This window comes from Henckelia pumila, chromosome 2 (genome assembly GCF_033568475.1).
Source record: "Henckelia pumila isolate YLH828 chromosome 2, ASM3356847v2, whole genome shotgun sequence".
Taxonomy (NCBI): Eukaryota; Viridiplantae; Streptophyta; class Magnoliopsida; order Lamiales; family Gesneriaceae; genus Henckelia; species Henckelia pumila.
Genome location: NC_133121.1, coordinates 126,567,814 through 126,628,761, shown reverse-complemented (window position 1 = coordinate 126,628,761; position 60,948 = coordinate 126,567,814). Strand labels below are relative to the sequence as shown.

At 33.6% G+C, this 60,948-nt stretch overlaps 1 protein-coding gene, 1 long non-coding RNA gene and 1 pseudogene across 2 annotated transcripts; 2 read left to right on the top strand and 1 right to left on the bottom strand.

Annotated features, from left to right (window-relative positions):
- Positions 1-808: 808 nt before the first annotated feature.
- On the bottom strand, positions 809-2,145 carry LOC140881420 (jasmonoyl--L-amino acid synthetase JAR4-like). The gene is made up of 2 exons (XM_073286714.1): positions 1,971-2,145; positions 809-1,414 (listed from the first exon to the last, which is right to left on the bottom strand). Exons 1-2 carry the CDS (start codon positions 2,131-2,133, stop codon positions 879-881), a joined length of 699 nt encoding a protein of 232 aa, XP_073142815.1. The 5' UTR covers positions 2,134-2,145; the 3' UTR covers positions 809-878.
- Positions 2,146-3,775: 1,630 nt separating this feature from the next.
- Positions 3,776-9,816, top strand: LOC140878368 (protein MICROTUBULE BINDING PROTEIN 2C-like; annotated as a pseudogene).
- Positions 9,817-26,056: 16,240 nt separating this feature from the next.
- Positions 26,057-27,822, top strand: LOC140884793 (uncharacterized). The gene is made up of 3 exons (XR_012150722.1): positions 26,057-26,194; positions 26,609-26,922; positions 27,479-27,822. It is a non-coding gene; the product is annotated as an uncharacterized lncRNA (long non-coding RNA).
- The last annotated feature ends 33,126 nt before the right edge of the window (positions 27,823-60,948 follow it).

Below are 60,948 nucleotides of genomic sequence, written 5' to 3'. Positions count from 1 at the left end.
CATAAAACAATGTATACCGTTAATAAATAATTCTTCGAAAAAAATAGCAGTAGCAACTCAATTGCTAATTATTAATATAAAATAAATGATTTTTTTTCTAATTCAATAGACAACTAGAACCACTAACATAAAGTAAATGAAATTGTTTCTCAAAATTCTATCTCACAAATAGTCGGAGATCAAAGATCACTTTCATTTGCATTTGGTTGAGAACTTGTGTGATGACATATATTATCTGCCAAGATAACTACCTATATAAAAAATAAATATAAATTAACATGCATCATGAATTTTTAATCGTAATATTTTTGAATTGATTGATATGGTATTCAATTTGTGATTACCAGTGTAAGCAATACTGCTCATGTTTGGAGATGAAGCATGATCTCGTTTTCACCTGAAAAATATATGCAAAAAAATCAAACGCTACAATTTAACATGCTTATGTAAACTTGTGATACAACATGAAATATCTGAACTACTCATATAAGATGCAAGAAAAAAAAAAACCCTCCAAAAATCGAAAGAAAAAGCAACATGGAATGGAGGAGTGACGGAAAACGGCTGCTGTACTGAAATGAATAGAAGATTTATCTTCGAAGTTTTTTTTAAGCACGCCATTTTAGTTTAGCATAGATCTTCAAATATTCGTTATGATACTTAAAACATAATTAACAACAATAACTGTGTATAGTAACTTGATTTTAATTACGGAAATTGATTAAAGTAAAATAAATGACACAGTGACAGCTTATAACATGGTGTAATTAAACTTAATTTATTGTCGTATGAGTACAAGGTTGTCACTACTAATACATGCAGATATCTTACATGTAGCTCAAAGTAAATGAAAGCAGCAACTTTGTGAATGATTCAAACTAATTATATGCAGTGCTGAAGTAGCTCTTGACGACATTATTAGTGAGTATTTGAAGCACAATCTTGTTAGTCGGCCCCACGCATCGCGGCGTTTTGAACTGACTAACAGCGGATCCTAATCCCACGTAATGATCCAAGATCTTGTGAAAAGTGCCCTTCTTCACCATCCTGAGTTCCAGGGCTCCGATGGTGTTCACCTTCCGAGAACTCATGTATCCCGCGTCCACAAATGATTTGTCCAAACAGTTGCAGAGGATTTCATGATGGTTCGGGTCGCCACTCGTTTCCCAGAAGATCACATAATGGCCAGGATCAGTTGATGTATCGACCTGGCTCGTGAAATCTATGACTTTTTGATTCTCCGTGGATAACAGCTTGGCCGCCGCCTCCACGGATAACTGTAGATCCTTCTCCGTGTTCTTGTCGATGTTGATTGTGAGAAGGAGATTTTTCCTGCAAACGAACTGCAGCTTCGGAGTGGAGTTGTGGAATCCTCTAACTTTTACTGCGTCTCCTAGTCTGTAACGGTATAGTCCTGCAAGAATATTATTGCAACTTATAATAAGCATCATCTTCCAACACAAACTTCGCGCTGCTGACTTATAAGTTGTGATATTCGTTTAGGTGGTTGTACGATTTAAAAATATTCGAACAGTGTATAACATCATTCGTCTAGTCTTAACTTTGAGTGTGGTTCGGAATCGTTGAACCCTCCGGAAGGACACAAATGTAAAGAACATGCAACCGATGCTTGTTCATGCGATGTCTCTTTCATACAAATACAAAAATACAAAATGTTGGAGCAAGCATATTTTTCCTTGCACATGAGCTTGTTTTGTCACGTGAAAAACAATCTTATATATGATTAATAATAATAAAAAAAATACACTATATGGGAACCCCAAGACCTGGAAAAGATTAAAATATGCCTTCATATTAATATCCTACAGCCACATGACAAGTGGGTATCGGGAGTTTTTAAACTAGTTATCAAATTTCAAAGTACCATTTTAACAGCCTTATTGAGTAAAACATAACACTAGTCATCAAGATAACATGAAAAAAAACAGAGAAGATAAACAAAAGAGCACCTGCAAAATTAGTGACAACGACCTCGTGCTCCTGGCCAACCTTCACTTCGGTTAATACAACCGGATTCGGCTCGACGCTGTTAAAATCGTCGTCCAAAGGGATAAATTCGAAATAACCTATATTAGGAAGCACAACTTTGGGTTGACATTCACTCAAATCCATTCTTCGAAGGATCCATAAACTATTTATAGTTTCACATAGTAATAGGATCGGTGTGGTCAGAGACATTCACATCACTGGCTTAAAGCAATCCCTTATATCCTAATTAAATTGCATAAACACGAGACGATACAAAAAATTCATGACCGGCTTATTTCAAACCACAAATCACAATACATCTCCATTCTTTGCAGTTCTTGGAGCTCTTCTCATGCAGTTACTGATAATTGAAAATAACTAACATTTTCCATTTGCAAACAATGCTTGGACTACGTAGTAGTGCCGCAACTTTATTAGATAAGGCTCCATGGAACCTGTCATGATCCCATAGATATATTTTGTATTTGGAAACAGCCCTGGGATCAATCCATTCCAGTTGTTTAATCCCAAGATCTTGCGAGAAATTGTATCCGCCAATTCAGGATCAGGCTTAAGAATCTTGGACACCGCCAATCGAACTGATGGGACCGTGATTCGGGTACTGAGAACTCCTCCTCTGATATCACTGACAAGCTCTTCCCAAACTTGTTCTAAAGTTTGGAAGGCGCGGATGATGCTGACAGGACACCATCAAAGTAATTACCTGTTTCTAAACGCGAAAGAAGTCTTGAATATCTGTAGGGTGTTTTTCCATCAATTCATCATTAAAAGGCACGAACTTTGGCTTCCCTTGTGTCGTGCCAGAACTGCAAGAATCTCATAATTCACCCAAACTTTATAATAATAATAAAAAATAAAAATAAAAAAAATCAATGAATAGAGACAATGAATCAGAAGTTCTTCACCTCGATTGTTCCTCCACGATAGCACTTGACCTCCATGCAGACTGACCTGAATTGTTCACACGATTACAGAAATAACAACAACTTCAAGAAAATAGATTATGCAAACGGAAGTTAAATCAATCGAATCAACTAAAGGTTACACAATCAAAGATCTCCATATGCAAAAAAGCATCACATCAACAAGCTAGAAGCACGAAAACTTACTCGTGCAAATGCTCCTTGAGGATTCCAAAGCACAACTTGGTCAATCCCATTCCAGTCCTTCGTCAATTCAAATGCCGCTCTATGGTCCCAAACTGGTGCAGGATGCCTCATTCTTCAAATTGCAGAAGCTAATTTGTAGTCAAGTAACCTAATTAATGCCAATTACGCAAACTTCTGCTTGACCTCTGGAAGGGTAATAACACCAAAGGGCACAAGCTATCTCCAACACCTTTCTTGTAAGAAATTTCCCACCTGATAAAGCAAACCTATACATTGCCTTCCACTACGGCTTTCAACAAACTACCTCAGCTTCTCTAAAACCCCTGCACCTTAAACTTCCCAAGTATGCTACAAATTAACAGATACGCCTTCAGCAGTAACCACCCAGGAATTCCCACTACAAACAAAAACACATTATATAAAATATTAGGTCCAAACAATGTGGATTGCTCTAAACTAAAAGGTGGGATTTTGCCTCTCTTTTTCAACCTAATCGAGAATCTAGCATATATATATATATAGTAAAGGGTAGACGTCGTTGGGCCGGTTAAGTTTGAAAATGGGCCCAATTACCCAATTATCTGAAACCGCACAGGTTTATAAACGAATTCCGGCGGTTAATTTTCATTCATTCCTCATTTCTTCTGAATACAGCCATGCCTTCCCATCAATTTCTTGAAGTAATGCAAAAGTTTGGTTCCGCCGTTTTCGCACTTTCTGCCTTGGGCGCGGCGATTAAAGTTTACCTAGACGATGCAAACCCTCCGCCGCCTGGCGGAGCGGATGTCGCAGATCACGCTGAGATTGTCCATCCAGTGCCACCTCCGCCCTCCTTCCCCGCCGCTGCTGAGCTTCATCCACCGCCCCCGGTCCCCGCTTCTGAGCTTCCTCCACCGCCCCCCTGTCCCCGCTGCTGTGTCTGCTCCACCCGCCGCGTCGCGGCTGATCAGCTGGTCTTCCAACTTCCACCACGTGTTGCCGAAGAGAATGATCCTGCCACCCCACCAACGGCCAAGAATTAATGGCCCGAGATTAGTCATGTGTCTACTTGTTTTGTTTACGTACTGACATTCCTTCATTCTTGAAATTTGTTCATTCATTCTTGGAAATTCGCATTCTTGAAATGTGTTCATTCATTCTTGGAAATTCGCATTGTTTCTGTTGAATATTCGTTACTGAAATTCTGTGTTTGAGCTTGGAATTTGCATTGACTGATTAGTCATGTGTCTACTTGTTTTGTTTACGTACTGACATTCTTGAAATGTGTTCATTCATTCTTGGAAATTCGCATTGTTTCTGTTGAATATTCGTTACTGAAATTCTGTGTTTGAGCTTGGAATTTGCATTGACTGATTCTTTGAAATGAAATTCAACACGTATCATTAATCAAAGTAATTATTTTTAATCCATAACATATTTCTTATTATAAAAATTAACCAAGTACACTGCACAACACAAGAGCGACTCCGCCGAAAGAGGGGGGAGGCGGTGGCGCGTCGTTTGGGCCGGTTCAATTTGAAAATAATTATTCGATTCGACTTGTAGAGTCCAATTGATTCGAAATGGGCTGGGTGTGACCGTCACTAAATGAGCCCATAACAAAAAAATATATAAGTGATTCAAATAAAAAAAATGTAAATTGTCTCACATGCATTTTTTGTATATGAACATAAAAGTAATTATTATTTGTGTAAAAAATAAAGTGGACAAAAAAGTTAAATTCATACTTTGAATAAATTCTATCGATTTTTCAAATCCCTCTTTACGAAATTGATGAGAGAACAAAACAGAAAACTTGAGTTGGAGAAATTGCCCACATGAATATAAATTTTTTTAAAGGTACTTTATTAATTTTACATGGTAAAAAATTATTAAATGCTCAAATTGATTATATTAAATGGGTCGATGCTATATAATAATAATAATAATAAAAGGGGTCCGTGGTGCTACGAAGAACCCAAGGGTTAACCTAAATATTAAATATATATTTTAATATTTACATTTCATAAGGCAAATCCAGAAATCTCAAACGTTACATTTTTGCCTATAATTTGAATGGGCTGTAAACTCCATATGCCATAATTCCCCACCCGGTCCAAGTACTTCAGCAATCCAAAGCTCGTTCTCGGCCCGTCGGGTGAAGCGTTTTAAAAGCCCACCATTGGATCTCCGGGTATGGAAGATGTCACTCATCTCTTCCAACTTCAAAAGTATTGGAGGAGGGAAACAAATTTATTGACAATAACATGGCATTTCAAATTTGTTTTATGAAAATATTCATGAAATAAAAAAAATAAAATGTTAAAGGATAGGTACGAAAAAAAAAATAAGAAAACCATGAAAGTAAGTTACTGCTTATTTTTTTAGGGAAACAAAACAAATAAACTAGATATCAGTTTATTTCGAATATAAAAAAATAAAAATAAAAATTGACCAATACTATTATTTTTCAAACCATATGTATAAGTAAAACAAATACCAACAAAATAGTCAGAGAGAGGAATAATTGGAGGAGGTGTTTATAAATCATTCGAAACAGAAAATATGGTACATGCTAGATGCACGCGTTATCTAAGAAAAATTTATAGTAGTTTTAAAATTTAAAATAAAAGTTATTGATTTGTGAATGATTGGGGTGAAAATTAAATGCGAAGTAAAAACATGATAAATAAATATAATTTGATGGTTTGAAAATTTTTTAAGAATTTAAAATTTTACCATTATACCAAAATTAGTGGGCGAATGAGATTTAATTTTAATAAATAATATAACTTGACTATATTACCCTCTAATCAATTTATTAAATTCCATAATAGTCTCATAAAATCCAAAAATAAGTTTTCTAAATTATAACAACTCAAAATATTGTTGTTATGTTTGTCAATATTTTTAAATATAGTATGCAAACAAATTTTTAGAACATTATTGATTTAATGAACCATTCATTACCCTTAAAAATATCATTCATTATTATGTTGTATTTTCAATTTTTGAGATATTTCATTCTTATTTTTTCATAATTTATTTTAAATTTATTACAACATAAAAAATCAAACTTTTATTTAATCACAATATCTTATAATTAAATGGGAATGATTACCAATAAAAAATTTTATTCAACAAAATATATATAATTTCAAATTTGAAGTTAACATATTTTATCATATAAGGAAAGTAATTAATTAGGGATAATCTTGTTTATAAAAAATTATATTAATGAAGTGGAGGGTTAATAACAATCTCCAATGAAAATCAAACTCACAAATCACAATAATATCTTCAAAAACAATTTTCAAATTAATTTAGAGAAATTGGAAGAAATCCATAATCGATTTCAGATCTACTTTTGAATCCAAGAATCGATTCCCATTTCACTTCACTGAGTTTTTGTTGAAGAGCAGCAGCAGCATTTGGTAGACTTGCAAGACACCGCCGGGTTCGGTTCGGAGTCATGGCTATCCGGCGAGGACGAATCCTCGCTCAGTCGCACCTTCTCCTCTCTGTCCGCCGCAGCCGCCACCGCCACCGCCACCGGGAATGTGGACCGTGTTCTTTTTAACGACCCTGTGGAGATTGTTCTTCTCGTTCAGTCTCTAATTGTAAGACAACCGCCGCGTTTCAGTTCGTTCCATTTTTATTTTGTTTTTGAGAAATTTGGAGAGATGTGTTTACTGTATTTCTTCTGTTTGACATTGACGCTAGGACCGGAAAGCGACTTCTTCGTTTACGAGAAAGGGTTCAATGATCTATACCAAAACGCCGTCTAGAGAATCCCTTTACAAGAAGGTAACTTTTTTGTTCATTTTTTTATGGTTTCTGGAAGGCAATCTGTTTTAGATTTGTATGTCAAATGACTCCAATGCGTAGAGGGTTTGGGATCCTTTATAATGGACATTCTAAATGTGCACGAGATATTCAAAATATTACAACTTTGCTGTCAAGTACATCGATCCGAAAACCCCCACGATCTACTTCATTTTGGTCCTAACTCATGCATCACAAACTCAAATAATTAACAGGTTCAGAAGCTAGACCTTGCCAGAATCCTTCGAAAGTATAAAGAATACAAACAAAATTCCAAAATTCCAGCGGTGTTTTCCTTTAAAAAAAAAAAAAACAAAACAAAATTCCAAAATTTTATTGCAGCGAAATACAAAAGGGGGTATTGGAATAGAGGGAGGAGAGGGGCCAAATCAGACATATATATGAGCATCATGAAAGAAAAATCAACATTCAATCACAAATAATAAAAATATGGGGTGGTGTATCTCTATTTCAGCCATTGCAGCATTCAATAATAAATTTTATGGATTGCAATTCATGCTGTTGATTATATTTGCCGCAGACAACAGGAAGGAGTGCTCTTCAAACTAAAAAGCAAAGGGAGGAGCCAAACAAAAATACAGCCAATAACCAAGATGGCTGCGATGACAATTTCTCAACTTTTTCCTCGAGGTCATTACTATCTGAGAAGGATAGAGAAGAACTGGTGGCATTACGGGACCAAGTGGAGGATCTGAAAAGGCAATTATCAGAAAAGGATGAACTTCTGAAATCAGCGGAGCTTGTGGAGAATGAGATGACTTCAATGCACTCGAAGTTCGCTGAGCTAAAAAATGAGGCTACAGAAAAGGACTCGTTGATTAAGTCCTCACAATTACAGCTCTCTGATGCGAAGGTATGAATGTCCTCAAAATCTGAAATTTTCTACTGGAACTAGGTTTATTATTTTGTCAAGTTTTTGTACCGGAGCACCTTGTTATCTTTGCTGAATCTACCTACTCTTATCAAAAAGCGGTTATCCAAAAACATATTTTTCTCTAGATGTTACCTTGATCAGCTAGATTATGTGCTGATTTCTCACTTCTTTGCTTGGAACACTTCCATTTGCATTTCCATCCACTCCCCATTCAACTTAACTCCCAGGCATGAGTAATTGTTGGGCCAAATTGGGCATAGACATAACCGGAGCATGTAAAATGGAGATTTTATTTTATTTGTTTCTTAGACAGTATTTATAAGACATCCGAAAAATGATTCATGATTCCATTAGTCTCTGGCCTTTTTTCACTATTTCCCAGCAACAACTGTGAACTGTCACAATATATCATGTCTACACTTGCCCAGTTCACCCTGATCTGAGCAGTAAACATTGCCATGACCTCCTACAAATGGGTGATTCTAACAAATGTGTCGATAACAATTTTAAAACAAACAGCTTAATGTCTTTTTGATTGTAATTATATTTGTTATTCATCCCTATCAGCCCCCCTTTGGTGATGAATCATAATCGTCTCCCAAGATTTAAGACCTTACACAAAACTTAACATTTAAGGTGAGCCAGTCCTTTTAGTCTGGATTTGTTGCTTGGTTGGTTCATGTTAATAGAGGATAGATGTCCATGTTCGAATATTGCATTGGACTTTACTGAGGTTAAGAGCAACATATCAAGTGGAACAATGCCATTACACAATACTTGAATGGACGTGGCCAACTGTGGAGGTGGTGATATACAAGATGTTCTTGCGTTATACTTGCTAAACTTAACCATCTGGGAGTAGGTATAGTGATTCAACACTTTGTTCTCTCGTGTTTCTGCATTTTTCATTATAAAAGTGGTCATGTTGCATCTGAAACTTATTATTAAATAAGAAACTACTATATGTCTGCCTCGTGCCTGAAAATTTGATTACTGATGTAATGCTTTTTTTTTTTTTTTGTCCGACTATAGTTACACTGAAATGTGATATATTTATTTAATCATCTATCTCTGTTCTTGCGGGATATATATTGTTACAGATTAAGCTAGCAGACAAACAAGCTGCTGTGGAAAAACTACAGTGGGAGGCAATGACTTCCAACAAAAAAGCAGAGAAGCTTCAAGGAGACCTAACAAATGTAGAAGGAGAATTTCATGTCATTAATCGAAGGCTTGGCAGGGACTGATTTGACTCTTTCTGATGGAGACTATGAGTGTTGTCTCATTCCCCCTTGAAGAGGATCATGAGTCAGTAAGTTATTTATACACATAAGCGCTATTCTCCTTTTTAACCACCCTTCTCTTCCATTTACACTTCGTGTTTTAGAAAATATGTTCCATGTTCCAAGTAAAAAAAGTTGCCTGCACAAGTGCATTATATATGCACAAGTTTTATGCTTTTACTGTCCACTTCTTTTATTATTGTTCAGATCTTTTTCCATTTCGTACTTTATTTTATTTTAAATACTGTAAGGTTTTGTGGGGTAGGGGGATAGCAGATTGATGATTCGTAACAGTGTATATTGCTATATATAAGCTTGATGTATGACTTAAGTGAGTTGATATTTGCATTTAAAGATTTGACATGAAAGTATAGTTAAATGTGGAAATGTAGATCATACGAACTTTTCATGCCTTGGTTTATGTATGGACGACTATTTACTTTTCGTTTCGTCAAAATGGGCAGGAATCCTTGACTGAGATAGAGATGCAGGAGTTGGAAGCGGCAAGGGAAGCTTACATCGTTGCAGTGGCGGAAGCAAAAAAAAGAAAAGCAAGACGATGACGACTATTTACTTTTCAAATTTGAAATATTTATTATTTGACCCTACCAATCAATCCATCCACGTATAGTGTTATGAAAATATTCATGAAATAAAAAAAAATAAAATGTTAAAGGATAGGTACGAAAAAAAAATAAGAAAACCATGAAAATAAGTTATTGCTTATTTGTTTAGGGAAACAAAACAAATAAGCTAGATATCAGTTTATTTCGAACATAAAAAAATAAAATAAAAATTGACCAATACTATTATTTTTCAAACCATATGTATAAGTAAAATAAATACCAACAAAATAGTCAGGGAGAGGAATAATTGGAGGAGGTGTTTATAAATCATTCGAAACAGCAGATATGGTACATGTGAGATGCAAGCGTTATTTAAAAAAAATATATAGTAGTTTTTAAATTTAAAATGAAAGTTATTAATTTGTGAATGATTGGGGAGAAAATTAAATGCGAAAGGAAAAACATGATAAATAAATATAATTTGATGGTTTGAAAATGTTTTAGGAATTTAAAATTTTACCATTATACCAAAATTAGTGGGTAAATGAGATTTAATTTTAATCAATAATATAAATGAATACGTGATAATAAATTTTGCGCTCAAAGAAGACGACGACATTAGATTCACCTATCATGTGGTTTTAATAACGAAGGGGTAATAGGGTTTGCTGTGGGAACCTCGGGTTGCTAATATCATTTTAGGAAAATTAATGATTAATAAAATAATTAATCAAACAATTAGAAATAATAAAACCAAGAGCTAATTTTTTTTTATAATTCAAGAGCCTCGCTCGATCGGACAAACTTCCCAGATCGAGCGAGCTATAAAATCAAGCTCTCGAGTCTGTAAACATTTTGGTCTCGCTCGATCGGTTGAATTCATCCAATCGAGCGAGCCCAAAGTTCCATTTCTCTGTTTTTGAAAATCACAGGCCGCGCTCGATCGGTGGAATTCACCCGATCGAGCGGGCTCCTTTCCAGAAAATGACAGCAACAATTTTTTGCTGTCAAACCTTGCACCATCAATCCAAAACATCTTAAAACCAACTCAAATCATGGTTTATCAATTCTAGAACATGCATATATACATATATCGAGAATTGATTCATATCAAATCTCTGGCATCAAGATTCGTATTCGATCTCGACATGGATAAGCATCTATCATCGTCACATTTGATGTGAAAATAAGGCCGCCTCAGACCTTGGCAATAGAATCAATTTCATATAGAACATATCATATCGACATCAAAATCAAATATCCACTACCTGAGATGGATCGACAATACCACAAGTTCTAAATCAAGAACAAGTAAATAAACAAGTATGTGATTTGTTCGGTATAACTCAAGAAGCATCATTCTCGAGTTTTGAATCCCTGACTCTTAATGTCATCTTATACATGTCGTTATCGAGTTTCCAAGGTTCTTCAATCTTATCAGACGAATCAAATAAGCTCCATCAAAATTCAGCTCGATACCAACTCCATCTTCAAGGCACAAACTAATTGTAACTCTTGATCTATTCTATTCCGATTTCGTCGCTGAATTCCCGAGCTCGACAAGCTTCAATATCATTTGAAATGAAATGATCACAGGTTATAAATATCAACAACCAACTCATCTCATATTCAGCTATATCAACACATCAATTATCATTCAAATTCCAACTGCACTTCAAGTCTAGAGAATTATAACTTTGATTGAATCCTTCCTCGGTTCAAAACTTGTGATATCGAAGTCTTAACTCGCAACTATCAATCTGAAAATGAGGTATACATAGACTAGACATATCAGCTAGGAGCTCAATTCATTCTCGATGCAAGTAACATGCCAAAATTTTAACAAATTCCGATCCGGCAGCGTAACAATTGACAATCGGTAACCGAAATGATAACGAATCAATTTTAACAAGAATATTCATGCTACAACAGTTCATAACAGCTTAAACACATCATTAATCAACCAAATTCAGTAGGTATAACCAGTGTTTTTATAACCGGACCGGTGATCGAACCGGTTTACCTGAAAAAACGGTTCAACCGGTCGGACCGTTTTAACCGGGCGGTCGAACCGGAAAACCGTTTATATAATTTAATATAATAAATAATATATTTTAAATTTTAAAAACTCAAAAATTATATAAATAGACAAAAAAATATATATTTAACATATTTTGAAAACTAAATAAACATTTAAATATATTCAAAATAACAATTATAATTATAAATTATTTAAATAATAAATTATTTAATTTTTAAAAAACAATAATTATTAAAATAATTTTTTAAATGAAGTAAAAATTCTAAATAATAATGTATATATATATATATATATAAATAATAAATTTAAAGTTTTAAAAATAAAAAAAATCTTAAATTTTAAAAAAAAAATCGGAAAACCGGTTCAACCGATTTTCCGGTTCTTGACCGGTCCAACCGGTTCTTGATCGATTTTGACCGGTTGGACCGGTTTTTCGGTTTTTGGAGTTGGTCCGGACCGGAGAACCGACCGGTTCCCGGTCAAACCGGTCGAACCGGCCGGTCTGGTCCGATTCCAAAAACATTGGGTATAACGGCAACCATAAGCTGGAAATCATAATACTTGAATACACCATCAAATCATCGATCCGTTTTCGATATTAAACTCAAGAATATATTTGGAAACATGACGTCTGATTTCTGCTACATCATAAATTCGAAACCTTGATAAATCAGAAGAACACTTACATTAAATCGAAGCCCTCGAAGAGAGGATCGCGGCGCTACTTTCAGAATTAAAATTGGATAACCGGATCAAAAGATATCGCGATTTGAAAACGGAAAAGACAATAGGAATAATGAGGTCTCGACTTTCTGTTCACCACTTCTGAAGAATTTTGCTCCATCCACGTCAAAGAGCTGACTCCTCAATTCAAAGTAGGATAAATTCAATTTATTTGCCATTTAGCCCCTCGAGACTTTATAATTTGCAATTCCATCCTAGGCCCTCTTTTAATTCAATTTCAATCCTAAATAATTTATGAATATTAGAATTTAAATCAAAACTCTAAATATTCCCAAATTAAATATACTCGGATTAAAATTAAATAAGTTCGGATTACTTTTGCACATTAGCCCTTGCAACTTAGATATTGTCAAATCAACCCCTGCTCCGGTTTCACTTTCAAATTAAATCATAATAATTCTCAAAACTTGGAATTTAATCTTAAATTCCATAAATATTCAAATCGAATATTTATTCTTTTAATTTAAGAATTCTAGAAATTTAAATCTCAAAATCCGTAAATTCTCAAATTAAATATTTTCGGCTCGGAAATTAAATATCTAATTTTCATAACTTCTCAAATTAATATTTGCCCAAATACAGAATTTAATTCTCAAATTCCATAATTAATAACTTCATATTTTCGAGCCTTACAATTCTTCCCCTCTAAAGAATGATTTCGTCCTCGAAATCGCATTCAATCGGAGTATCAAAACTGATAGACTGAATGACACTTCAATCATATAACTCTGATCTTCGTATCTCATCTCATAATCTCTTGTCAGGTTATCTTTCTATTCTGCATCTATTCTGTAATTCTTTTATTGTACTTTAATTAACTGAAAAGAATTCTTTCGAAGTTGTCTCTTTTCCCAATCAAGGATCTGTCGAATATTCGACTCAACTCAGAATTTTTCCTTATCTATCTCATCTGATTAAAGTATATAGGAAGACTCTATTGATACTTTCTTCATTTAGATACATGGAACAAATCTGATCCATCATATCACGTTAGACAGAATAAATCTTTCAATGAAGTTATTAACTCTGTCTGAAATCTCATCCAGTGAAATTCAGCTTTTCTATATCATTCTATGTTCTGTTCCGAACATATATCAATTCTACATCGTCATTCTCTTCATAGATTTCATTTCTGTATTCAATATTCATATTCTAAATCTGTAATTCATATACTACTCATTCTCTATTCTGAATCGAATGATGTTAATTCAAAAATAACTTACTTGTTGACAAATCAGTAACAACTTCAAAAGTATATCTATCATTCATTTACTAACTCTATTTCTTCTTCTATGTTCTCATGTAATACAGATTCATATTCGTACTCTTTGTATTCTTCAAATCAAATTTGATCTGATATCTCATATTTTTGTAATATCATTTAACACAAAGAATCTGATTTCTTTCTCATCGTATCATCAAAGATTATCTCAATATCAACTCGATAGCTTTCACGGGAATCATAAGGATCAAATGGAAATTCATCAAATCAACTAATACCGAATCAGGTACTAGAGTTCCGAGAATATTCTCAAAATCTGAAAAATCAACTCAGATAGTCCATCGATCAGATAAATGGTATAATGCAATCACATATAACCAAATACTCAGAACATTGATCAATCAATGCCACAACCGATTAAATAGATCTAAGGTCTCTATCATGACAATAAATTTCAATCATTCCTGTAATTTCATCATATCATTAACTTCTGAACAGCTACAACTATTTATTCATATCTGTATTACATCTCATACAACATATTCTGAAAATCTGATTAGTCTGTTCGAACTGTCCATGAATCAGAGAATAATATGTTGTATTCACAGATTACAAAGTACTCAGAGCTTTTGATAATCTATATCATGTCCGATATAGTTTTTTTTTGAAATTCGATTCATCTGCCCTGAGTATCCTTCAATTAAAGGATAATATGTTGTTCCTTCAAATCAAAGAGTACTCAAAGTTTTAGATACTCTGAGTCATAATTCAATAGTAAACCTATTGTCTCAATATGAAACAATAATCTTTGGCTAACTATGTAATCTTACAACAATTCTAACCACTGATCAGTGATTTGATCATACAGACAGATAATAATATTCAGTAATTTCAATCAATCTGATCATAAGTCATATCATCTTATTCCGTAATTCAAATCAATTCAATCATCACTACCACATTTTACAACATGCATACTACTACATCTTTGATAGTTTAATAATGTAATCTATCAAATCATGATCTCATTTCAATTCTGAAGTTTCTAAACTGTCACTGAACCTATTTGGTCAATGTTTTTCAACTTCAACTGAAACTCTCTATGCGTTTAGCTTCTAAAACGTACAAATTCTGTTATATTTGTTTTTTTATCAGAGGATAAAACAATTATTGGATGAATATTAAACTCATTATTGTGCATTTCTTTCAGAATATGATATCTCATGTCGGAAATATCAAGCACAATTATATATTCAATCACAATATAATTCATCCATTCTAATCTGCAACTTCCATTCATATCTCAATCTGGCATTCTCTACTGAATTCTTATTGCTTTGATTTACTTTATGTGTTTATTTCATCTTTTGAACAAATCTGGCTCATTTTCAATCGAAAATCATTCTGATTGGTTATGCATTTATCTGAATATATTCAAACCAGAATACATAGAAATCTGAAATCAATCGATCGAATGTCTATTTCATTTCTTACTTCTATTCCCAAAGTACTGACAAATCATACAATCAATCCAAAATCTGGATAATAATCTAATTTTTTTTTTCTATCAGTTAAGAGCCAAAAATCTCAAAATATGCTGAAATATCCATCAAATGATCAATAATTCTCAAAATCAAAAGAATAAATCAAGATTGAGAAAATCCCTCAATCAAGGTCATCCAAATTCAAAGCTTCTGGATAACAAACTCTGTTAATTGAAAACAACTCACTTGCATCTCATAACTCAGAATGAGTAAAGCAACTCAGGCTCTATGAATAAAACAAAAAGAGCCACTCAATATCAAACATTTCAAGAATCATATGTCCAATTGATGTAATCGATTCAGCATAATAAAAAAAAAAACTCAACTGCAACTGATTTTCATCTCATCATCTATTCTATAACCCTCAAAAAGAATATTCAATTCATAACTCATCGATTCGCTATTGAATTCCAGTTCATAATTTAAACTAATTAAATTGAAATCTTACTGGAACATATCTATACTCTTTACTCATTGACATATCTACCAATGCTGGTTTAGATCTTGAACATATCTAGTGCATATAATATACTATTTCAGAACATTTCTGTAATCAAACATAATATACACGAAACTAAAATCACAAAATCTTAATTCTAGTTCCCATATCATATCATCATATTCATATGCACATTATGTTCTTACTGATCTAATTTCATCGCTTCTTATCTTCAATCTTTTGATAATCATAACTTGGTTATTGCATTATCATCTATCATGCAACATAAAAAGATAACTCAAGCGCGCACAAAATCATGTTCAATTTCATTTCATCGAAGCAGTAGTTCAATTCTTCAGTTCAATTCACAAATTCTATTTTCTGATACAGATGTGGAAATATAATAAGATTTCAGCTATCATATATCTCTTGCACCAATAACATAAAAAAGTAACAAAATAAATCTGTTACCTGCAATCTCATTTCCAGGTGCATTTTTATTCTGATCCTCTGTATATTTCTGGAACTGTTCTTTATTCAAATTTTCTCATAATCTGATTTGCTTCGAACATATTCTTGCACATCTGCTTGAAATGTCTTTGTACTGATTGCTAGGATATCTCCCTCCACAATAAGTGCAATAATGTCTAACATACTCTGCATTCAGACCCAGACCAATCTGTCTCGGTTCATTAGAGTTAAAGAACTACTTTCACATTGTTTACTTTATATCTGCTCTGGAATAAAAGTTGTAGCTAAAGTTATGATTATTTCACATACTGTGGCATATCTACAATATCATTCCTTATGCCTCATCACTCAGCTTCATCTCTCTTAGTTCTGTCTATGTCTTTCAATGTTTCAGTCGTCAACGTTTACTCAGACATAGTCTCCGAATTCAAGCCATGAATAAACAATGCAATCTTGAGCTTCATCATCATCTACAATTCAAAGAATCGTAATAGGCTTGAAGATCTAATAACATAATATTCGTAAGTATTCAAATTGCTCTACTTCTGATTGATATATTCTATTTTTTGGATATTCTTCTTTCTTGGCATAATCTTCTTTTTCTCATCTTTTCTATATGTTATAGCATAGAACCGCTAATAAATCTCTGTTCTAAGAACTTGCCAAGAAATCAATATACCTGGTCTCTTTCAGAATTTCTTCATCACAATCCATCAGCTGGTTGTTAGGTTTTAAAGTTGGTATACAATCAATCTGATACGACATTCATCTGTATCTGTCAAGGATTTGAACTACTGATCAAGTTCTCCAAACCAACTTCTACCTGCAATAACATCTACTATATCTTTTCGGGTTAGTGGATGATATTTCTGACTTCTCTTTCATATTACCACTGATAGAGATATAAGTATAGCATCTACTGATTCTCTGAGATATGTTCTGTTCAATCGGAAATACTTCTTTCAGGTGAGCAATAAGATTCTGTTCGATCTGACCATACAATTCTGTTCAGTCTGGGGTCACCCAAGGAACACTGCTCTATTCAATTCTAGGTGCTTACATCACCCAAGTAATCTTATAACAAAATCAGTAAGAAATTCAAAAAGTTACAAATCAGTAAATCAGGCAGTTGAATTTCAAGAGTAGATCATGCTCACATACAATTCATCAAATCATCAAATCAAGTAATTGCATAATCATGCAATACGAAATATGCATGCGACTCAATCTACCCCGCTCAACTTCTATCTAAGTCCGAGAAACTTACGCTCTGATACCACCTGTTGTGGGGATCTCTGGTTGCTAATCTCATCTTAGGGCAATAAATGATTAATAAAACAATTAATCAAACAATTAGAAATAATAAAACCAAGAGCTAAATTTTTTTTTTATAATTCAAGAGCCTTGCTCGATCAGACAAACTTCCCCGATCGAGCGAGTTATAAAATCAAGCTCTCGGGTATGTACACATTTTGGTCTCGCTCGATCGATTGAATTCATCCAATCGAGCGAGCCCAAAGTTCCATTTCTCTGTTTTTGAAAACCACAGGCCGCGCTCGATCGGTGGAATTCACCTGATCGAGCGGGCTCCTTTCCAGAAAATGACGACAACAATTTTTTGCTGTCAAACCTTGCACCATCAATCCAAAACATCTTAAAACCAACTCAAATCATGGTTTATCAATTCTAGAACATGCATATATACATGTATGAAGTTTCAAGCATCAAATCATCGTTTATTACATCAAACAATAGCATGAAAAACACGAAACTACAAGCTACACCAAGTCTCAAAAGTGAGCTTCTAAAACATAAGTTTCATGTCAAGTTCAATGCTATCTAAATACCATTTTTCAGCTTAAACCCGAGTCCACACTTGCTAAGTCTCGCTCCCGAGCTGTCAATGTCCTATCAGATAAGCTCCTGCCCCATCTGTTGCAATGCACACATACAAAACAAAGCAACAACCGGATAAATTCCGATGAGAAATCATTCTCAGTATAATCGACATATAAATGTGTTAAATAAAATCGTATCAACTCTAAATGTATCGACTCAAGAATAGAGTAAATAACGCATATATCAACTCAATCATACCAATCAAGACTTCATTCATAATACTAGCGCGCATATATCGAGAATTGATTCATATCAAATCTCTGCTATCAAAATTTATATCCGATCTTGACATGGATATTCATCTATCATCGTCACATCTGACGTGAAAATAAGGTTGTGTAACGCCCAGGAAATCCACTGACTGTCCAGATCACATGCTGATATTAAATGTGTTGTTTGAAATTAATTGAGTTATTTTTAAGTTATTTTATGTGTTAGAAGTAAATAATATTTATTTCTAACGTTTGACGAATGGCGATTGGAGGCTTTTAGGTGAAGAGATACCCGGACACGATTTATGGTAAAATGTAGTATTTTAGTAATTTAAGATATGATTTAATTAACATGGTTTATTTTTAATTATTTAGGAATAGACCGGTCACTAATTAAGTTAAATTTAAGGTCTAGGAAGATTTAATGATTTTTGAACTCGGTAGTATATTTTTATCAACTTATTAATATATTGAGATTTATTGGAATTGATACGCTTTTATATATATATTTTTGCATATAGTTAGCGTGCAATGTATATTTAGTAAATAAAAAATTAGAGTTAATTGTTAATTAGTACATTAATTAGTAATTAAGTAAATAAAATAAAAGAAAAAGGGAAAGGGAAAGAAGCGTAAAAAAAAAAAGGAGAATAGATCAGAACGAGAGAGAGCGATCAAAAAGGGGAGAAAAACGTGAGAAGAGAGGCGGCTAGGGTTCGATTTCGGCTTCCGATCGTGTTTCGGCATCCCAAAAACGTGTTCCAGATCGACCGTTGTAGAGGCAAGTTTTAATCCGTTTCTTTGACTCATCTTAAAGCCATATATTTTTAAAAGGGTTTTGATTATGATTTGATGAAATTTATGCGTATTTTTGTTTGATGATTATTGATTTAAAAAGTTTGAAGGATTTATATGTGATTGAAGGCGAAAAAGAGGTTTTATACGCAAATATACGTATTTATATGTATAAGTGTATGGCCGAGAAGTGTGTGTGTGAATTGCGTGTGAGCGTGTATGCGATCTGTGTGTGTGTGCGTGTGTTCTGAATTTTGTGTTAGTGCATGGGATACCTTGTGCAAATTTATAAATAAATATATATATATATTTATGTACAACGTGTGAGTTTGTTCTAAAGTTTGTTTGTGTAAGTGGGTTATATATATATATATATATATAGTTTTGATATCCTGCTCACCCACCGTGCCCACCTAATGTGCCCACCATGAGGTGACACTCAACTATTAGACGCACAATTCATCACATCTAATAGTTGAGTGACACCTCATGATGGGCACATTAGGTGGGCACGGTGAGTGGGCGGATAGCAAAATTGTATATATATATATATATATTTATTTATTACTACTATTTTTTTTGAGAGGATATATATTACTACTATTATGTAAGAGACCCTTAGTTAGTCTCTTGGTATGCCAAAAATATTAAAAAAATATACACAATAAACCACTTTCCTCCACTATCTCAATTTCTTTTCTTTTTTCATTTAGTTTTTTCTCCCATTTTTTCTCCCAAATTTTGTATGTAATATATAACATTCATTTTTTATTTGAAAATTAATAATAATTTATATTTATTTATCTATTTTCAAATTTCAAATTATTTGAAAAAATTAGTGGAGTAAAAAATACCTAATAGAAGTAATGATGCTTTGATTATCATTCTTAACCCAAAAAAAGTCATTTGTTATACCCTAAATTTATTATATTTTTTTAATTGAAATTAAGTATAAAAATAAATAATTTTTCGTCACACACATCGTGTGTGCAAATATGCTAATAATGTATTGTGTGTGTGCGTGTGTTTTAAAATAAATGGATGTGGGGTTGGGTGGTGTGCGTGAGTTTGTATGTATGTGTGTGTGTGTCCAAATATGTGTGTTTTTATGTGTGTGCGTGAGTTTGGGTATGTGTGTATGAGTTTTGTGTGTGTGTTGTGTTCTGAAAAATTGAGGAAAAAGATAAGGTGAGGAAAATATTTTTATGGCTTGTGATAAAGTTGCTATTAAGGTTGAGGTTGACGGAGTGTGGATGTAGGCTCTTTGGTCATTATGCCCCTCCCAAGAGGAAGACGGAGTGTGGATGTAGGCCATTGAGTCATGATGTCCCTCCAAATATAAATGGAGTCACGATCACAGGCCTGCGCCTCCGGGAACCTCGCCCATGGGGTCAAGGCTAGGGGCTGGTTTGGACCGCCCAGACGTGGGCTACGTCTGGGCAGTTATGCTCCGGCCAGGGGCGGCCGAAGCCGGCCGACCGAAGGCGAGCAACAAGAGCTGCTCGCGGCCGAAGGGAAAAGGGAAAGGGGGGATCGGGTTGGGCTATGGGTGGGGGTTGGGTCGGGTCCTGGGGTGTAGTGGGTTGGGTAAGTAGGGTCCGGGTCCGGGTTAGGTGGGCCGGGCTCGGGTATTTTAATTTTTAAATATTTAATAGTTTAAGTGCATTTTCGTCTTTAATAAATAAATTAGAAAATTATTTGGGCCTCCAAATAATTTTATTTGGGCCTTAAATAATTTATTTAAGTTAGTCCAATGATTTTTATGGACTTGGGAGCCCATGGGAATTTTTGGGCCAGTCGGTGGATTTTTGGGTCAGTCTAGAGTTTTATTGGGCTTAATTAAGTTAATGAACTTAAATATTTTATTTAGGTCCAGTTAAGTTTAATTAAGTTATTTGGGCTAAAATATGATTATTGGATTTTGTTTAAGTTAATGGGCTTAAATATTTTCTTTAGGCCCATTTAAGTTGAATAAAATGATTGGGCTTACATTTAAGATTAATGGGCCTAGATGAGTGACCAGCAGTCTGGACCAACCCATGAAAAAATAAATAAGTCCGGAATATATATTTAATTATTTTTATGCATGAAGTCTATTTTAAGTATATTATGAAAAATTAATTAAATATATATTACGAACATATTTTCAGTGCATGCATTCATGAAATTTCTTATGTATATAATTATGTAAATGATGAGCAATAAAATATTTTGGTGGAAATTGAAGTATGTGTGACATAGGGGTGGTTTTCCACCATATGATTCGATAGTTTTACTACCATAGGGGTGATTATCCACCATATGATTCAGTAGTTTACTATCATAGGAGGTGATTTATCACCGCCATCGTACGTTGGTTCAGAAGACTGATCAGTCGACACATGAGCGTCACACTTATGGATATGACAATCTTCAGCTTTCAAAAGCATTGCTCAATTATGTTATATATGATGAAGATATAATATGTTTATGATTATGTTTATGATTCAGTTTGTGATTCAGCAGTTTTATTATGTGATGAAAATATTTCCATGCATGCTCATGTACATGTATATGTATTAGTAATTATGTGATGCATTATTTTTAACCTTGTTATAAAGGATTAGACATGTTGAGCCTCTAGGCTCACTACGCTTATATGGTGCAGGTGAGCATGATGACGTTTATGTAGCTCCTACCGGTGGAAAGGACTTATGAGCTCACGGAGCAGTGGACCCCGTGACCGTCGCAGCTATTTAGTTTATTATGTTGAGTTTTGAAACATGTTTTATTTTATTATTGTTTCCACATATGAGATTTTTCAGCAGCATTGTTTATTATTTTAAATTGATGCATGAAACATTTTTAAGGATTTATTTATTTAATATTTTTCAGGTTATTTAAGAAAAAGTATGTTATTTTTATATACATATATGTATGGGCATGTATGTATAGTAGTATTATTTTAAAAAAAAATCCGCATTTATTAGTAGTAGGCGTTTCAGATATATATATATATATATATATATATATATATATATATATATATATTAGAATATTAGATTAGATTTGAGAAATATTAATACACGGCAAACTAACTTCGATAAAAATATTTGAAAATTAATTTTTTTTGTAGCATTTACATATGCTATAAGATATATTATAATTCTCTCAAAAAAAATATATTATAATTAATTGTACGTATAGAATAAGTTTTCTCGATTTGAAGTACCTAAAAACCCCTTCCAAATCACAGTATAATACATATGAGGTTATAAGCCAAAGTATAACTAAACTAATTTTTAAAATCTAAAATAAGTTACATACAAATTTTAAATTACAAAAATGTTATGATTAGTAGTATATAAATTTATTACTCAAACTATTATAAAGATGTGTTAATTAATTTTTATCTCGTAGTAAAAATTCATATCGTAATTAATATAAAAATTATTACCAATTAACCTTATGGTTTTTTTTTGTTTTTTTATATTTAGTTCCTTAAATTTATCAAATGTAATTCTTAAATAGAGTAAACAAAATCATGATTCTTAAATTAAAATATAAATATAAATCACATATAAATATAATGACTTAAAATATAAAATTTTTAGTTATTTACCGTAAAGTAATATTAGTTAATCTATACAATAATTCTTAATTAATTAATTTTATACAAATTTAAAAGTACGTCTGAATTAAACTTTTGAAGTGCCGAGCTTAAAAAAAACTTCGAAGATAAATATTATATTAATTTTAGTAGAGCGGCCGTTTTTCCGTCACTCCTCCATCCCATGTTGCTTTTTCTTTCGATTTTTGGAGGTATTTTTTTTTTTTTTTCATCTTAATTATATGAGTAGTTAACATATTTCATGATGTATCACAAGTTTACATAAGCATGTTAAATTGTAGCATTTGATTGTTTTGCATATATTTTTCAGGTGAAAATGTGATCATGCTCCATCTCCAAACATGAAGTAGTATTGCTTACACTGGTAATCACAAACTGAATACTAATCAATCAATTCAAAAATATTATGATTACAAATTCATGATGTTAATTTATATTTATATTGGTAGTTATCTTGGCAGATAATATACGCCATCACACAAGTTCTCAATCAAATGCAGGTGAAAGTGAACTTTGATCTCCGACTATTAGAGTCGGTTGTGAGATAGAATTTTGAGAAACAATTTCATCTAAAAAGGTTGACTCCGAAGGGGATCTCATGTCCTCATCTCACATGAGTTAAATGCTCATTGGTTCATGCGGGGGGTTAAATCGAGGATGTGTACTGAAGGAGGGAGCAACATGACCAACCCCAGAGCATATCCCTACAATATTTAGCATAGAATATGCTCCACACGAGGATCGAACCCGCAACGCTAGAAAATTTCTTCTCACGTCACCTCGAGCCTTATCAACTCGTCTATTCCCCTGTGAATTTTGAAAAACAATTTCATTTACTTTATGTTAATGTTTCTAGTTGTCTATTGAATTAGAAAAAAATCATTTATTTTATATTAATAATTGGCAATTGAGTTGCTACTGCTATTTTTTTCGAATAATTATTTATTAACGGTATACATTGTTTTATGAATTGAAATATTAAATATGAATATTTTTATTGTTTAATGTATGAGAATTTATATTTCTGATAATTTCATTGGGGATTGGTATGACAAGAAAAAAATAAAAAAATAAAAGAATCTAAATTGGTTTTTAATCATTTAAAACAACTCCTCAATCTTGATAGTTAATTTTCAATTTTGATATAAACTGATCTGAAAAGCGTAGTTTAAAATTGTTCTTAAAAAAAAAAATTTGTTCTTAAATTTATAGCTTTATAAGTGGATTGAAACCACTCCCATATCCAGGACATGTAGAAGCGTTTGAAAATCGTTATGTAACATAAGACGATGTGGCATCTAAAATTAATGTCAACGTATGGGGAAAAAAACATTAAAACTGAAAAAAAAATTTAATTTAAAAATCATAAATGAATGGACAAGGGAACAAAAAAATAACAATGGTATAAGTAACATCATGTTTTTTCCACAGTTTATAGTAAAAATTAAAATAAATTTTGCCCACGGGTCATAGGCGAGTTGAATAAATAAATAGTCTTGCAAATCTATATACGCATTGAATAAATCTATAGAATGACATAAAAAACCTCAAAAATTCTTGCAAATGATAAAAAATTAATCATTAAATGAATTAAAATGAAAATATTGTTTTATATTTCAATTTTAAACAACTAAACTTTTTCAAAAATTTTAATATTTTAAAATATCGTCACAATATTTTACTATATAATATATATATATATATATAATATTGGAATTTTTAAAAATATTTTATTAACAAAATTTTATTAAATTTTGGAATAAAATAAAAATTCTTAAAATTTAATATTAAAAAAGATTGTTATAATTTTATATTTAATGATATCTCCTCCTGTGATAATAAAATAATTTTTATAATATAATAAATATTAAATTTAATTTTATCTAATTTGTTTTTATATTTTGAGAGATATTAATACACGAAAAACTAACTTCGATAAAAATATTTGAAAATTAATTTTTTTGTAGCAGTTACTTATGTTATAAGATATATTATAATTTTCTCAAAAAAATATATTATAATGCATTTATAATTTTAATATTTTAAGTAATAAGAAGAGAAAAGTAAAATAATAGATACAAAACAAAACATAACTATTTCAATAAATTGAAACATAAAAACTAAATTAAAAATAAAATTAACATTTTCTTGTGTGTGCCTTTTAAATTTTATGAACAAATTTAACAATAGTTTTGGACAATTAATTTTTAAGATAATTTTTAAAATTGAAACAATAAGTTTTCCAAAAGTAAAAAAAATAAATAAATTAAAGGACATCATTGTCAATATAACACATAATAAATGAAAACTATTTTAAAGAAATAAATAAACCTAAGGACAATATAAACAATACACAATTAAACTCTTGATTTTTAAGATATATATATATATATATATATTAGAATATTAGATTAGATTTGAGAAATATTAATACACGGCAAACTAACTTCGATAAAAATATTTGAAAATTAATTTTTTTTGTAGCATTTACCTATGCTATAAGATATATTATAATTCTCTCAAAAAAAATATATTATAATTCATTTATAATTTTAAAATTTTAAGTAATAATAAGAGAAAATTAAAATAATAGATACAAAACAAAACATAACTATTTCAATAAATTGAAACATAAAAATTAAATTAAAAATGAAAGTAACGATTTCTTGTGTGTGCCTTTTAAATTTTATGAACAAATTTAACAATATTTTTGAACAATTAATTTTTAAGATAATTTTTAAAATTGAAACAATGAGTTTGCCAAAAGTAAAAAAAAAAAAAAAAAATCAATTAAAGGACATCATTGTCAATATAACACATAATAAATGAAAACTATTTTAAAGAAATAAATAAACCTAAGGACAATATAAACAATACACAATTAAACTCTTGCTTTTTAAGATATATATATATATATATATATATATATATATTAGAATATTAGATTAGATTTGAGAAATATTAATACACGGCAAACTAACTTCGATAAAAATATTTGAAAATTAATTTTTTTTGTAGCATTTACATATGCTATAAGATATATTATAATTCTCTCAAAAAAAAAATATTATAATTAATTTATAATTTTAAAATTTTAAGTAATAATAAGAGAAAATTAAAATAATAGATACAAAACAAAACATAACTATTTCAAAAAATTGAAACATAAAAACTAAATTGAAAATAAAAGTAACGATTTTTTGTGTATGCCTTTTAAATTTTATGAGCAAATTTAATAATATTTTTGAATAATTAATTTTTAAGATAATTTTTTCAATTGAAGCAATGAGTTTGCCAAAAAGTAAAAAACAATAAAAAAAAACCAAAACAATCAAAACCAACTGGTTTATATACTCAATAAAAAAAGCTTCCAAGTGAAAACAAGAAAAGCTTGTAAGTAGGCCCAATAGACGGAAAGGTGCTTCTAGAAAAGCTTGTAAGTAGGTCCAATAGACGGAAAACCTATCTTATTTTCCAAGCAAACGTCAAATAAAAGGGGAAGAAAATCTGAGTCCAAGCAAGCGTCTTTCAACTATTTTCCTTCCAAAAGGTTTGTCTTCAATTTTAATGACGTTTTTGCTTTCAATTTGGCTGAAGCAGAATCTAATTTCCCTTTAATTAAGTTCAATACTGATTGGTAATGCTATTTTCTCGCCCGCCCCGCCCTTTTGATTTGGTGTACGTATCTGCTTGAAATTTTAGTTTTATGGCTCGAATTATTATTTTGATATGTAGTAAATTTTACCACAGCTTCAGTTGTCCAGTATTTTTGGACTTATAGTTGCTTTAATTTAATTAATTTTGCGATCGATTGAACATATATATTTTTGATGTGGTAGTTTGCTTGTTACGACATTGTCATGCTCGATCGATATATCCAAGTTTTAATTGTATTTGAGGAGTGGGTTGTGTAGTAGTGATATATATATATATATAATTATGTGTGTGTGTGTGTGTTTTGTAGAAATTAAGGTTCTGCGGTTATGGATCGGCCTATTTTGAAGACAACGGTGGAGCGGGCGACCTCGGGTCTAGCTTCTGGGATATTTTGTGGTTCCGGATTTGCTTTGTTCACTCTGCCCCTTGTTGAGGGAGGAGTTGGTGGTTGTGCGATTCACTCAGCAAAGATGATGGGACGTTTTGGGTTGACGGGTGTTGCAGTTACCGCAACCTTCGCTGCCGTAAGTCTGTCACTCGATAAATACCGTAAGAAAAAAGACTTGATTAATTGCTCAGTTGGTGGATTTGTGGCTGGTGCTGCATGTTTCGGTTACGCAGGTGATGCTTTAATTATTTGTATTTATTGATTTATCTTAATAATTAGTTGATGTGTGTGAGATTATTCGATCGAGTGTTTAAATAAATATTGGATTAATTGTGTACGTGTGTATAGACATGGTGATTCAATTAGTTAACTCTCCTTCATGTGGTTTTATGCCTATTTTGTTATTGTTTCATGCGCATAATAATTAATACTCTTCTAGCTAGTGACCAGTCCTCCATGTTCATTTTATAGTTCATTGTAGTGTGCAAGGAAAGGATGCCATCATGTTTGATTTCTTGTGTTTATATGCTAATCTCCAAATCAACAATACTTGTGCAATGTGTATGTGTGTGCTAACTTGTAAGGAGTAGTGTCCGGGGTCAATTTAGTATTAATTTGAAGGCTTGTTTGCGAGGATGTGGAACAAATTTATATTTATCGATGAATGTACTTCAATTAGTGCCCGGACTTTATCTTCATTAATTCCTTCTTTTTTTCCTTTGATTTATTTTAAAGTGATGCTAAATTTGTATTTATTTCGGCTGATATATATAACATTGTACTCTCTAGCGAGGAGCATTCCAATGGCAATTGCGGGGGGAACTCTTTATGCAATCCTGCCTCCTATTTATTCGTTCTTCGATATCAAAAACCAAAAGAGTAGACACCTTGGATAAATTTCTCTACACGTCTGACGAAACTCCGAGGTTCATTAGTTCCAACGCAAGATGCAAATTTCTTCAATTTTGTCTAAAACTTGATTGTTCAACTCTACTTTTTTGTTTAATTCGGTTATGTAGAATTGTTGATAGAAGGGACATACTTCGTTTTGTTGGTTAGCAGTTGGAAAAATGCAGGGAAAACTTCAAAATTTCTTCTGTATTTTGGAATGCGCTTACTAGCAAGTTCAAATATGCCTTGGATTTTGTTGTTGAATTAACAAGTTCGTTGATTAGGAAAAATTTAATTTATCTTATCCATAATATACAAATGTTTCATCTATATCTATATTTATTTATAATAACAAAAAAAATCTACTACAAACAGAAAGCTAAAATTTTCTCGCCCAAAATATATCACTAAATATATGTATATATATTATGAGAAATTTTCAGTTGTTCAATCAATGTTTTTTCATTTCGTTTGATCCAAAAAACCAAAAACAAAAATCACTAAAACTCGGTGTCGAATTTTAGTGGTCGCGGACGAAGTCGAGAAACATTGTTGGGCACTTGAAAAATCCTCTATATTATAGGAGAGTGATATTTAGACTTCAATTTTTATTAATTATACTTCACCTCCACCTTTAATTTTTATAGTATATATTGACAATGATATCCTTTTATTGATTATTCTATTTTGAATAAATTTATTAATGATCATAATTCCCAAAATAAGTTACTTAAAACATTAAATGTATAAAAAAATATGGAAAAGTTTAAAAAGCAAAATTACATAATTCATTAAATTATCGTTATTTTTTTTTTGAATTTTTTACACGATTTTTTACTTTTTTTTTTAATTTTTTTCTTATTTTAAAATTTTCCAATAAAGTGATATTTCATTAGCATATTTTGATATCTTATTCCATAATAATATTTTTATTCTGAACTTTAAAAAATAAGATTTTCAAGTAATCACATTATCTTATAAAAATATATTTATATTTTAAAATTAAATAAAAATAGTTAATATATTTTTAAGCCTGGATTTATTTTACTAAGCTGATATGTAAATTATGGATTTTGTTTCCGCACGTTTTACTCTGTTAAGTATTTTGCTGTATTAAGTTTAATGCATGCTATTAGTTGTCAGTTTGTAGGTGATTCCATGCAGGGTCACTACATTTTTGGTATCAGAGCATGCATAGATTTTGGGATTAGTACTTGGGATTTAGTTTAGTCTTGAGTGATTATTGCGCATTTGGGATTTTAATGTGCAATTCTTTTCAGGATATGGCTGACGAGAGTCACGGTAGTGTTGGCCAGGGAGGTGTTCATCATCGTCATCATCGCCATCGTGATGATCCTTATCGTCCTCATGAGGGTAGACGTCGCTACACTATTAATAAGTTCATGCAAGTAGGACCGAAACCCTTGGTGGGAGGCGAGAATCGTGAACAAGCTAGAAGCTGGATGTCTAAACTTGAGACTACGTTTCGAGCTTTTGATTGCACTGAGGAGCAGAAACTGGAAGTTCTAGAATTCGTTCTAGAAGATCGAGCACATTTTTGGTGGGATGCCAAAGCTGCTCAAGCACGTACTGAGAGAGGACAGGTGACTTGGGGGGATTTCTGTCAGCAGTTTTAAAAACTATATTTTCCTCCAGCTGTTCGCCAGGCACGATCGATGGAGTTGCTTACTCTGAGGCAATGATCAATGACTATTGATCAATATCTGCAACGATTTTTTGATCTGCTATCTTTGAGTCCTCATATCAGTGACAGTGATGCATCCAAGTATGATATCTTTCTTCAAGGTTTGAATCAAGATATCTACTCACAAGTTTTCGTCTGTGATGATCCGACATCTTATGAGACTTTGGTGAACCGTTATCGTTTAGTGGAGACCAGCAACAGGCGGGCACAGCTGATGATGCCAGGACAGCCTAGTGGATCTTTTGAGCCTAGAGCTCAATCTGTTGTGCAATCTGGACCTACGTCTTCTTCTACTCCTACTACTTCGTCTGGTTCTCATGGTTCACGAGGTACATTTCGTTTTGGGAAAAAGAAGAAGAAGGAGGAATTTTGTAGCCACTGTGGAGGGAAACATCCTGCAGCTTCATGTCGGAGGGCAACTGGGGCTTGTTATATTTGTGGTCAGCAGGGACATCTGCGGAGAGATTGTCCTCAGCGCATGGGTTCTGCTAGTGGATCAAGATCACAGGTTAGATCTCAAGCTTCTACTTTTCCACGTGAGCAGCCAGCACCACAGAGTTCTTCTGGTTACCGCCCACAGACTCAAGGGCAGGCATTTTGAAATGACTAGGTTCTAATACTCGAATAAATAAAAGAAATTAATACGCGGATTTTCTAAATAATTAAAATTTTCTAAAAATTTCGTCATGACCCGTCTGATTTTAGAACAAACCACCAACACAGAAAGCAGTTCAGAAATATTTAAAATAAGACTTCTCAAACATTCAACAAGTACCACAAACGAGTAACATGCTAATAAAGTACCACACCGGGCAACCAAAAAGTAAAAGTGAAACCAAGCATAAATCCTAAGCAGGAAAACACATCCTGCTACCCAATAAACGAAAAGAAGTACGAAATGTATATTTATTTCAGACTCTAGGACTTAAAGGACACATCGCAAATATAAATGGAGCCACGATCACAGGCCTGCGCCTCCGGGAACCTCGCCCATGGGATCCTGCCCCTCAGCCCACTGAAACTCATCCTCACCTGAAAAAAAGAAAGAAGTGGAGTGAGTCTAAAAGACCCAGCAAGACTATGGGGGAGGGGATAACTAGTACCATATAGGTACAAGCACACACAACATTTAAAATAGTGCGTAATAAAATAACCGTTAGTGCCCCTAAACTTAAAAGCAATTGACATATAAAGTGATTAAATGCATGTATAAGACATGTGCAAGACGAAGTCAAATAACTCAATGAATAGCCTAAAATGTACTGAACATGGTCATATGAATTTGGAATGAACTCAGATCCATGAATTGTGACTCTGTGATTGCGATCATGATCATGGCTATAGTGCATAATGCCGCAAGCTTTCCAAATTGTTGCATTTCTGGCTTGGGAACTGAGCTAGCTGCACTTTGCCAAGTATCTTGAAGGTTCAAATTATGAATGTATGATTATAAATTAAATGTATTGTTTGATTGTTGCTATTTAATATAATATAAGATTATATATATGAGTTTAATTCATGAACTCAAATGCATACAAATAAATTAATATACATGACATTCGTGTATAATTTTTATGCAATATGTATTGAACTTCACCTCAAATTGAGTCTGATTGGACTGATCTATATATCGAAAACTAGGTCTTAAGGGTTTGTTGCAAGTAATTGTGATTTTTTTTACTACTTTACTATATTTAATACTATTCCTTTTATTAATTGGCTACCGTCAAGAGCATTCGACGGGAAAATCATTGATTAGCCCTCCAGTGAAATTTTAGTTTGTCGAATTAAATTCTATATTTTTAATGAGTTTTGTTAGATTATTTTTAATTTTTTTTAAAAAAATAAATTAGAGTTATAATATAAGTGATTTTATATTCTAACTGACATATTAATTTCAGTTCTTTGTGGTGTTGTCGGTTAATTCATTTTCTTAATCTATCAATTAATTTATATTTTTTGTTCGATCGGTTTTTTTAATCATTGTTTTTATCACAATAGTGATACTGATATAATATCGAGAAATAATGAGATGACACCGAGAATTATTGATGTCGGATATTGATGTGTCTTGTGTCAATACTATAAAGAAAAAATGAGTCGTGTGCGGAGTTATAATCATTGACTCGAGCTGAAATTTTGACTGCATATAGATAACATTTTATGCTACAATCTGAACGGTGAGATCGGATTCTGATCTTTGTAGCATCGGAAATAATTTCGGGACGAATGCTGCATTTTCGAACTCTGCAACATTTCGACGCTCTTCTCTTTTGATTTGAGTGAATTTGTAGTGTGATTTTTCTTAGGGTTTGAGGCTTTATTTAATTTATATTTATATGCACCTAAAAGTTATCGAGATCAACTATATATGATACCTAAGTTTGAAAGTTTGAATATGTATCTATATCTAAGATTTGATTACTTCAAGATCGCAGTTAACTTGATATGTCTAATCTACTTAACTTACATATATTTTATCTGGATATGCAAACTTCAAAATAATCGACAAACTTTTTTTTTAATAAGAAAAATTATAAATTCCATATATTTTATCTGGATATGCATATATCTATTTGGTATCTGATTCCAACACTTGATTGGAGTTGATTTACTCATCTGAAAGACAATCCAAAATGTGTGTGTTTTTATTTCCCAAATGAGTAAAAATAAGTGCATATTATAACTAATTACACCAAAATTTTAATTATATGTGCAACGAATTAATTAACTATTGAAGAGCTGGCCTAATTGATACAGCCTCTTGTATATATTTTAGATTATTTTAATATAATTTCCTGTGTTAATTATATATCTAAAACTCTAGGGCTGCACTTTAATTTGAAGTTGCATCATTATCAATGTCTAGGGCTAGAGACGCTGTTAGGTACCTGGGCTCGTGCGTTTGTCTGCGTACGTCTTCTTTTTAAGGAAAAAATATCTAAAAAAATCCCAGCATGCACGGTCAAACTCAAATGCATACAAATAAATATACATGACATTCTTGTATAATTTTTATGTCATATGTATTGAACTTATTTGCAAACTAGGTCCGATCGAAGTGTTTGTTGCAAGTAGTACTCTACTATCTTTAATACTATTCCTTTTATTAGTTGGCTATCATCAAGAGCATTCGATGGGAAAATCTTTGGTTAGCCCTCCAGTGAAATTTTTAAGTTTGTCGAAATAAATTCTATATTTTTCATGAATTTTGTTAGATTTTTTTTATTTTTTTTATAAAAAATTTAGAGTTAGTATTTCAGTGATAAGATTTTTTTTTTTAATCTTTTAACTGACATATTAGTTTCAGTTCTTTGTGATGTTGTCGCTCAATTTATTTTCTTAATCCATCAATTTATATATATTTTTTTTGATTTTACTAATCATTGTTATTGTAATATTGATATAATATCAAAAAATAATTATATGACACCAAGAATTATTGATGTTAGATATTAATGTGTCTTGTGTGATCAACACTCTAAAAAAATGATTAAACTTTAAACAAAGGGAAAATTAACTGGTTTCAGGTTTTCAACAAACATTATAACCAAAATAGTTATTATAAGAATAATAGGGATTAACGAATACTAATACGGATGTCCTAACTCCTAAGGTAAGCTCCTTACTTTGTACTATTTAGGGCTGGTGATTGTCTTTTTGTGAAAAACATTCAAAGGAATACACAAACTCTTATATAAAAATGAGAAAAATTCTAATTTTCAATTTTAACTTTCCATTGTTGTACAGTTTCAAGATTGTTTTTGAAACAATGTCAATTGCATAGTTTTAACGTTGATTCGTTTAAACCGCAGAAATAAGCCTCTCTTAATTATATAACTATCAGAAACAATCTTGGTACGTACTGCTCGTACTAAATATTTTTAGCTATGATTTTTTTGTAAAACAACGTATAAACCGCTCTTGTAAATATAAATTCTAAGATTCGTTTAAAAACCACTCATATTGAATACTTTTAACATCGAATATTTGTGATGAATATTATTGTTGTTGTAATTCGCATTTTTTAATCTATTTTTTTTAGATGGGCCGGGTTTGAAATTGTACGTATAGAATAAGTTTTCTCGATTTGAAGTACCTAAAAACCCCTTCCAAATCACATTATAATACATATGAGGTTATAAGCCAAAGTATAACTAAACTAATTTTTAAAATCTAAAATAAGTTACATACAAATTTTAAATTACAAAAATGTTATGATTAGTAGTATATAAATTTATTACTCAAACTATTATAAAGATGTGTTAATTAATTTTTATCTCGTATTAAAAATTCATATCGTAATTAATATAAAAATTATTACCAATTAACCTTATGTTTTTTTTTGTTTTTTTTTATACTTAGTTCCTTAAATTTATCAAATGTAATTCTTAAATAGAGTAAACAAATCATGATTCTTAAATTAAAAATATAAATATAAATCACATATAAATATAATGACTTAAAATATAAAATTTTTAGTTATTTACCGTAAAGTAATATTAGTTAATCTATACAATAATTCTTAATTAATTAATTTTATACAAATTTAAAAGTACGTCTGAATTAAACTTTTGAAGTGCCGAGCTTAAAAAAAACTTCGAAGATAAATATTATATTAATTTTAGTAGAACGGCCGTTTTTCCGTCACTCCTTCATCCCATGTTGCTTTTTCTTTCGATTTTTGGAGGTATTTTTTTTTTTCATCTTAATTATATGAGTATTTAACATATTTCATGATGTATCACAAGTTTACATAAGCATGTTAAATTGTAGCATTTGATTGTTTTGCATATATTTTTCAGGTGAAAATGAGATCATGCTCCATCTCCAAACATGAAGTAGTATTGCTTACACTGGTAATCACAAACTAAATACTAACCAATCAATTCAAAAATATTATGATTACAAATTCATGATGTTAATTTATATTTATATTGGTAGTTATCTTGGCAGATAATATACGCCATCACACAAGTTCTCAACCAAATGCAGGTGAAAGTGAACTTTGATCTCCGACTATCAGAGTCGGTTGTGAGATAGAATTTTGAGAAACAATTTTATCTAAAAGAGTTGACTCCGAAGGGGATCTCATGTCCTCATCTCACATGAGTTAAATGCTCATTGGTTCATGCGGGGGGTTAAATCGAGGATGTGTACTGAAGGAGGGAGCAACATGACCAACCCCAGAGCATATCCCTACAATATTTAGCATATAATATGCTCCACACGAGGATCGAACCCGCAACGCTAGAAAATTTCTTCTCACGTCACCTCGAGCCTTATCAACTCGTCTATTCCCTGTGAATTTTGAAAAACAATTTCATTTACTTTATGTTAATGTTTCTAGTTGTCTATTGAATTAGAAAAAATTCATTTATTTTATATTAATAATTGGCAATTGAGTTGCTACTGCTATTTTTTTTGAATAATTATTTATTAACGGTATACATTGTTTTATGAATTGAAATATTAAATATGAATATTTTTATTGTTTAATGTATGAGAATTTATATTTCTGATAATTTCATTGGGGATTGGTATGACAAGAAAAAAATAAAAAAAATAAAAGAATCTAAATTGGTTTTTAATCATTTAAAACAACTCCTCAATCTTGATAGTTAATTTTCAATTTTGATATAAACTGATCTGAAAAGCGTAGTTTAAAATTGTTCTTAAAAAAAAAAATTGTTCTTAAATTTATAGCTTTATAAGTGGATTGAAACCACTCCCATATCCAGGACATGTAGAAGCGTTTGAAAATCGTTATGTAACATAAGACGATGTGGCATCTAAAATTAATGTCAACGTATGGGAAAAAAAACATTAAAACTAAAAAAAAATTTAATTTAAAAAATCATAAATGAATGGACAAGGGAACAAAAAAATAACAATGGTATAAGTAACATCATGTTTTTTCCACAGTTTATAGTAAAAATTAAAATAAATTTTGCCCACGGGGCATAGGCGAGTTGAATAAATAAATAGTCTTGCAAATATATATACGCATTGAATAAATCTATAGAATGACATAAAAAACCTCAAAAATTCTTGCAAATGATAAAAAATTAATCATTAAATGAATTAAAATGAAAATATTGTTTTATATTTCAATTTTAAACAACTAAACTTTTTCAAAAATTTTAATATTTTAAAATATCGTCACAATATTTTACTATATAATATATATATATATATAATATTGGAATTTTTAAAAATATTTTATTAACAAAATTTTATTAAATTTTGGAATAAAATAAAAATTCTTAAAATTTAATATTAAAAAAGATTTTTATAATTTTATATTTAATGATATCTCCTCCTGTGATAATAAAATAATTTTTATAATATAATAAATATTAAAATTGATTTTATCTAATTTGTTTTTATATTTTGAGAGATATTAATACACGAAAAACTAACTTCGATAAAAATATTTGAAAATTAATTTTTTTGTAGCAGTTACTTATGTTATAAGATATATTATAATTTTCGCAAAAAAATATATTATAATGCATTTATAATTTTAATATTTTAAGTAATAAGAAGAGAAAAGTAAAATAATAGATACAAAACAAAACATAACTATTTCAATAAATTGAAACATAAAAACTAAATTAAAAATAAAATTAACGATTTCTTGTGTGTGTCTTTTAAATTTTATGAACAAATTTAACAATAGTTTTGGACAATTAATTTTTAAGATAATTTTTAAAATTGAAACAATAAGTTTGCCAAAAGTAAAAAAAAAAATCAATTAAAGGACATCATTGTCAATATAACACATAATAAATGAAAACTATTTTGAAGAAATAAATAAACCTAAGGACAATATAAACAATACACAATTAAACTCTTGCTTTTTAAGATATATATATATATATATATATATATATATATAAATATTTATATTAGAATATTAGATTAGATTTGAGAAATATTAATACACGGCAAACTAACTTCGATAAAAATATTTGAAAATTAATTTTTTTTTGTAGCATTTACCTATGCTATAAGATATATTATAATTCTCTCAAAAAAATATATTATAATTAATTTATAATTTTAAAATTTTAAGTAATAATAAGAGAAAATTAAAATAATAGATACAAAACAAAACATAACTATTTCAATAAATTGAAACATAAAAATTAAATTAAAAATGAAAGTAATGATTTCTTGTGTGTGCCTTTTAAATTTTATGAACAAATTTAACAATATTTTTGGACAATTAATTTTTAAGATAATTTTTAAAATTGAAACAATGAGTTTGCCAAAAGTAAAAAAAAAAAATCAATTAAAGGACATCATTGTCAATATAACACATAATAAATGAAAACTATTTTAAAGAAATAAATAAACCTAAGGACAATATAAACAATACACAATTAAACTCTTACTTTTTAAGATATATATATATATATATATATATATATATATTAGAATATTAGATTAGATTTGAGAAATATTAATACACGGCAAACTAACTTCGATAAAAAATATTTGAAAATTAATTTTTTTTGTAGCATTTACATATGCTATAAGATATATTATAATTCTCTCAAAAAAAATATATTATAATTAATTTATAATTTTAAAATTTTAAGTAATAATAAGAGAAAATTAAAATAATAGATACAAAACAAAACCTAACTATTTCAATAAATTGAAACATAAAAACTAAATTAAAAATAAAATTAACGATTTCTTGTGTGTGCCTTTTAAATTTTATGAACAAATTTAACAATAGTTTTGGACAATTAATTTTTAAGATAATTTTTAAAATTGAAACAATAAGTTTGCCAAAAGTAAAAAAAAAAATCAATTAAAGGACATCATTGTCAATATAACACATAATAAATGAAAACTATTTTAAAGAAATAAATAAACCTAAGGACAATATAAACAATACACAATTAAACTCTTGCTTTTTAAAATATATATATATTAGAATATTAGATTAGATTTGAGAAATATTAATACACGGCAAACTAACTTCGATAAAAATATTTGAAAATTAATTTTTTTTGTAGCATTTACCTATGCTATAAGATATATTATAATTCTCTCAAAAAAAAATATTATAATTCATTTATAATTTTAAAATTTTAAGTAATAATAAGAGAAAATTAAAATAATAGATACAAAACAAAACATAACTATTTCAATAAATTGAAACATAAATATTAAATTAAAAATGAAAGTAACGATTTCTTGTGTGTGCCTTTTAAATTTTATGAACAAATTTAACAATATTTTTGGACAATTAATTTTTAAGATAATTTTTAAAATTAAAACAATGAGTTTGCCAAAAGTAAAAAAAAAAAATCGAGAAATGATCCTGCTAAAGAAATTAAAATAATATAACATAAAAAAATTAATGTCATATTTTAATTGAAGTCTTATTTATTCCAAAAATTTTTACACCCCAATACTTTGTGAAATCAATTAACTAATAATTTTCAAACCCTGTTAAAGATTTGGGATAAAATATGAAAAAAATATTATGTAATTTTTGAAAGGAAATTACATATTGAAAATATAAAATTAATTATATTAATTTTCAAATCCTGCTCCACGTTTATATTTTTATGTATACATTAACATGATAGAAAATTGTGGTAAATAATTGAAAACTTCTAATTCTTAAACGTGGAAACATATATCACATTTGAAATTTTAGAGATAAATCAATACCATGATTCCATGATTCCATCATTAATATATATATTTGAAATAAAATGATCAAAAAAAAGGTATCATTGACAATTTATGTTAAAAAATTAAATATGGAGTGCATTTAAAAAAAGTGGAGTGTAAATATCAATGTCATATATATATATATATATATATATATATATATATATATATATATATATATATATATATATATATATAAAACGACCCTAACTCACTAATATAAATAAATAAATATGCGGAAATTTTTTTTTTATTACTTACTAAGTAAAGATATGTACATACATGCCCATACATATATGCACAAAATAAATAGATTTACAAATAAATAAACTAAATAAAAATGCAACCTTTAATAAATTAAATATCTGAGTCAAACATTTGATAAAATACTGACATAAGCAAAAATAAATAAAATTTGCATGCACTGAAAATATTTAAATAAAATATTTCATACTGTCAACCACTGAAAATAAATAAATAAATGTATTGTAACGCCCAAAATTATTTAATTTTGATCCGAGAATATTTAATTTGGGAATATTTGGAGTTTTGATTTAAATTCTAATATTCTTAAATTATTTAGGATTGAAATTGAATAAATTGAGAAATTGAGGACTGAATTGCAATTATTGCATAGTTGAGGGGCCAAAGTGCAAAATCTTGAACTTTAGTGGGACACTTGTTATTTTATTGGATTGCACGTGTGATTCACTATGTTTCATCAGAATTCTCAGAAAAGGAAAAAAAGAAGGAACCGAGAGGCAAGAACAAAGATCTTTCCAATTTATTTCTTCATCTTGCGATTGCCATATCTTTTGACTCGAGTATCCGATTTTGATTCCGAAAGATGTTCTGGAATCCTTGCAAGACGACCTTCGATTTGATCGCATAAACAGGGCATGTAAACTCGAGAACATCGACTCCGAAACCGATTGAAGATAGAACAAGGTTGGTAGAGTTTGCCTTGAAGTCTTGTTGAAGTTTGGATTGAATTTGAGCAGATTTTGAGATGAGTTTTTGGTGATTGATCTTGTACAGACTTTGACAAGTTCGAAGACATCCTAAACACCATATTTGAAAGGTAAAAGTGGACTACTTTATGATTGGGAATACAACTCGAGATGGTTTGTATCGAGTTCCTCTAAATCACATACTTGTTTGCTTAAATGCTCTTATGTGTTTTCATTTGAGTTGTTGAATAAGTTTTTGATGTTATGAATGCCTTGATAATGATATATGTTGCATTCATCTTGAAGACTTATTCCTTGATTTTGAAATGAACGGAAACATTCGAATAGACGATTTGTGGAGTCGTATATGTATGGCCTGGGTGGTTGTTTTAGCCTAGCGTATGATTTGCATATATGATTGCTTCAAAGTCTAGAGAAGCAAGATAAGTAACCCCACCTCGATTGGGAGAGTCGGTGGATTAGTTATGATATCTACTTCTCGGGATCCCAAACGACGAATGACGAAATGAACCTTGTTTTGAAAACATGCATTGCTTTTCTTTATATCATGATTTTGATTTATATTTGTTATGCATGTTTAGACGCTTTTACTAGGAAATTTATTTCTCACCGGAGTTATCCGGCTATTGTTTTGTTGTATGTGTCATTGCAATAGGATGGAGTGGATCCGGACAAAAGCAAAATTGAAGAACAAGGGATGAGAGAATATAGCGTGATGATCCGAGTTAGATGAATTGTGTGAGCTGTCGATGTTTGTATTGAGTTCCAAACATGATCATGTTCTAGTTACTTGTTTTACAACTGGTAGATGATCTAGTTGTTGTTTTGTTGATGTTGATAGGATTTGAGATGTGATGTAAATCCTTAAAACATCATGAAGTATCTTGATCTTGTTAGATAGCAATGTGTCTTGCATATTTTGGAAAGTCTTGATTATTATGATTGTAAGGCTTGTTATGATCTAATTGTATCCATTGTATAGCATGTTAGAATGCATGTTAGATGTTGCTATGGATTAGATCATGAATAAATCCTTGTTTGAGTTGATCTTGGATGGAAATGCTTGAAGAACCATTTTTGACAGCAGCTGAGCATTTTTTTCCTGGTGCAGTGGCCGGCGCACGGGCGAGCAAGTACTTGTGCGCGCGCGAGCCAGCCCTTGAGACTTCGGGCTCATTGGCCGGCGCGCGCGCGAGGGGCGATGCCCGCGCGTGCGCAGGGCAATCCATTTTAAATTTTTTTTTTATTCTTTTGTTTAGACATTGATTGTTTTCTATTATTGTTGATTAATGTTTATTGAGAGATTAGAACTCGGGTCGTCACAACAGGTGATATCAGAGCAAGAACATTCTGGACTTAGATAGACAGTGAGTGGGGTAGATCGAGTCTTCTGCCTTACTTATTTTTTTTTTTTATCATGCTATGATTTAATTACGTGATTGAATTACATGTTTTAAATGCTAGCATGATTTACTTTCAAGTATTTTATTACAAGATGTTGTATTTATTTTATTTGAAAGTATGATTACGATGATTAAAGATACATGTTTATTGGAATATCTGAACTGATAGAGGCATGTATCCTGATGAATTATGACATGCTACCTGATTATCTGAAGTGATTGGAAGCATGTTTTATTTGAAGATTGTGATTATTTATTTAAGATTGAATCAGAACCGAGTCTTGATCAGAGGTAAGATGATCAGAGGAGGACTGAGATAAATTTGATGATTTGGTATCCTAACCATTTTGATAATCAGATATGTCTCGAAGACCAGGACGACCTCCTCTGAGACCCCATATTCCTATTTCTCTACCAGAACAAATAGTTCATACTCCACCGATAGTTGTCACACCGATAGTGCCTGCAACTGCAGTCCCGAGTAATGAACAGGGCAGTACATCACGAGATATGACAGATATGACTGCAACTCCAATGGAAACATTGTTGAAACGTTTTCAATCCTACAAGCCGCCAACTCTGAAAGGTACTGAGAATGCAGTTGAATGTGAAGGATGGCTTGATGACATGGAGATGTTATTTGATTCACTTGACTACGGTGATGAACGAAGAGTCAGACTTGTTGGTCATCAGTTGCATGAGGTTGCTAAAAGCTGGTGGTTCACAACAAAGAAATCTCTGGAGCGTAGAGGAACTGTTTTGACCTGGAATGTCTTCAAGACAGAGTTTTATCAGCGTTTCTTTCCGGTATCTTATCGTAAAGACAAGGGTGCCGAATTTGCTAACCTAAGGCCGGGAAACTTGAATATTGAAGACTATGTTGCAAAATTTACTACATTGCTACGTTTTGCTCCACATGTTGCAGATAGTGACGAGGCTATGGCTGATCAGTTCATTAATGGACTGAATCCTGATGTTTTTACACTGGTGAATACAAGGCGACCGAATAATTTTGCTGATGCCTTGAACAGTGCCAAAGGAGCAGAAGCTGGCTTGATACAGCAGCGAGGAGCTTCGTATATTGCACAGCCTCCGAGACAGTCACAACTTTCAGCTTCAACTCAGCAACAGTCATCTTGATTTGATAGTGGTGGTAGTAGCAGTGGCAAGAAGGGATATTTGCAAGCTAGAGGAAAACAATTTAAGAAATCTGGAAGCAGTTCTTCAAGTTTCAGTGGTACGAAACAGAAGTCTGGGGTATTCTGTAACACTTGTGGTGGAGGACATCCAACTGATCAGTGTCGAGGTGTATCTGGGAGATGCCATATATTCCATCAGACTGGCCATTTTGCGAGAGTATGTCCTCAGAGAGGTGCTGGACAGGCACGAGGTGCAGAGTCATCACGATCAGTGGCTCAACCCGTGAGGCAAGCCTCCTCTGTCCATTCCTTTCAACCATCACCACCTCAGCAACAGTCGAGGCCAGGAGGAAGTCAGGCAGGCAGTCAGCCACAGAGACAGCAGGCTCATGTCTATACACTGACGGAGGAACAGGCACAGGGAGCACCAGATGACGTGATTGCAGGTAACTGTTCTCTTTATGGTTATCCTGCATATGTCTTGATTGATACAGGTGCATCCCATACGTTTATATCTGCCAAATTTGTTGCATTGCATGCTTTGCCTGTTGAAACATTACCTGTTGTAGTATCTGTTTCTTCTCCTTTGGGGAGGGGTCTTATCTCGATTCAGATAGTTAAGAATTGTTTACTACAGTATGAGGGTAATGAAATTGAGATAGATTGCTTCGTACTTGGTATGTCTGATTTCGATTGTATTATGGGGATTGATATGCTGAATAAGTACAGAGCTACCGTAGACTGTTTCCAGAAGATAGTGAGATTCAGGCCTGAAATGGCTGGAGAATGGAAGTTCTATGGTAAGGGTTCACGTGCCAAAATTCCTCTTATTTCTGTATTATCTATGACCCGACTTTTGCAGAAAGGAGCAGAGGGATTTCTTGTTTATGCAGTTTATGTGTTGAAAACTAGCCCGAACCTGGCTGATTTGCCAGTGGTTAGTGAGTTTGCGGACGTTTTCCCTGATGAGATTCCAGGATTACCTCCGTATCGAGAGATTGATTTCAACATAGAACTGATTCCAGGAACTGCACCGATTTCGAAAGCACCTTATCGAATGGCACCAGTTGAATTGAAAGAATTGAAGGAACAGTTGGAAGATTTACTGGCCAAGGGATACATTCGACCCAGTGTTTCTCCTTGGGGAGCTCCAGTACTGTTTGTTAGAAAGAAAGACGGTTCAATGAGATTATGTATCGACTACTGGCAACTGAACAAGGCTACGGTAAAGAACAAATACCCTTTGCCTCGTATTGATGATTTATTTGATCAGTTGCAGGATTCTTCTGTGTATTCCAAGATCGATCTGAGATCTGGATACCATCAGCTGAGAGTTAGGGATTCTGATATTCCTAAGACTGCGTTCAGAACCAGGTATGGTCATTATGATTTTATAGTTATGCCGTTTGGTTTGACGAATGCTCCAGCTGTGTTTATGGCTTTGATGAACCGTGTATTTCAAAAGTATCTCGATGATTTTGTGATTATCTTTATTGATGATATTCCGATGTATTCAAAGAATTTGATTGATCATTCTGAACATCTGAGAACGGTATTGAAAACTTTAAGAGCCGAGAAACTTTATGCTAAACTGTCGAAATGTGAGTTTTGGCTGAAACAGGTTGTCTTTCTTAGACATATTATATCTGGAAATGGTATTTCTGTGGATCCAAGTAAAGTCGAAGCAGTGATCAGTTGGTCAAGACCGACATCTGTGCCTGAGATTCGTAGTTTTATGGGTTTGGCTGGGTATTATCGTCGATTCATTAAAGATTTTTCCAGTATTGCGAAGCCGATTACTCAGTTGACTCAGAAAAATGCTCCATTTGTCTGGTCTGATGCTTGTGAATCCAGTTTTCTGGAGTTGAAGAAACGATTGACCAGTGCACCAGTCTTGACAATTCCTTCAGGTACTGGTGGTTTCACTGTTTATTGTGATGCATCTCACCGAGGTTTGGGTTGTGTTTTAATGCAACGAGGTCATGTGATTGCTTATGCCTCGAGACAATTGAAGCCTCATGAGACCAGATATCCGATTCATGATCTTGAATTGGCCGCCATTGTATTTGCTTTGAAGATTTGGCGACATTATCTGTACGGGGAACAGTTTGAAATCTATTCTGATCACAAGAGTCTGAAATATCTATTTTCTCAGTCAGAACTGAATATGAGACAGCGGAGATGGCTGGATTTGCTGAAAGACTTTGACTGCGAGATTAAATATTATCCAGGAAAATCGAATGCAGCAGCAGATGCATTGAGTCGAAAGGTATGTTCTTTATCCTTATCGACGATTGGTGTATCGAATTTGATTGAAAACTGTTGTTTATCTGGATTAGTATTTGATACAAACTATCAGCCATTACGACTCTATCAAATTCAAGTTGAACCAGCTTTATTGGTAAGAATTCGAGATGCTCAGAAACTTGATCAGAATATACAGAACTCGATTGAGAAAGTTAGATCAGGGCATGTATCTGAATACCGGGTCCGAGATGATCTTCTTTACATTCACAATCGCCTAGTAGTGCCTGATATTTCTGATGTACGTCAACAACTACTGAAAGAGGCGCATTGTAGTCGTTACAGTATTCATCCTAGTGGTAGGAAGATGTATAATGATCTGAAAGCTCATTATTGGTAGAAGCAAATAAAGACTGATATCACTGATTTTGTAGCTCGATGTTTGAATTGCCAATAGGTGAAGGCTGAGAGGAAGAGACGGCCTGGTTTGTTACAGAGTTTGTCTGTACTGGAATGGAAATGGGATCATATTTCCATGGACTTTGTGACTAGATTACCTCGATCTTCTAGAGGAAGTGATGCTATCTGGGTGATTATTGACAGATTGACGAAATCAGCGTGTTTTATTCCTTATCGTATGACGTATAGACACGATCAGATGGCAGAGATTTATGTCCGTGAAGTTGTCAGATTGCACGGAGTGCCGAAATCTATTGTATCAGATCGTGATCCTCGATTCACATCACATTTTTGGCACAGCTTACAGAGTGCTATGGGTACTCAGTTACACTTGAGCACAACTTATCATCCACAGACTGACGGACAGTCTGAGCGTACTATTCAGACATTGGAGGACATGTTGAGAGCTGTAGTGCTTGATTTTGGCACTAGTTGGCAAGAATCACTACCTCTTTGTGAATTCTCGTACAACAACAACTATCAATCGAGTATAGGAATGGCTCCTTTTGAAGCTTTATACGGAAGAAAATGTCGATCTCCTTTGTACTGGGATGATATTTCTGAAGTATCTGATACTGGTCCTGATATGATACGTGATATAAATGATCAGGTGAAGCTTATTCAGAAACGAATGAAGACAACTCAAGATAGACAGACGAAATATGCCAACATTCGACGTCGACCGTTGTCTTTTGAACAGGGGAATCGTGTATTTTTGAAGATTTCTCCGTTCAGAGGCACAGTCAGATTTGGCAAACGAGGAAAATTGTCTCCACGCTACATCGGTCCTTATGAAATTCTGGAGAAAATAGGAAATCTTGCCTATCGATTAGCTTTACCTCCTGCTTTATCTGGAATACATGATGTCTTTCATGTATCGATGCTTCGTAAATACCTTGCTGATGAATCTCATGTGCTTCAATCTGATGAGGCTGAACTTGACGAGACTTTGAGTTATTTTGAAAAGCCCATTCAGATTCTTGATCAAAAAGAGAAGCAACTACGAACGAAGACTATTCCACTTGTGAAAGTCCAGTGGAGTCGTCATGGTATTGAAGAAGCAACTTGGGAGACTGAATCAGATATGAGGCAGCGATTTCCAGAAATGTTTCATTGATGTGAGTATTCTTTAATTTTCTGTTATCTGATATTTGATATATGATCTGTTGATATTACTTGAGATTTCGAGGACGAAATCGAGTCTTAGTGGGGGAGAATTGTAACGCCCAGAATTATTTAATTTTGATCCGAGAATATTTAATTTGGGAATATTTGGAGTTTTGATTTAAATTCTAATATTCTTAAATTATTTAGGATTGAAATTGAATAAATTGAGAAATTGAGGACTGAATTGCAATTATTGCATAGTTGAGGGGCCAAAGTGCAAAATCTTGAACTTTAGTGGGACACTTGTTATTTTATTGGATTGCACGTGTGATTCACTATGTTTCATCAGAATTCTCAGAAAAGGAAAAAAGGAAGGAACCGAGAGGCAAGAACAAAGATCTTTCCAATTTATTTCTTCATCTTGCGATTGCCATATCTTTTGACTCGAATATCCGATTTTGATTCCGAAAGATGTTCTGGAATCCTTGCAAGACGACCTTCTATTTGATCGCATAAACAGGGCATGTAAACTCGAGAACGTCGACTCCAAAACCGATTGAAGATAGAACAAGGTTGGTAGAGTTTGCCTTGAAGTCTTGTTGAAGTTTGGATTGAATTTGAGCAGATTTTGAGATGAGTTTTTGGTGATTGATCTTGTACAGACTTTGACAAGTTCGAAGACATCCTAAACACCATATTTGAAAGGTAAAAGTGGACTACTTTTTGATTGGGAATACAACTCGAGATGGTTTGTATCGAGTTCCTCTAAATCACATACTTGTTTGCTTAAATGCTCTTATGTGTTTTCATTTGAGTTGTTGAATAAGTTTTTGATGTTATGAATGCCTTGATAATGATATATGTTGCATTCATCTTGAAGACTTATTCCTTGATTTTGAAATGAACGGAAACGTTCGAATAGACGATTTGTGGAGTCGTATATGTATGGCCTGGGTGGTTGTTTTAGCCTAGCGTCTGATTTGCATATATGATTGCTTCAAAGTCTAGAGAAGCAAGATAAGTAACCCCACCTCGATTGGGAGAGTCGGTGGATTAGTTATGATATCTACTTCTCGGGATCCCAAACGATGAATGACGAAATGAACCTTGTTTTGAAAACATGCATTGCTTTTCTTTATATCATGATTTTGATATATATTTGTTATGCATGTTTAGACGCTTTTACTGGGAAATCTATTTCTCACCGGAGTTATCCGGCTATTGTTTTGTTGTATGTGTCATTGCAATAGGATGGAGTGGATCCGGACAAAAGCAAAATTGAAGAACAAGGGATGAGAGAATATAGCGTGATGATCCGAGTTAGATGAATTGTGTGAGCTGTCGATGTTTGTATTGAGTTCCAAACATGATCATGTTCTAGTTACTTGTTTTACAACTGGTAGATGATCTAGTTGTTGTTTTGTTGATGTTGATAGGATTTGAGATGTGATGTAAATCCTTAAAACATCATGAAGTATCTTGATCTTGTTAGATAGCAATGTGTCTTGCATATTTTGGAAAGTCTTGATTATTATGATTGTAAGGCTTGTTATGATCTAATTGTATCCATTGTATAGCATGTTAGAATGCATGTTAGATGTTGCTATGGATTAGATCATGAATAAATCCTTGTTTGAGTTGATCTTGGATGGAAATGCTTGAAGAACCATTTTTGACAGCAGCTGAGCATTTTTTTCCTGGTGCAGTGGCCGGCGCACGGGCGAGCAAGTACTTGTGCGCGCGCGAGCCAGCCCTTGAGACTTCGGGCTCATTGGCCGGCGCGCGTGCGAGGGGCGATGCCCGCGCGTGCGCAGGGCAATCCATTTAATTTTTTCTTTTTTATTCTTTTGTTTAGACATTGATTGTTGTCTATTATTGTTGATTAATGTTTATTGAGAGATTAGTACTCAGGTCTTCACATGTATAATATGCTAAAATATTCAAAACATGCATAAAGACTCAGACGACTATCACGGTCACGGGGTCACTGCATGTCCGCTCATATGTCCTCGCCGCCAGTGGGTACCACATCCTCCTCTACGTACTCACCTGCACCATACAAGTGTAGTGAGCCTAGAGGCCCAACATGCTAACATAACAAGGGTTTAAAATAATTTAAATCACTTTAATACTAATACATAACATATACATGAATGAGCATGCTTAAAAATATCATGAACATAACATAACTTAAATTAACTTAAATATCATAATCATACATAATACATAAACATTGTTGAGCAAAGTATTTTCTAACATCGCATGGTTGTATCCATAGTGTAACCTTAAATCATACATTAAATACTGATCAGTGTGGAAACCAACGTACGTGGCGGTGACGAATCACCTCTTAAATTGGCAGTAAACTGCCCTTCAATAGTTCACATATGGGGACGAATCCCCCTAAAATTGTCACACTACTTCAACTTCCAACATAAAAATTATTTTTCTTTTGCTCAACCTTAAACATTAAATCATGCATAAAAATTATTTCATGAATGCATGTACTTAAATAAAATGTGTGTCCTTCATATATATTTAATTTAATTTTTATACTAACATATAAATACTAAAATAACATTCATGCATAAAATAATTAAATATATATTTAGGACACATGCAATTTCTCATGGTTTGTACTGAACTGCTGGCCCTAACACTCAAGCCCATTTTCTTAAATTCTGGCCCACTAACACTGAGATTGGCCCATTAACATACTTAAGCCCAATAATTAATTATTCTAAGCCCACTTAATTAATTAAAGTCCATTAAAACATTCTTGGCCCAATAACATTCTATTTCGGCCCAATGGGCCCAAAAGCCCAAAGACTGGCCCAATAATTCCCATGGGCTCTCAAGCCCATAAAAATTAGTGGACTAACTTAAATTAATTATTCAAGCCCATTAATAAACTTAAATGTAGCCCATTAATTTAATTAATCTAATTAGCCCAATAAAATACTTAAACTTAATAATTAACTTAAAATTAAAAATACCCGAGCCCAATTAACTTAACCCAGACCCGGACCCAACTAACTTAACCCATGACCCACGGAATTGACCAGGACCACTAACCCAACCCGGAACCCACTTGGAACCCTAGAACCCGACGCCCTCTACTCCCGTTTTCCCTTCGGCCGCGAGCAGCTCTTGCTGCTCGCCTTCGGCCGGCAGGCTCCGGCCGCCCCTGGCCGGAGCATCACCACCCAGACGTCGCCCACGTCTGGGCGGTCCAAACCAGCCCCTAGCCTTGACCCCATGCTCCCTTATGACAGCACCCCAATCATCCTTCCATCAAACCCTAAACTGCACCCCCCTTGGACCAAACTTGAACCAGCTTGCCTCGGCCCTTTTCCAGCCCAAACCGGCCAAACCACACCAACCTAGGGACCCTAAGGAACCCCCTGCAACCTCTGACCAGCAGCCATACAAGTCATGAAGAAAGAAAACGTGAGCATGGAAGAAAACATGAACAAGGTGCATAACAACCAAAACTAAACGAATTTTTTGAAATTTCCTTGAATAATTCTAATGCATACACACGCACACTATTAACCACTGATATGACACGAAAATTTGAGAAAGAAACATGCCTTGCACCGTTAAAGGAAGAGATAGGAGCGTGTAGAACGAATCTGGGACGACGGGACGATGACAACTTGCTTTGGACCTTTAAAAACGTGGCTATGGAGTCTTTCTTGGCTGTTGGATCGACGAAGAAGATGATGGAGATGGGGGTGAGGCGGCTGATGGAGAGTTTGGGCGTAGGGTTGGGTAGTTTTAGGATTAAAAATTTTAAATATAATTACACTACATAATTTACTTAATTAATATACCAAAATATATAAAACTCCACTTAAAAGATTTAAATCTGATACTAAATCATAAATCCCGAAATATATAATTAAGGGAATTTTAAAAATACTAAAAAGTCATTATTTTGGCTTATTTTGAATAAAAACGGACTCCTAAAATTATATAAAATTAAATACTAAAAATATTGAGGAAATAAAACTCAAAATAATATTTTTGGGCTCTAAAAATGCTCAAGAAATAAATTGGATAGAAAGTTGTCATCTCGTCCGTCCACGGTCCCGTCTACGCGATCAAAAACAATTAATTTCCATAAATCGTGAAAATCACTAATTATGGGTTAAATGCTTAAAAATAACTTAAAACATGCACCAATAATTTCACATAATTATTTAACCCATAAATCTAAAATTTTCAATAAATAAATTTCCTAATTATGCATGCGAATTTACGTATTTAAAAATACCGGGTGTTACAATTCTCCCCCCCTTAAATTGGATTTCGTCCTCGAAATTAAAGTACTTACCCGAACAACTCCGGGTAGCGAGTCCTCATATCTGGCTCGGTCTCCCAAGTAGCTTCCTCCTCCGAGTGATTCAGCCACTGGACTCTGACCATCGGTATAACCCGTGTCCTCAATCTACGCTCCTCCCTAGCCAAGATCCGTATAGGCCTCTCCTCAAATGCTAACTCCGGTGTCAACTGAAGAGGCTCAAAATCCAACACATGTGACGGGTTCGAGATGTATCTCCGAAGCATGGATACATGGAATACATTGTGCACTGCCGCTAGCCCTGGTGGTAGAGCTAAACGGTAGGCCAACGTGCCAACTCTCTCCAAGATCTCGAATGGCCCTATATATCTCGGATTAAGCTTGCCTCTCCGGCCAAATCGCACTACTCCCTTCATAGGTGACACCTTCAGGAATACGTGATCACCTACAGCGAACTCCAAATCTCGTCATCGAGTATCTGCATAACTCTTCTGACGACTCTGAGCAGTCCTCATGCGATCCCGAATCTATGTCACAATATCAGCTGTCTGCTGCACAATCTCAGGACCAAGTAAAATCCTCTCTCCGACCTCATCCCAATGCACAGGAGATCTGCACCTCCTCCCGTACAATGCTGCATAAGGAGCCATACCTATAGATGACTGAAAACTGTTGTTATAGGTAAACTCCACTAATGGCAGTCTAGTCTCCCATGAGCCCTGAAAGTCGATGACACAAGCTCTCAGTAGATCCTCGAGAACCTGGATCACTCTCTCAGACTAACCATCTGTCTGGGGATGGAACGCTGTACTGAACAAAAGTCTAGTCCCCAATGCAGTGTGCAAACTCCTCCAAAACGCAGACGTAAATCTCGGATCTCTGTCTGATACTATCGAAACTGGTATGCCATGCAGTCTAACAATCTCCTTGATGTAAAGCTCTGCATAGTGTGTCAACGAGTAAGTAGTCCTCACCGATAAGAAATGAGCTGACTTGGTGAGTCTATCCACGATCACCCAAATAGCTGTGCATCCTCTGGCACTCCTCGGTAAGCCAACTACAAAGTCCATCGTAATATTCTCCCATTTCCATTCCGGAATAGGAAGATGTCTAAGAAGTCCTGCTGGACGCTGATGCTCAGCCTTGACCTGCTGACAAGTCAAGCACTCTGACACAACTCTCCCGATGTCTCTCTTCATCCCGGGCCACCAATACAATAGCTGCAAATCTCGATACATCTTCATACTTCCGGGGTGAATGGAGTACGGAGACGTGTGAGCCTCTGCTAAGATCTCAGCTCTCAACTGATCGACGTTCGGTACCCACATCCTACCACGGTACTGAACAATGCCATCCACAACTGTATACAGAAGATTACCCTTGGCCTCATCTCTCTGTCTCCATCGCTGCAACTCCTCATCAGTAGACTGTCCATCCCTGATCCGATCTCGCAGAACTGGCTGCACCGTCAACACTGACAAGCTCGGTGCATGACCACTCGAGTAAAACTCCAAATCAAACCTCTAAATCTCACTCTGCAGTGGTAGCTGCACTGACAAACACGATACCACTGACGACTTCCGACTCAAAGCATCGGCCACTACATTAGCTTTACCCGGATGGTAGCTAATGTCACAGTCGTAATCCTTCACCAACTCCAACCATCTCCGTTGCCTCATGTTCAACTCCTTCTGAGTGAAGAAGTACTTGAGGCTCTTATGATCAGTGAAAATCTTGCACTTCTCGCCATACAGATAGTGCCTCCAGATTTTCAAAGAGAAAACCACTGCCGCTAACTCCAAGTCATGTGTCGGGTAGTTCTGCTCATGAATCTTCAACTGCCTCGACGCATAAGCAATAACCTTATCACACTGCATAAGTACTGTGCCTAAACCTAGCTTAGACGCGTCGGTGTATACCACTAACTCCTCGTGTGGTACTGTCATTGCTAAAACCGGTGCAGTAGTGAGTGCTTCCTTCAGTTGATCGAAGCTCCTCTGACAGTCTGAACTCCAAATAAACTTCGCGTTCTTCTTGGTTAAGGAAGTCAAGGGTACTGCAATTGAGGAAAAACCCTTGATGAACTTCCTATAGTATCCTGCCAAACCCAAGAAACTGCAAATCTCTGAAGCATTCTTCGGAATACCCCATTTCTGCACTGCCTCAACCTTCGACTGATCCACTGCAATCCCATCTCTCGAAATAATGTGGTCAAGAAATGCCACCTGCTCGAGCCAAAACTCACACTTGCTGAACTTGGCATACAAACGATGCTTCCTCAAAGTCTGCAAGGCTGTCTGTAGATGCTGCCTATGCTCCTCAACGCTCCTAGAGTAGATCAAGATATCATCAATGAAGACTATGATGAACTGATCAAGATACGGCTGAAATACCCGGTTCATGAGATCCATGAAAATCGCTGGAGCATTGGTCATCCCAAATGGCATCACTAAGAACTCGTAATGCCCATAACGTGTCCGAAAAGCAGTCTTGGACACATCTGCCTCTCTAACTCGCAGCTGATGGTAACCAGATCGCAGGTCGATCTTGGAGAACACTGAAGCTCCCTGCAACTGATCAAATAAGTCCTCTATCCTCGGTAGTGGGTACTTATTCTTCACTGTGACCCTGTTGAGCTCTCGATAATCGATGCACAGTCTCATACTGCCATCCTTCTTCTTCACAAATAACACTGGAGCTCCCCATGGAGAAAAGCTAGGACGAACAAAGCCTTTCTCTAATAATTCCTTTATCTGCTCCTTCAACTCTTTCATCTCGGTATGAGCAAGTCTGTATGGTGCCTTAGAGATAGGCACGGTGTCTGGCACTAAGTCGATGCTGAACTCCACATCTCTCACTAGTGGAATTCCTGCAACATCCTCCGGGAAGACGTCCGAAAAGTCACAAACCACCTCTATCTCTGATAATGATCTACTAGGTGATTCTGTGGCCGTGACAATACTTGCTAGAAAACCTTGGCAACCCCGTTTCAACAACTTCCTCGCCTGAATAAGAGATATCACCTGAGAAATATCACTGCTCTGAGATGCATGAAAAGTAAACGGGTCGCCTCCCGGCGGTTTCACTGACACTGTCCTCCGACGAAAATCAATCGAAGCTCCATCGACTGTCAACCAGTCCATACCCAATATCAAATCAAATCCACTCAACGGCAAAACCACCACATCTGCGCGAATGGAGTGCCCCTGAAGCTCCAACTCCAGTTCTCGAATGACACTAGAGGTAGAAATAATCTGTCCTGACGGCATAGTGACATCATAACCACTGTCAACAATCTCGGGTGTGATGCCTATCCGTCTGATAAACTCCAGGGAGATAAACGAATGCGTAGCCCCTGAATCTAGCAACGCAAACGTGGAGTTGCCTCCAACTAGAATTCTCCCTGCACGCAGAAGAATCCCAACAATTTCATACCACTACTAAACTTTCCCCAAAGAGTCGCTAAAATCCTTAATTCTAATCACAAGTAAAACATGCTTCTTATTCTAACATGAAAATAGATAATCCAAATAACAACAATTCCACAGAAAAACGAAATTCTTAACCAAAGGAAGAAATTATAAAATACTAGAGGTAAGATATACCAGTGATCAAGGAGGTGTCTGGGTCTGCCTCCTCTGCCTGCATGACGAACACTCTACCAGCGGTGTTCTTCTTCCTCGGGCAGTTAGCTATCTGATGCCCTGGCTCCCTACAGTGGAAACAAACTCTTGCTCCCAACAGACAAGGTCCCGAATGCATCTTCTGACACTTCGGACAAGTAGGAAAACCTATAGCATTAGGGGCCCCGCCCCTCAAATGCTGTGGCCTCTGCTGCTGTGGCCTCTGCTGCGGATTCGAGCCCTTAGACGGCCCAGTAAACTGTTTCTTCGCAGGAGGCTGCAAAGATGGTCGCTGATACCCAGACTGAATCTGTCTCTTCCCCTGCTGCTCTCGCTGTATCTCTCTCCTACCCTCCTCTGACCTCAGTGCTCTACTAACTGCCGCCTCATATGTAGCGACGTCCATCATACGTACATCATGCTTGATATCCGCCCTCAGTCCCTCCACAAACTGCCTCATCTTCTCCGGTGGACTGTCTGAAATCAGAGGCACAAAATGACAGCCCCTCTCGAACTGGCTCACATACTCAACCACTGACCTGTCCCCCTGCCGGAGACTCATAAACTCCCGGATCATGCGACTGCGCACATCCTCCGTGAAATATTTGGCGTAGAAGATACGCCTAAACTCCACCCAAGTCAATGTAGGAAGATGTACTCCCCTGGCAGCACCCTCCCACCAAAGAGCTGCATCTCCCCTCATCATATATGTCGCACAGTTCACCCTGTCGGTGTCTGTAATCCCCATGTATGCAAAGATGGACTCCAAAGAATGAATCCACCCCTCAGCCACCAATGGATCGGTGGTACCAGTGAACTCCTTCGGCCCCTTCTTCTGGAACCGCTCAACTACGTCCTCCTCATGGGACATTCTAGGACGTGAAGCCTGCTGCTCTAACAGAGCAGTAACCCCTGCCATCAAAGTAGCATTGGCCTGCTCCAATGTTGCAAGTGGGTTCTGCGGAGGTGGAGGTGGAGGTGTAGGTGTAGATTCCCCACGTCTGTTCATCGGTCTGGGAGGCATTCTGCACCACCACATATTTCTTTACGTAAATCGTCATGCGTAACTAAGTGTTTTAACATTAATGCTAACTTAAATTCTTAAAAGTAAATCATGCTATAAACACTTAAAACTTACAGACCGGTAGCGTGGATTTCTGAGCTCGCATAGCAGTAATGACCCCTCCAAGGACCGTGCTTTGATACCAACTGAAACGACCCTAACTCACTAATATAAATAAATAAATATGCGGAATTTTTTTTTTTATTACTTACTAAGTAAAGATATGTACATACATGCCCATACATATATCCACAGAATAAATAGATTTACAAATAAATAAACTAAATAAAAATGCAACCTTTAATAAATTAAATATTTGAGTCAAACATTTAATAAAATACTGACATAAGCAAAAATAAATAAAATTTGCATTCACTGAAAATATTTAAATAAAATATTCCATACTGTCAACCACTGAAAATAAATAAATAAATGTATAACATGCTAAAATATTCAAAACATGCATAAAGACTCAGACGACTATCACGGTCACGGGGTCACTGCATGTCCGCTCATATGTCCTCGCCGCCAGTGGGTACCACATCCTCCTCTACGTACTCACCTGCACCATACTAGTGTAGTGAGCCTAGAGACCCAACATGCTAACATAACAAGGGTTTAAAATAATTTAAATCACTTTAATACTAATACATAACATATACATGAATGAGCATGCTTAAAAATATCATGAACATAACATAACTTAAATTAACTTAAATATCATAATCATACATAATACATAAACATTGTTGAGCAAAGTATTTTCTAACATCGCATGGTTGTATCCATAGTGTAACCTTAAATCATACATTAAATACTGATCAGCGTGGAAACCAACGTACGTGGCGGTGACGAATCACCTCTTAAATTGGCAGTAAACTGCCCTTCAATAGTTCACATATGGGGACGAATCCCCCTCAAATTGTCACACTACTTCAACTTCCAACATAAAAATTATTTTTCTTTTGCTCAACCTTAAACATTAAATCATGCATAAAAATTATTTCATGAATGCATGTACTTAAATAAAATGTGTGTCCTTCATATATATTTAATTTAATTTTTATACTAACATATAAATACTAAAATAACATTCATGCATAAAATAATTAAATATATATTTAGGACACATGCAATTTCTCATGGTTTGTACTGAACTGCTGGCCCTAACACTCAAGCCCATTTTCTTAAATTCTGGCCCACTAACACTGAGATTGGCCCATTAACATACTTAAGCCCAATAATTAATTATTCTAAGCCCACTTAATTAATTAAAATCCATTAAAACATTCTTGGCCCAATAACATTCTATTCCGGCCCAATGGGCCCAAAAGCCCAAAGACTGGCCCAATAATTCCCATGGGCTCTCAAGCCCATAAAAATTAGTGGACTAACTTAAATTAATTATTCAAGCCCATTAATAAACTTAAATGTAGCCCATTAATTTAATTAATCTAATTAGCCCAATAAAACACTTAAACTTAATAATTAACTTAAAATTAAAAATACCCGAGCCCAATTAACTTAACCCGGACCCGGACCCAAATAACTTAACGCATGACCCACGGACTTGACCCGAACCACTAACCCGACCCGGAACCCACTTGGAACCCTAGAACCCGACGCCCCTACTCCCGTTTTCCCTTCGGCCGCGAGCAGCTCTTTCTGCTCGCCTTCGATCGGCCGGCTCCAGCCGCCCCTGGCCGGAGCATCACCACCCAGACATCGCCCACGTCTGGGCGGTCCAAACCAGCCCCTAGCCTTGACCCCATGATCCCTTATGACAGCACCCCAATCATCCTTCCATCAAACCCTAAACTGCACCCCCCTTTGACCAAACTCGAACCAGCGTGCCTCGGCCCTTTTCCAGCCCAAACCGGCCAAACCACACCAACCTAGGGACCCTAAGGAACCCCCTGCAACCTCTGACCAGCAGCCATACAAGTCATGAAGCAAGAAAACGTGAGCATGGAAGAAAACATGAACAAGGTGCATAACAACCAAAACTAAACGAATTTTCTGAAATTTCCTTGAATAATTCTAATGCATACACACGCACACTATTAACCACTGATATGACACGAAAATTTGAGAAAGAAACATGCCTTGCACCGTTAAAGGAAGAGATAGGAGCGTGTAGAACGAATCCGGGACGACGGGACGATGACAACTTGCTTTGGACCTTCAAAAACGTGGCTATGGAGTCTTCCTTGGCTGTTGGATCGACGAAGAAGATGATGGAGATGGGGGTGAGGCGGCTGATGGAGAGTTTGGGCGTAGGGTTGGGTAGTTTTAGGATTAAAAATTTTAAATATAATTACACTACATAATTTACTTAATTAATATACCAAAATATATAATTTAAAACTCCACTTAAAAGATTTAAATCTGATACTAAATCATAAATCCCGAAATATATAATTAAGGGAATTTTAAAAATACTAAAAAGTCATTATTTTGGCTTATTTTGAATAAAAACGGACTCCTAAAATTATATAAAATTAAATACTAAAAATATTGAGGAAATAAAACTCAAAATAATATTTTTGGGCTCTAAAAATGCTCATGAAATAAATTGGATAGAAAGTTGTCATCTCGTCCGTCCACGGTCCCGTCTACGCGATCAAAAACAATTAATTTCCATAAATCGTGAAAATCACTAATTATGGGTTAAATGCTTAAAAATAACTTAAAACATGCACCAATAATTTCACATAATTATTTAACCCATAAATCTAAAATTTTCAATAAATAAATTTCCTAATTATGCATGCGAATTTACGTATTTAAAAATACCGGGACCAAAATCAGTTGGTATAGGGTGCTTAGACTTAATAATATAGTAAGGGATATATAAAAAAAAAAGTAAACTAAAAAAAGAAAAGTGAAGTTTCCCTCCTAAAGTTTCATTCCAAAAATAGTAAATCCATAAAAAGATACAAATAAAGATAATGTTGGATTGTGAAATACAAACAATCTTGATTTTGAAGATGACAAAACTTGTTATTGTATCTATAACATATTTCATCAAGTGCTGGAGTTGTATATCAAAGATGGAAGTTTTTGAGTAAGAACCCAAGTTATTCAATCTGGCGCAGTTGATTAAATAAATAATATCTCATAGCTCGGTGATTCAAATGACTTGAGGCTAGAACGGTTAGAAAGATTACTTATCTACAAGTCATATTTCAGGCCAGATAAGTTAATTCAAAAGTTATCTAGGCAAAAAGTTGGTCGCTTCGAGCTGGATGCAAATCAGATCAATGCTATGGTCACTAGATCAAACATGACCATCTCTGGTATTTTGGCTATAACCTACAACTCGCTTATCCAAACGAAACGATTTAGTATGCATTACGAAGAAAAGAAAATGGTCTATAAATTATTTTCACAAGTCAAAGGCTGAATCGTAGGTTAAGAAGTTGATAAATCGAGATGAAGTTTTGAGTTTTGCACTAAAATTTTGCGGAACAGAATTTCTGATGCATCTTAGTATTTCAAGCATATCTCTCTTTCGTACAAACTTGCAATTAAGGGATTATTGATTCCTTGGAAATCCAAGAGAAAGGGCTACAACTTTCATGTTTATCACTTTTCCCAAAAATTAGTGCATCAAGAGCTATAATCAAGTGAACAGATCATATCAAACATGCACTACAAGAAAAATGTTAATTAACAACACTTAAAAGACAACGGTTTTATGTAAAAAAAGTTGTCTTATACCCTATGACAACGGTTTTAATTAAATTAAAAACGTTGTCTTTGGGCGTTTTCTCAATAAAAAAGACAACAGTTTTTTTAAAACCGTTGTCTTTTGGGGGTAAAAGACAACGGTTCTTTAAAACTGTTGTCTATAAGCGTTTATTTTAGACATACGACAACGGTTTTTATCAACTGTTGTCTATGAGCGTTTTTAGGTTAAAAGACAACGGTTCTTTAAAACTGTTGTCTATAAGCGTTTATTTTGGACATACGACAACGGTTTTTATCAACTGTTGTCTATGAATGTTTTTTTAGGTTAAACCGTTTCGTAAAACCGTTGTCTTTTATAACACTTTTTAATTATTTTATTGATACCTCTTATACATATACGTATACATATTCACTTACCCCCTATAATAATAATAATAATAATTATTATTAAAAAAAACGAAACCTACCGTCAAAAAAGAAAAGAAAGAAAACATATCTCCAAAATCGCCCCAACCCGATTCCCTCTCTTCTCCCTTCGATTTTTCTTTGCCACTGCCGTACATCATCGGAGAAGGTGCGACGTCCACTGGAGTAGGTTGCTTAGTGCTTGGAGATCTCGATAATGGTTGGAATCGCAAGGCTTCAGCTCGGTACTTTCACGACCAAGCTGCTCGATTTTTCCTCGATTCCCTCTCTTCTCCCTTTGATTTTTCTTCGCCACTGTCGCACGTCATCGGAGAAGGTGCGACGTCCACCGGAGTAGGTTGCTTAGTGCTTGGAGATCTCGATTATGGTTGGAATCGCAAGGCTTTAGCTCGGCACTTGCACGACCAAGTTGTTCGATTTTTCCTCGACGAACCAACCAGTGGACTCGACTGGTGATCACTCAAAAATCTCTTTCTTGATGGCATATATATTTGTCTGATGAATAATCTCATTAAAACCCGGGCTTGTTTGATTTTGTGGCAGTGTTTCGGCATTCTTTGTGACACAAACGTTGGGAGCTTTGTCCCGAGACCGGCGGACTGTTATTGCCTCCATACACCATCCGCGCAATCAGGGGCGGATCCAGGACTCTATGTTCGGGGGGGGGGGGGGGCATCTAGCTACAAAATGACGAAAATAATTATTAAATATTTGTATAACTTTCAATAACATGTACAATTTTTTTAAAAAATAAATATATATAATAATACCTAAAGTTAATATTAATTTTTCCAAAAAAAAAATAAAGTCAAATATTCCTTAAAATATGTTATAGATTATATATCAAAATCTATCGTTGTACATACCAGAGTTTGTTGTCTTTTTATATTTTATAATTGATTTTTTCATCTATAACCAATAAAAATATGTTAAGCGAAAGCCACAATCTCAATTTACAGAGATGTTTCATTCTATTTATTAGCAAAATAATTACAACAATAAAAAAATAATATATAAATATTCATTCAATGAATTGAGCTTTATTTTTTTTTTTTTTGCAGTGACAAGTGAACATGACTTTGTTTTTTGTCCAAGTCGATGAATAATTTTTCAATTAAAAAAAAATTATCACAACTTGCAAGTAATTTAATAAGATTCAAAATCAAGACGATATAAGGAAATAAAACACATTATAGAACAAAACAAAAACATAACGAAATAGATTAAAAAAGTTACGAAACCAAATGAAAAAACAGAACCAAATTTTTTTGATGTTAAAAGAACCAAAAATTTACCAAACTTGGTTTAAAAACATTAAGATTACCGGCTACCAAAATTCCAAAATCTCAAACCTTAAAATAACTTCAACTATGCAAAATATTAAGCAAGATGTGTATTGAAGCTGAGTAAAATAAGAAATTTAAGAAATTAAAAAATCAATTATATTTTATTGTTTTAGATAAATGATGATAATATTTTAAATAACAAAAAATAAAAAAATTTGTAAGATAGTTTAAAATAGAAGGTGCTAATTTTTCAAATCAAATTTAAAAACAAAAATAGTAAGAAGAAAAAGAATTAAAGGTGATAATTAAAGTGAGTATATAATAAAAATAAAAATAAAACAAAAATAGTAAGAAAAAAAATTTAAAGATGCTAATTAAAGTGAGAATATATAATAAAAATAAAAATAAAAAATCAAAGATGGCCCTGCAAGAATCAAACCCGGACCATTTGTTAAAATTTAGAATGCCAACAGCTACGCCAGTGCCGTCATATTACGTTATTTGGAGATAAATAATATACATACATATATATATATATATATATAAATAATAAAAATATTATACTATATACTAATAAAAATTTCAAAAAATTTCGGGGGGGCCGTGGCCCTTTTTTGCCCTACCGTAAATCCGCCACTGCGCGCAGTGAGGTTTTCGAGAGCTGTTCGATCGATTGTAGTTGTCTTTGGTGGGAAAACAGTGTACTTCGGACAAGCTTATGAGGCAAGAAATCTTCATTGATTTAACCAAGACAGTACACACACATATATATAGGCTAGAAATATCTTGCTCCAGAGTGTTGAATTTGTTGTTTTATGATGAGGTGATCGAGTTTAATAATATAGTGTAGTACTATGTGTTGTCTTTGATTTTTCATTGGAATCATGTCAATTGAATTAAAATTTAAAGAGATATGCCCATTTTTTTGAAACCTGCTCTGTATGAAGAATAATTTTTTGCACCTATTGTCATTTCGAAATCTGGTATTGATTGAAGCATATTTTGATGTTGAAATTCAAATAAAACTTATAGATAATTGTGTTGTCTTCGATTTGCCACCAATTATAAGTTATAACTCATTTGAATGTATATATGAATTTTCTACTGAAACTGCTCCAATTTGACAAAAACAGAATGTCTGAGTTTTAGGCGTGTTCTTGCAGATAGATTTAGGACTATTATATTATTTTATTTGGAAAATTTTTGAGTAGATGAAATGTAGAAAAATGAGTTAGCTTTCATT

Bases quoted from the DNA above. Each gene is read 5' to 3' on its own strand.
- LOC140881420 (XM_073286714.1), bottom strand. From the start codon at position 2,133: ATGGATTTGAGTGAATGTCAACCCAAAGTTGTGCTTCCTAATATAGGT. The intron at 1,415-1,970 runs GTGCTCTTTTGT...ATATTCTTGCAG, and splicing joins CGTTGTCACTAATTTTGCAG to GACTATACCGTTACAGACTA.